General features: G+C 46.2%; 2 protein-coding genes across 8 annotated transcripts in view; one reads left to right on the top strand and one right to left on the bottom strand.

Annotated features, from left to right (window-relative positions):
* PPP2R5A (protein phosphatase 2 regulatory subunit B'alpha) overlaps nucleotides 1-28,849 on the top strand; it is an 81,773-nt gene extending 52,924 nt beyond the window's left edge. For both annotated transcript variants that reach the window (XM_073553389.1, XM_073553390.1), the window contains exons 6-13: nucleotides 12,698-12,757; nucleotides 13,978-14,086; nucleotides 15,783-15,836; nucleotides 19,138-19,188; nucleotides 19,479-19,598; nucleotides 20,453-20,580; nucleotides 21,474-21,575; nucleotides 24,888-28,849. In XM_073553389.1, coding sequence (XP_073409490.1) covers nucleotides 12,698-12,757; nucleotides 13,978-14,086; nucleotides 15,783-15,836; nucleotides 19,138-19,188; nucleotides 19,479-19,598; nucleotides 20,453-20,580; nucleotides 21,474-21,575; nucleotides 24,888-25,014 — 751 coding nt within the window. In that variant the 3' untranslated portion in view covers nucleotides 25,015-28,849. The remainder of the gene's footprint in view (nucleotides 1-12,697; nucleotides 12,758-13,977; nucleotides 14,087-15,782; nucleotides 15,837-19,137; nucleotides 19,189-19,478; nucleotides 19,599-20,452; nucleotides 20,581-21,473; nucleotides 21,576-24,887) is intronic.
* Nucleotides 28,850-33,090: 4,241 nt separating this feature from the next.
* On the bottom strand, nucleotides 33,091-71,834 carry PACC1 (proton activated chloride channel 1). 6 transcript variants are annotated; one of them, XM_073553382.1, is made up of 8 exons: nucleotides 71,618-71,804; nucleotides 56,043-56,145; nucleotides 51,274-51,486; nucleotides 48,365-48,519; nucleotides 46,703-46,845; nucleotides 37,241-37,385; nucleotides 36,877-36,984; nucleotides 33,091-35,262 (listed from the first exon to the last, which is right to left on the bottom strand). In XM_073553382.1, the coding sequence occupies exons 1-8, from the start codon at nucleotides 71,714-71,716 to the stop codon at nucleotides 35,101-35,103; spliced, it is 1,128 nt and encodes a 375-aa protein (XP_073409483.1). In that variant the 5' UTR covers nucleotides 71,717-71,804; the 3' UTR covers nucleotides 33,091-35,100. The 6 variants fall into 6 exon arrangements, with proteins under 6 accessions (XP_073409483.1, XP_073409484.1, XP_073409485.1 ...); XM_073553383.1 differs by having other exon boundaries at nucleotides 51,274-51,483; nucleotides 71,618-71,802; XM_073553384.1 differs by lacking the exon at nucleotides 71,618-71,804 and adding an exon at nucleotides 69,349-69,691.
* Between the last annotated feature and the right edge of the window lie 255 nt (nucleotides 71,835-72,089).

Genomic DNA, 72,089 nt, shown 5'->3' with positions numbered 1-72,089 from the left:
CGGGGCCCAACAACAGTCCCAAGGGGCCCAAACAGAGTCAAATCCATCTACTCTCGCCCTCATAAGAGCCGGCACATACTCCATCCAACAAACGTCAGCTATTCTATTCAATAGGTGCTGATAGGAAGGAGGAGAGGTCTGCTTCCAGTGAAGGGCTGTCAAACACCTCGCTGCTGTAAGGATATGGAACAACTGCTTGACTGAATTTTTCCCCATCCCCTTAGGGGAGACATTTAACAAATATGTAACTGAATCAATCCCCACCTCAACATAAAGAACCCTGCTAATTAGAACTCTCACTTCATCTCAAAACCCGATAATCTCGGGACAAGACCAAAAAATATGGTATTGAGCGCCCACATCTGAACTGCAGTGCCAACACAGGTTTAAGAGTTGAAGGTTCAATCTGTGGAGGAGGTCGTGTGTGGTACCAGAACATTTTTTTCTTTATTTCCTTTTCCTCCTCCTTTTCCTCCTCCTTTTCCTCCTCCTTTTCCTCCTCCTTTTCCTCCTCCTTTTCCTCCTCCTTTTCCTCCTCCTTTTCCTCCTCCTTTTCCTCCTCCTTTTCCTCCTCCTTTTCCTCCTCCTTTTCCTCCTCCTTTTCCTCCTCCTTTTCCTCCTCCTTTTCCTCCTCCTTTTCCTCCTCCTTTCTCCTCTTTTCCATTTTGTTTTTGTTGCTGATTTAAGTGCAGAATTTATTTTTTCAAAGTAAGTTCACCAGTCCCATCTGGTGATGATGTTTACATTACAACATCTAAAGAGAGATAATACAAGGCCTCTTCTCACACTTTAGTAATGTATGTACTGTACTTGTATTTATTTCTCGTTCGCCTTATTGGGGGACACAGAGACCATGGGTGTATGCTGCTGCCACTAGGAGGCTGACACTATGCACAAAAAAAGGTTAGCTCCTCCTCCGCAGTGTACACCCCACCGACCGGCAGGAAGTTCCTCAGTTTAGCTTAGTGTCAGTAGGAGGTGGACACGGGTCTTTTATTAGACCCCTATCTACCTCGTCGTGCGTCGTTCCTTTACAGGTTTCGGAGGGATACGGAGTAAACAGTCACATCCGTACTCCCACAAAGAGACTGAGTACGGCGTGTACTGCCACCCCGTATCCTCATAGGTCTCCGCGGCAGGACCAGTAGCCTCGCACAGGTGCGTGCCAGCTATACGGACGGTCCTTGCCCCCCGCCTCCCACCATCTCGCATACCAGAGCCTGACGGTTGGACGAGGCGTGGATTCCATAAAGACGACAGACAGCGTGGGATTCTCAGGTACCTTTATTGTGGCCCCCGGCCTGGGTGAGTATGCGGTCTAGCGGTCCCCCGGCGTTTTCATCCTAAGGCGGTCGCCAGGGGACCACAGTAGGGCCTGCGCGCCCGCTTCTCCCCACGGTCGCCGCATCCATGAAGGCCCCTTTTCTTTCGAGCCTTGTTCTGCGCCCCCCCGTTTCTTCTTCATCCCGGCAGGGGTATACAGGGGTCGGGCTGTGGGAAGCATGGACGCGGCCCGGGGTTGCGGCCCGGTGTTGCGGCGCATCTTCCGCACCGACCCCCTGCTGACAGGCGGCCGGCGCTATTAATTTAGGCCCCGGCTTCATCTCGGGCCTACCGCTGCGTCGCGGCCACGCCCCCTGCCCCTTTCTTCTAAGCGGGCTTCTCTCCCGCCCGTCCTAGGCCTTCCCAGCCCCCTTGCCTCACACCAGCCTGCTATTGGACAGCGGGCGGTGCTAAGGGGATCTCTGCGGCGAGCTCCGCCCTTCTTCTCCCTCTGGCAGCGCGCCCTTTCCCTGGTGGTCGCCATCTTCTCAGCCTGCCAGCCGGACCTCATTCCCTGCCGGATTTCGGTCGCTGGGCCTTTTTTCAGCCGGATTGGCCTGGCCTCATCCTGCAGCCAGATCAGAGAGCGTCGCCCTTGAGGACACCGGACCGTGAGTAGCTCTGCACCTGCAGACTGACACCCTTCTCTGCCTTCTGTCCCCCAACCGGCCGGCACTGCCTCTCTTTTCACTATGTCCAACGCTAAGTCTGATCGTACCCGCTCTGCGTCCAGCCCGACGCCGCTCAGGAGCCATCCATAGCCCCAGGGGCGAGTGAGCCCCCCCATGCCGGGTTGGGCCTCCTCTTAATCACAGTCAGTGGCAGACCTCATCAAGGTGTCTCAGTCCCTAGTAGCCGTTCTGGACAAGTTGCCCTTGGGAGCTTCGGCGGGACCCAGCACGTCTCAGGACGTCCCATCTGACCCAGCCAGCGGTAGTCGCAAGAGGCCCAGGCAGGACCTCCAGGCGGAGTCCTCCCCTCGTCCTACCTCACCCCATAGTCCCCAGCAGTCTCCCTCTCGGGCCTCCTCCCCCGAGTCAGGCGAAGCGCTTTCGGAATCGGAAGGGGTCTTAGAGCTGGATTCGGACCAGGATACGAACATGAAGGTTACGGTGCAAAACCTCATTGCCGCGATTCACCATACCTTTGACATCGCTGACGCCCCTGCGAAATCCTCAGATCAGGAGGTTTCGTCCAGACGGGCGGAAACACCATCCAGGGTGTTTCCCTTCCATTCTGAGTTTGGAAAGATTTTTACAAAGGAGAGAGAAGATCCGACCAGACGCTTTCAAAGAGGAAAGCGTCTCGGCGTGCTGTACCCGTTTGCTAAAGAGCTCATGGACAACTGGGCCGCTTCTCCCTCGGTGGACCCTCCCGTGTCCAGACTTTCTAATAATCCGGTCCTTCCGCTGTCAGGTGTGGCGTCGCTAAAAGATTCTAATGATAGGATCATAGAATCTCTAGCAAAATCTGCCTTCGAAGCGGCATCAGCAGCGGTATGTCCAGTCTTTGTTTCTTCTTGGGCAGCAAAGGCCATATCCACTTGGGCAGATGACCTTCAGCAGGGCATTCTGGATAAGGCACGACCAGAGCATTTGGCCGATCTCGCCAATCAGATTTCCCATGCGGGGGATTATCTGCTTTCTGCCTCCTTGGATGCCGCATCTTGCGCAGTTCAGGCGTCAAGTAACATCGTGGCAATCCGACGTACAATTTGGCTCAAGGCCTGGCAGGCGGACTTGTCCTCTAAAAAGTCTCTGACCAATCTGCCTTTTCAGGGAGTGCGTCTCTTCGGATCACAATTGGATCAGATTATTAAGGACGCTACTGGAGGTACGAGTTCTCTTCTCCCCTCCAAGCCTCGCAGACCTCCTCCAAGGCGTCAGTTTCGTCCCTGTCGGACTTTCCGCCGTTTCAATACGGCGGAAAACCCTTCCAACCAGCAAAGGCCACAGGCACGTCAGGAAAGAAAGAAGGTTTCCTTCAGGCCCACTCCGTCCTGGCGGTCCCACTCTTCCCAGGGAAGACCGTCCAGATCTAGATCTGGACGGTCTACGTCCGCATGACTACCATCGGTCTCCCGTGGGTCCCTTCCAATTGGGAGGTCGACTTCTCTTCTTCAGCGACGTCTGGCTCGCCTCAGTAGAGGACGCATGGGTCAGAGAGGTTGTATCAACAGGATACAAAATAGAGTTCATTTCTCTTCCACGGGATCGTTTCTTACAATCCCGTCCGCCGAGGGATCCGGCCTTGGTCCCGGGGTTCGGTTCGGCCATCGCCTCTCTTCTCAGTTCCGGGGTGATTGTGCCCGTTCCCGAATCGGAACGCTTCACAGGGTTTTATTCAAACCTGTTTGTGGTGCCGAAAAAGGACGGGACAGTTCGACCCATCTTGGATCTCAAGTTACTCAACAAGAGAGTTCGCCTTCGCCACTTCCGGATGGAGTCAGTTCGCTCGGTAATTGCTTCCATGGAGGAGCAGGAATTCATGGGTTCCATAGACATCCAAGATCCCTATCTACGGGGGCGTGGCCTGGACCTCATGTAGGGAGGACGTGGAGTGAGAGAGCTCCTGCCCGGATCCGACAATAAATCCTGATTACCGGCACTGCTGACGAGTCCCACTGACCTGGAGGGCTGCAATATCTCCCTGGGCGTTTAGACAGCGGAGGATCCTTGGGCCATGTCGAACCGCAGCAGTAAAAAAGATAAGGAGACGCCGGGGCGCGCCTCTGCTACATCCAGGATGGCACCAGCAAACAACAAGTCGGCTGGTAGTGGAGCGATGGGAGCTGCTGGCAGGCTGGAACGATATGCAAGGGTGCCTCCTGCTGCTGCTCGATCGCCCAGTGCACAGACTGAGGCAGACGCTGGATGCAGCGTGGAGCTGGAGGATCATCTCTCCAGGGAGGGAACAGTGAGTAAACTGGGCCCCCCTTCAGCCCAACATGTGCAGACACAGGGGCCTGTGCTGGAGGAGGAAGGAGTGGGGGATGGGGAGCAGCCGGAGTCTGTGACTGCTGAGCCCACACTGGGAGAAATCCTCGCAGCAATTAACTCCTGCAATACCACACTGGCCACTCTAAGTAATCAAATGGAGATTGTCACCAAGGACATGGCCTGTATTAAACAAGAGCTGCGAGGGGTGACTGCCAGGGTGGGGGAACTGGAGGAGCGTGTTGGTGCGACGGAGGATAAATTGCCACCAATAACACGGGAGCTGGGAAAAGCCACGCAAAATATTACAATACTTCTACGGGAGCGGTTCTCTAAATCATCCACCTTGTTCAGCAGTAATCTGCGACTGGTGGGGGTTCCGGAGAGGACGGAGGGGACTGACTCACTTGGCTTTTTTGAAAAATGGCTAATGGACACCTTTGGTAAAGATGTTTTGTCCCCATTCTTTACTATTGAGAGAGCACACAGGGTCCCTACGCGTGCCCCCCCGCCGGGAGCACCCCCGCGTCCCATCTTGCTTAAGCTCCTACACTTTAAAGATAGAGATGCTATCCTGCGCAGATCCAGAGACATTAAGGAACTTGCTATTAATGGGAGGAAAGTCTCCATTTTCCCTGATTTTTCCCTGGAGGTGCAGCGTAAAAGGGCGCAATTTATTGAGATTAAAAAACGCCTACGTGACTTACAGGTGACATATTCCATGATGTACCCTGCTAGACTGCGGATTGATGTGAATGGAGAAACGCACTTTTTTGATACGGCGGGAATGGCGCTGTCCTGGCTGGATATTAATGAGAGGTCCATGAGGAGGAAGAATACTTGAAGTTCTCCCTTTTTTCGCCACCAGGTGTTGTTACTCCTTTTTGTCTAGGACGCTATGCTGGTATAATTACTACTGTTCATTCCATTTCGGATTCAGGGCGGGAGCTGACCGGATTGCTGTGGACACTCGTTACAGTGACAAGCTGTGGACCCTTCTCCCTGCATGGACTCTGGGCGAGTTTTCTAGCCCTGATTCTCTCTATTTGAGAGAAATGTGCAAGTTACACTTGTGTTTGGGGGTAGGGGCGCTGTGCACTGGTGTGCAGTGCTCCCTCTCCCTCCTTTGTTTTTTTCGTTTGTTGTTGTATTCCCTAATTGTTCTGTGGGATGTGATGTGCGTCAGCCGTGTCGCCCAATTCATTGTACTGAGGGATGGTGGAGATTGCCTCTCTCCCTCGGGAGTGGAGTATGTTCCGATTTCTCATTTTTTAGTCTGCTCTTATGGCGATATCACTTAATATTGTAGCGTGGAATGTTAGGGGGCTCGGGGATGCAAATAAGAGATGTGCTATATTTACTAATATGCAGAAATTTCTCCCGGCTATCCTGTGTATGTCTGAGACCCACATGGTGAAAGATAATATTCATTGGCTAAGAAAGGGATGGGTTTCACATGAATATCATTCCACGTACTCGACCCATGCGCGGGGTGTCAGTGTGCTGGTGCACAGGTCCATCCCCTTCTCATGTACTAAATCAGTGGTTGACCCTGGGGGCAGATTTGTATGTTTGCTTTGCACGTTATACGGTATACAATTTATTTTGGTTGCCATATACATCCCCCCGCCCTATTCAGTCGAACCAGTAAAAAGAATCTTGTCTATTTTGGGTTCCTTTCCCCCTGCGCCGACTCTTCTAATAGGAGATTTTAATACATATTTGCATCCCTATTTGGATAAGTTGCATTCGGGAAACATATCAGAGGATGCAGCCTCAACCTCATTTGCTAGAACGTTAGTGGAGCTGGGTATGGTAGATCTTTGGCGTGTCCAAAACCCCACAGCCAGACAGTTTTCCTGCTACTCTAGCTCCCACCACGCTATGTCACGGATAGACCTGGCCATTGGGAATACACTCATGACCCCATATGTACGAGGGGTGGCCTACCTGCCTAGAAGTGTATCTGATCACTCGCCGCTACATGTCACACTTTCATGGGGACACCCCCTCACCCTATCTAGACCTATCTGGAAGCTTAATCCCTTCTGGATCCAGCTTATAGGGGGATCTTTGCATGATGCCATTCTAGAATATTTTCAACTTAATGAGTACTCTGCATCATCACACATAGTCTGGGATTCCATGAAAGCCTATGTCAGGGGCTTATATATTAGAGAAATATGCACACGGAAAAGCCAAAATAGACGCTACACCCAGAGTCTGATCCAGGAGGTGTCTGTTGCGGAGGCTGCGGTGATACTCAACCCGACAGAGGAAACTAAAAAAGCTTTGGAGAAGGCACAGGGGTCGCTCAGGGAAAACCTCATGTCGGCGGCAGCAAATAAACGTTATTTCCTCAAACAAAAATATTTTATAGAGGGGGAGGGAGTAGGACATTTATTGGCCACGGTCATTAGAGCACAGGACGGATCTTCATATATCAATAGGCTAAAAACGGACTCGGGTGGTCCTGTGACAGACAGTGCGGACATAGTGAGTGAGATAAGGAGGTATTATATGCGACTATACACATCAGATTGCAGTCTCACGGAGACTGAGATTGAGCAGTACCTGGATGCGCTCTCTCTCCCTGCATTGGCTGATAGCGATAGGGATTCATTGGATCGGGACATCCTGTTGGAGGAGTTGGAGGAGGCGCTTGGTCAGATGCAAAATGAAAAGGCTCCAGGAATGGATGGCCTGCCTGGCGAGTTTTACAAAACCTATGCACCCTTACTGCTACCTAAGCTACTTAAGGTATTTGAAGAGGCTGAAAGGCAGAGGGTCCTCCCGCCATCTATGAGGGAAGCTTTGATAGTTTTAATATTAAAGCCCGGAAAGGATCCAGAGGTTCCGGATTCATATCGCCCGATTTCCCTATTATCAACAGATGTTAAATTATTGGCCAAGGTACTCGCCAATAGGATGTCCCGAGTTATCTCATCTGTTATACAGAAGGATCAGACGGGATTTATCCCAGGCAGAGCCACATCTATGAACCTTAGGAAACTATACTTGGGGATTCAACATAGTTCTGGGGAGTTGGGGGGAAGAGCAATTTTGTCCTTAGACGCCGCTAAGGCGTTCGATAGTTTGGAGTGGGGTTTTTTGTGGGCGGTACTTCGGAAAATGGGCTTTGGACACAGATTTATAAATTGGGTGAGGCTGTTGTATGGCTCGCCGGTGGCGAAGGTTGGGGCTAATGGCAGGGTCTCTGAGTCTTTTCCTCTTGGGAGAGGTACTAGACAGGGGTGCCCGCTCTCGCCCTTGCTATTTACTACTGCGGTGGAGCCATTGGCAGTTGCAATTCGGAAGTCCAGAGAAATAATGGGATTCAGATGTGGAACTGTGGAGTTGAGGATATCATTGTACGCGGATGATTTACTTCTATATTTAGATAAGGTACATTCCTCGATTTTGCCGGCAATGGAGGTCATTCGAGAATTTGGGCTGAGGTCTGGTCTTCGGATTAATTGGTCCAAATCAGCTTTAATGCCGATAGACCCTCTCCCGGCGGATTTCTCAGATCTGCAGATACCGGTCCCTGTAGTTCGGAGGTTTACGTATCTGGGTATAATTGTTAGTCCTGCCCCGAAGGATTTTCGGGCTCTGAATCTGGAGCCCCTGTTGCAGCGATTTAGAGCAAAAGTACATACTTGGTGTCGCCTGCCGTTGTCGAATATTGGTAGATCTAACTTAATCAAAATGGTAATGATGCCACAATTATTATATTTGATACATAATTCTCCGGTGTGGATCTGTAGGGACTTTTTTGCAAAAATAAATACATTATTCCGGGAATTAATTTGGAAGAAAAAACAGGCTAGGATTCGCTTGGAGATACTGCAGCGAGGGAAGGAGGAGGGAGGATTGGCGGTGCCAAACCCATTCATATACTTTATAGCCTCCCAGATGCAACATCTTAAGGGTTGGGGTAGAGACGGGGCGTGTGACAATGGTGGTGATATTGTGAGGGAAGGATCGGTATGGAAATATCCAGGGTGCCGGTTGGAGGTGGGAAGACGGCAGATAAATGGGGCACGATACCCCACGTTGGCTATGATTTTCAAGGTGTGGGATAGGGGTAAGTCTCTTTTGAAGATAAATGGGCCTACGGAATTGTGGCCATTGTGGCGAAATCCGGATTTGCAAGAGATCAAAAAGCTGGTGGGGTTCAGAAGATGGGAAGATAAAGGGATTTATCTGGTGTCACAAATTTTGCAAAATAATACTCTTAAGAGTTTTGAACAATTGAGAACAGAATTTCACCTCCCGCACGTCTTCTTTTATCAGTACTTACAGCTAAGACATGCATTGGAAAAACAGAGAAGGACAAATCCGGTGATAGTGACACATAATCAAACACTACATATGCTACTTACATCTGAGTCTTCTAGGGGACTTATCTCTGAATTATATAAAAGATTATTACCTGCCCATCTGGAGACATATCCACTGACTGCTGCTAAGAATAAGTGGGAACGGGACGTTGGCCCCCTGACGGAGGACCAGTGGTCCGATATTCTAGAACAGGTCCCTAAAATGGCGGTTTCTGAGTGCCAGCGGCTTTCGCAAATATATCTCATTCACAGGGTATATAAAACACCCAGCTTATTATTTAAAATGGGACTTAGGCCCAATACACAATGTGTAAGGTGTGGGCAGGATGATGCCCACTTGATGCATGTTATGTGGGAGTGCGGGCACATTGGGGATTTCTGGAGGCAGACCCTGGGACTCATAGCCCAAGTATACCATATCACAATACGACCGTCACCTCGTCTATGTTTGTTGAATTTGTGGGAGGAGGGGGTTGACCCGGACTCTGCAGTGGCCCTGGGAATAGCACGCATCCTGTATCAGGCAAGAAAGATACTTGCATATCATTGGTTGGATCCTATGCCACCAACATTGTCAGAGCTTAAAAATAAACTAAATAATGTCATCAGATTGGAAAGGGGGGCTTATTTAAAAAGAAATGCATTAAGAAAGTTTTACAAAATTTGGCAGCCATGGATGGAGTCACCGGGTCTCCCCTCGGGCGCACTGGTACGGGATGCGATGTTGGACCAGTTGCTGTTGTGCTTGCGATGAGGGGATGCTTGGGGGGTGAAAATAAAGTCTAGTGCCCTTTGTGGCGAAGTAGATTTTGAGTGGCGCGGTGGGAGGGAGCTGGGGTGGATTGGACCTGATATCCGTGGGGGGCGGGGGGGGGGGCGAAATATGATGCGGAGTGGCGCGGCTGGCGGGGATGGTTTTCCCGCTGAAATGAGGCACTGATGTATAATTTTGATTTTTGTTTATTTGTGGAGCCATGTTGTTTATAGGCTCAATTTTATGCAAATATCTGTGTTTTGAGATTTCTTCTTTTTATTTATTCTTACACAGGAAGAGTTTTACCCTTTAAATAATATTTGCTCTCAATGTAAATTTTACTAGCTATATAAGATGTCATATTCTTTCTGTATTGATTCCTGAATGTTTAATAAAAAAGATCTGATTCAAAAAAAAAAGATCCCTATCTACATGTGCCCATATTTCCCGGACATCAGAAGTTCCTGCGGTTTGCGATTCTTCACGAACATTACCAGTTCGTCGCGCTTCCTTTCGGGCTCGCCACCGCTCCCAGAGTCTTCACGAAGATTATGGCGGCGTTGATGGCGTTGAGGATCAGAGGTCTCGTTCTTTTTCCGTACCTCGACGATATCCTGATCAAGGCCCCCTCCTTTCAACAGGCCCGCCTAAGTGTGGCGATCGTTCTAGACACCCTGTCCAGTTTTGGGTGGATCGTCAACCGGGAAAAGTCCTGTCTGGTCCCTACTCAACGCCTTGTGTTTCTGGGCCTTCTGTTCGACACTCGTCGGTCAAGGGTATTTCTCCCACAAGACAAGATTCTTTCCCTGCAGCAGGGCGTGCGATCATTACAGATCACACGATTTCCATCCCTCAGGTCAGCCATGAGGGTCCTGGGGAAGATGGTGGCGGCGATAGAGGCAGTTCCCTTTGCCCAATTTCACGCCAGGCCACTCCAGCAGGCCATTTTGTCCAGGTGGAACAGGTCGGCTCTGTCTCTGGATCGTCCGGTTCGCCTTTCCTGCCGGATCAGGCGGTCTCTCAACTGGTGGTTGACGTCTCCCCTCATTCTCTTGGGGCGGTCTTTTCCCGTTCACTGGCAGATTGTCACTACGGACGCCAGCCTCATCGGCTGGGGTGCAGTGTTCCGCAATCACACTGTTCAGGGTCGATGGTCGACTCAGGAATCAGCTCTGCAGATCAATGTCCTAGAGATACGGGCGATCCATCTAGCTCTCGTCCACTGGGAAAGGCGCCTCAAGGGCCTGCCTGTCAGGATTCAGACAGACAATGCCACAGCGGTGGCGTATATCAACTGCCAAGGGGGGACACGGAGTGTCTCAGCCCTGGCGGAAGTGTCCAGAATTCTTCAATGGGCAGAGACCTTTGTTCCAACGATTTCCGCGGTTCACATTCCCGGCGTGGACAACTGGGCCGCCGATTTCCTCAGCCACGAGGGTCTCGCGGCAGGGTAATGGTCCCTACATCCGGAGGTGTTTCATCTGCTCTGCCGTCGGTGGGGAACCCCGGATGTAGACCTCATGGCATCTCGCCTCAACAGGAAAGTACCACAATTCGTGTCCAGGTCTCGGGATCCTCTGGCAGTGGGCGCTGACGCTCTGGCCGTCCCTTGGTCACAGTTTGTGCTCCCCTACCTGTTCCCTCCTCTGCCTCTTCTTCCCAAGTTGTTGAAGAAAATCAAAGCAGAGGGGATTCCAGTCATCCTCATCGCCCCGAATTGGCCCAGAAGGTCTTGATTCGCAGACATTGTCAACCTTCTCGCGGACGCCCCCTGGAAGCTTCCCGACGGGCAGATCTGCTGTCTCAAGGCCCGATTTGCCACCCCAATTCTCGGTCGCTCAATTTAACGGCGTGGCTGTTGAGACCGAGGTTTTGAGACGGGCAGGATTCTCTGATCGGGTAATTCATACCATGATCCGCGCCAGAAAGCCGCCTTCTTCGAAGATCTATTACCGTACTTGGAAAGCCTATTTCTCCTGGTGTGAGGCCAATGACATCGCGCCCTTGGTTTTTTCGCTCCCTTCTATTCTGGCGTTTCTTCAGGCAGGGCTGGATGCGGGGCTTGCTCTCAGTTCCTTGAAGGGTCAAGTTTCGGCACTGTCCATTTTATTTCAGAAAACGCTGGCCTCCCGGCCCCAGGTCAAAACCTTCCTCCAGGGTGTGGCTCACACGGTTCCTCCGTACCGAGCTCCCGTGGATCCTTGGGATCTTAATTTGGTTCTTCAGGTTCTGCAGGGTCCTCCTTTTGAACCTCTCAGGGACGTTTCCCTTTCCCTCCTTTCTTGGAAAGTGGCCTTTCTGGTGACCATTACCTCCATCCGCCGCGTGTCGGAATTAGCGGTACTTTCTTGCCGCTCTCCTTTTTTGGTTCTTCATCAGGACAAGGTAGTTCTGCGGCCTCCGCCCTCTTTTCTTCCGAAGGTGGTATCTTCGTTTCACCTCAATGAGGACATTGTTCTGCCATCCTTCTGCCCGAGCCCAGCTCACCCTCGGGAGCGGTCTTTGGACAAGCTGGACCTAGTCAGGGCATTGAGAGTCTATCTAGCCCGGACGACTTCCTTGCGGAAGTCAGACTCTCTGTTCATCACCCAGCCTCAAAGGCCACTATTGCGCGCTGGATCAGATCGGCAATTTTGGAGGCATACCGGGTCAAGCATCGAGTGGCCCCTCCAGGGATCAGAGCGCACTCTACCCGGGCGGTGGGTGCCTCCTGGGCGGTGCGCCACAGAGCTTCCGCGCTGCAGCTTTGCAATGCTGCAACGTGGTCATCGGTTCACACCTTTGTGAAATTCTACAGGGTCCACACCTACGCTTCGGCGGACGCCAGCCTATGTAGAAGGATTCTGCAGGCTGCGGTGGCGAGTCCACTGGCCTGATGGAAGTTTGTTTCCCACCCCAGGGACTGCTTTGGGACGTCCCATGGTCTCTGTGTCCCCCAATAAGGCGAACGAGAAAACAGGATTTTTTGGGTTGCTTACCGTAAAATCTGTTTCTCGGAGCCTTCATTGGGGGACACAGCACCCTCCCATGTTCTACAACTCCTGTTCTTATGTTTGTCGGTTTGTTACAGTTGAGTTGTTTGTTCTGCTTTCAATCTATTCTGTTACTTCTCCTACTGCTTTCTCACTAACTGAGGAACTTCCTGCCGGTCGATGGGGTGTACACTGCGGAGGAGGAGCTAACCTTTTTTTGTGCATAGTGTCAGCCTCCTAGTGGCAGCAGCATACACCCATGGTCTCTGTGTCCCCCAATGAAGGCTCCGAGAAACAGATTTTACGGTAAGCAACCCAAAAAATCCTGTTTTTTCCAGTAATTTCTTTTTTCTTTTTTTCTTTTTGTAGGTTTATCTATGAAACTGAACATTTTAATGGTGTCGCAGAATTGCTTGAAATATTGGGCAGGTAATGAAATATCACTCTTTTGGTCACACCGACACTTTTAAAATATCTCGGCAGTAAATAAAAATAAATGAAATATTCACTGAGAAGATGTAGACTGAAGCTCAGGGTGCATCCTTGGTGTGGGGACGTAGAAGCGTTGTGGCTAGGGATGAGCTTTCCGATATTGAAATATCGGAAATCAGCCCGATATTTGCAATATCGGAATTCCGATTTCGGATTCCGATATATTTTTTCACATCGGAAATCCCTATTAACTATAAGCATAACCCTTACCCTAACCCTACTAATCCTAACCATAACCCTAACTATCCCTAACCCTTACCCCTAACCCTACTAACTATGAGCATAACCCTAACCGTAAACCCTGACCCTTACCCTAATACTAACCATAACCCCTAACCCTTACCCCTAACCCTACTAACTATAAGCATAACCCTTACCCTAACCCTACTAATCCTAACCATAACCCTAACTAACCCTAACCCTTACCCCTAACCCTACTAACTATAAGCATAACCCTAACCGTAAACCCTAACCCTTACCCTAACCCTTAACCCTAACCCTACTAACCCTTACCCCTAACCCTACTAACTATAAGCATAGCCCTAACCGTAAACCCTGACTCTACTAACCCTATCTACCCCTAACCTTTACCCTAACTCTACTAACCCTTACCCTACTAACCATAAACCCTACCCCAACTAATCCTAACCCAAAGAAAAAACACCGCTGTTAAGAAGATGGCGACCAGTTTTCCTGCTACAGCTTTCGCGCTCTGCATTTTTCTAGCATATTTTTTTTTTTTTTTTGCTCCTCTGCCTCTGCAAACTCCTTCTCCATTATCCTGAGGTGTTTCCCCTCCATTTTATCCATTATATAGCACTGTAGTGGTCATTTTGTAATTCCGTTTTTTTTTCTCCCTTTGACTTGCATTGATATCGGAAATCGGAATTCCAATACGATATCGGGCAATATCGCTCATCCCTAGTTGTGGCCATGTTTAAGCATGAGGAATTTGGAAATTAATCCGATTAGTCACACAGTGAACGAAAACTCTGGGACCAGGCGATTTATTAATCCTTCCCTCCATGTGTTTCCATTTTTACGTCAGATTAGAGGGTGACTTTATTTGCTAAAGATGCTGATTTGTATCCTTATTAGTCAGATATTTTGGCAACTTTTTTAACCCTCGGCTTTTCCTTTCTTTTCCTTTTTTACAGCATCATCAATGGTTTCGCATTACCGTTAAAAGCTGAGCATAAACAGTTCCTGATGAAGGTCCTGATTCCCATGCACACGGCGAGAGGCCTGGCGTTATTCCACGCACAGGTGACACACGGGCGCTGCGATCGTGTCACTCAGTGTCGCAGTATCACCGAGAACTGTGTGTTTTGCCCTTTACGCATTTAAAGGGTTGTTTCAAAAATCGATGGGGTAGGAGGCAACCTATTGATCGCTGGGACTTGTAGTGTACTGAGCTCTGCAGAGGAAGGTGTGCAAGCTCTGCCTCCGCTCCAGTCATTGTCTGATGGAAATGGCCATCAGTTTATTCTGCTTCCTTTGGCAGTCCCATAGAGAATGAATGTGAAAAAAATGTTTCAGCTCACCCCTTAGTATCCTCCGGATAGCAGGAATCACACCGTCGCACGGAGCCGGCCTGGCGGATACAAGTCCAAACACACAGTAATCTCCAGCGACAGTTATAAAAAATATTCCTTTATTTCTTTTCGTTAAAAGAACATGTTACAGGTAGTGGATACCCCAGTGGATTGTAAAAAGTCCAACGCGTCATCATGATTAAGACTCTTTTGAGTTGAAACGCGTTGGATTTTTTACCATCCACTGGGGCATCCACTACCTGTAACATGTTCTTTTAACGAAAAGAAATAAAGGAATATTTTTTATAACTACCTTCCTGCCTGAGATCGCTGGAGATTACTGTGTGTATAGAGAATGAATGGACACGCAGCCCTCCACTCCATTCAAGAGGGAGCGTTCCCAGCGAACAGACCCCCCATCGAACAGTAACTTTTTAATGTTTAATTTACCCTATAGCAGGGGTGAGCAACTTGTCTCTCCACTGTTAGGGTATGTGCACACATTGCAGATTAGTGTGCAGCATTTTCTGCACAAAATTCGCATCTCTTGGCAGAAACCGCAGTGGAAAAGACATGCGGATTTCATGCGGATTCTAATGCGTCTTTGGTGGATGGAGTTGTAAGGCAGTAATGGATCTGGTAATTTCTGCCTCTGGAGGAGAGAGAGAATTTGATGCAAATTCGCACGGAAAAAACTACTGCGTATCCGCATCAAAATCCGCAACGTGTGCACATAGCCTTAAGCTACAAAGTCCATCATTCCTGCCATCAATGCTGGAAGATGTAGTTTTACAACAGCCGGAGTGTTGGAAGTTGCTGATTCCGGGCCTATAGCATCATTGCAGCTCATCATCCCTTCCTGCACTGCCATCAGCTAATCATAAGACCGCCCCTGAGGAGCCGTCTTCTTAGAGTCAGGTTATTCAAGTGGGATCTTTTTTGCCAAGCGAAGCTTTTGGGTTCGTCCACTTTCTTACTGGGAGGCGAGCGCTGGCTTGTGAAGTCACGTGTTCCCCTGTCCTGGCAGGTATAAATAGAAGTCACATCACTTCTGAAACAGATGTGAATGGGGCTAGAACAATCCTTTTAAAGTGTCCAACCGTTTTGGAAAAATTTCTTTGTGTTAGAAAATCGCACAACATTTAGCAGATGAATTGGGGACCCCCAGGGAAAAATATTGCAGAAAATGTTCAAACTGTTTCCCTCCAGTGCCCCCATAGGGCTTTCCATCTGATATACAGACATGGCGAGTGACTCGTGGCCTCCAAATATATAAGGGAAAGTCAATGAAACGGTCTGAATTCAGCAGAACCAATTATTATTATTATTCCACAGTGGATAGATCTGTTGATAGATTTGTTTATGCGAGGAGCGCCCCTTTAAATTAATGATTGCTTATGATATCACCTTTTTTAATGTCTCTACAGCTGGCTTATTGTGTTGTCCAGTTTTTGGAAAAGGATACCACCTTGACCGAACCTGTAAGTATTTTGCTTTATACCCCTTCTTTGTGTGTGCCAGGGTCTTCCTTTTCGGCCATTGTCAGCCCTCTCTGCTTGTGGATGACCAGCATGGCTGCTGTAAAGGCTTATTGTTTTCCATCTTCAGGAACACACAGCTTCCCTGCCTCCGGGCTTCCTGCTTGCCAGGGGAGCTGTACGCTCCTGATCATTGACGTTTCATACGAGCAGCATGGTAGCGCTGCTTGCCCAGAATGTGCGCTCTCTTGTGTTGTGAGCAAAGTCTACATTGCACCTGCAGTGTCTGAGGAGTGAAGGGGCACTGACTGACCTAGAGCAGCACTTACAAGCTCTATATCAAAGTGCTTGTAAATGAAAAAAGTATCTCCATTCTCGAAAACACAAATGACTTTTAATTTAAAAAGTTGCTTGTTTTAGCCATTTATGACGACACCTTTTCAACACCTACAACCTCGTCCTTATTTGCCGTCTCTTCTGTTGTGAATCATTTGTCTCAATGCAAAAAATGTGTTTATTTATTTTGAATTTTAATTAAATCTTTGGAACAATAAGTTGCAGCCGTATCAAATGCAAAAAAAAAAAGCATTCGAACATTTGCATTGAAACCTTACGACGGACGTCGGCATTTTGCATCCCCTGCTGGAGCAATTGGATGTGAATGCCAGAGGTGTCAATGAAGCTGAAAGCCTAGAAATCACGCAGTGCTCTGGAAATTGTAGTAAGCGTGCATCGCCCATATGAGGGGGCGACCACGGAGCGGCACAACGAGCCTAGATTGGAAAGCAGCAGGAGTAATAATAGCCGGGACGTGCATGTGGGTGTGCGGCGTGTTGTGCGATCTGTGCCGTGAAAGGTCTGCGCTATTAAATGGCATAAACGTGAAAAACAAGAATGGAGCAGACATCGGCCACACAGACCCAGTGGCTGAAAGTAGCGAGCAGCGGAATCTAGAAATAATCAAGATCTGTCTTTTGTATGAGATCCACTAATAATGATGGCAGACACTGTCTTGGCAAACAATTGTAAAGAGCACGATTCATCATTTGCACATTGTTTGTTTTTTTTCTCTTTTTTTTTTTCTTATGGAATTCTTTGACTCTGGCATGGGTCTATGGTGATGGCTGTTGTCCAACATTTAACAGTGACTGTGCACTCCTAATTCCCAGGCATGCACGGTGCTGCAGTGAGGTGTACCCCCTCCCTCCCCCAGGCACACACAATGCTGTAGTGAGGTGTACCCCCTCCCTCCCCCAGGCGTGCACGGTGTCGCAGTGAGATGCACCCCCTCCCTCCCCCAGGCACACACGATGCTGTAGTGAGGTGTACCCTCTCCCTCCCCCAGGTGTGCGCGGTGCCGCAGTGAGGTGTACCCCCTCCCTCCCCCAGGCACACACGATGCTGTAGTGAGGTGTACCCTCTCCCTCCCCCAGGCGTGCGCGGTGCCGCAGTGAGGTGCACCCCCTCCTTCCGGCACACACGATGCTGTAGTGAGTTGTACCCCCTCCCTCCCCCAGGCGTGCACGGTGTCGCAGTGAGATGCACCCCCTCCCTCCCCCAGGCACACACAATGCTATAGTGAGGTGTACCCCCTCCCTCCCCCAGGCGTGCACGGTGCCGCAGTGAGGTGTACCCCCTCCCTCCCCCAGGCACACACGATGCTGTAGTGAGGTGTACCCTCTCCCTCCCCCAGGCGTGCACGGTGCCGCAGTGAGGTGTACCCCCTCCCTCCCCCAGGCACACACAATGCTGTAGTGAGGTGTACCCCCTCCCTCCCCCAGGCGTGCACGGTGTCGCAGTGAGATGCACCCCCCTCCTTCCCCCAGGCACACACAATGCTGTAGTGAGGTGTACCCCCTCTCTTCCCCCAGGCGTGCACGGTGCTGCAGTGAGGTGTACCCCCTCCCTCCCCCAGGCGTGCACGGTGCCGCAGTGAGGTGTACCCCCTCCCTCCCCCAGGCACACACGATGCCGCAATGAGGTGTACCCCCTCTCTTCCCCCAGGCGTGCACGGTGCTGCAGTGAGGTGCACCCCCTCCCTCCCCAAGGCGCGCACAATGCCGTAGTAAGGTGTACCCCCTCCCTCCCCCAGGTGTGCACGGTGCCGCAGGGAGGTGTACCCCCCTTACTCCCCCAGGCTCGCACGGTGCCGCAGTGAGGTGCACCCCCTCCCTCCCCCCAGGTGCGCACGGTGCCGTAGTGAGGTGTACCCCCCCCCCCCCCCCAGGCGCACACTGTGCCGCAGTGTGGTGTACCCTCTCCCTCCCCAGGAGCGCACGGTGCCGCAGTGTGGTGTACCCTCTCCCTCCCCCAGGCGCGCACGGTGCCGCAGTGTGGTGTACCCTCTCCCTCCACCAGGTGTGCACAGTGCAGTGAAGGTAAAGTAAATTTTCTTGCAGTGTATATAAATGGAGAAAGTACAAAGCAGCAGCACATGTAATAGCAGGAGAAGGGGAATGTCAGATGAGCTGAAAATGAGGGATGGAAGATCACACTAGAGGACTCTTCAGGATAGTGGCACCGCCCACGTGACGCTTTAAAAAGCTGATTATTTAAAACCACCTATTCCGATTACAGTTAGTGTGGTGATGGTGGTCTACCGGCCTCAAATCAAGGGACCACTTCCCCTTTCAAACAGTTATTTGCCTGTAGCTACCACTAGAGGGAGTTGGTCATACTGGTCTACATGGAAGTGTGTAGTGAGCTCCCCCTAGTGGTGGCTGTGGAGGGAACGTTGTTTACACCAATGTCTGTAGGTGTAAGCCATCCCCAGTAATGGTGTATTCAGAGATTAATCAGACAATTCTGGACCCTAAACAGTAAGGTGTTAAATAATGAATCTATAAAACTGGGTATTCCCAAACTAGACATTCAATGTCTGATAGATGTGGCTCACTTACCTGACCCCGAAAGAAATGCAGCACCAATAGCACATTTAATGGTTGCATCAATGAAAAAAAGTCAATGCTGATAAAATCGTGGAGATATTAGTGGACACATAAGCTTACCTCCAGCAACTAGTGCCAGGCAGCTGCTGTAAAGTCTGATAATATAATGGGATGCATCGATATGAGACTCCATGAACATGAGAGCAAAATCAGTCACTGGTGGCATTCACTTATCTTGTCTTGGAAATACCTATTTTGGCCAATATAGTGAAGGGATCCTGGAAGGGATTCTGGGGGGCGGTCGCCATCTTGGATCAGCTAACGCACGGCTATAATGCACAAGGCAGGACGGCTCGAGAGCGCAGGTCATGATGGGCACGTGACGACCATTTCTATTTCTGCTTGTTTTATTGCAGGTTATTAGGGGATTGTTGAAGTTTTGGCCCAAAACCTGTAGCCAGAAAGAGGTAAGTAGCAGTTTTCTATTCTTAATGGATAAAAAAAAATAATGTCTTGCACATCTGGCAAGCGTCTAAGCGTGCCATGAGAAGAGAAGGCTGCTGGTTTCGTTGGGTCTTCTTAAAGGGAATGTCATTTCATCTGCAGGACCGACCCTAAGTGTAAGCCAATAATACTGTAAAATCATTTTGACATTTGCATGTTGTATGATTTTTTTTCTTTCTTCCTTTTGCTATCATTTAGGTGAGAGGACGATGTCTCCTTTTATTTAGCAGCTGTGCTTTGTGCTTTATTACAGGTGATGTTCTTGGGTGAAATAGAGGAAATCTTGGACGTCATCGAGCCGACGCAGTTTAAAAAAATTCAAGAACCGTTATTTAAGCAAATATCGAGATGCGTGTCCAGCTCTCACTTTCAGGTGGGCGATTCGGCGTCTCCATATTTTGTGTTATATTGTGTAGTCACATCCCATGGATCAGGTGATGGATAAAAGCCAGATGTTGCACCGGCGCCTCCACCATGTTCCATTCATTGCACTGGTGGCCTGTTCTCTTCAGAATGCACCTAATCACTCTTAGGCCTATTTACATGGCAAGACTGTTGCCCAAGCGACCATCCATCGACTACAAGGTGCACGTTTATGGTGCGTCTGCATGGGCCGAGAAAACTGCATCGCGACAGAACGATCATTAAAGGGTTTTCTCTGGTGCTTTATGGGGGCACATGTTGCTCTGCAGAGACGTGTGCCAGAAAGCCCAGTGCTGTCATCAGCATTCTCGGGATTGGTGGGGGTCCGACAACTGGGACCCCCACCAGTTATGGATGGGAAATAACTTTTCAATATGGGGGTGGGGCATTTAATTTCATTGTGCATGTTGTCGGCAGCACATTCCCTTATTATATGGGAAGATGTGCTGCTGAAAATGGATGGTTCATGCTGCAAAATCAAAATCAATCAGCACATCTTTTTACCTGCTTACAGGTGGCATGTTTACACGGGCTGATGCACGGGAACGAGTGCTCATATGCCCACTTTTACCAACGGTTGCGTGGCGGCATGTGTATATACTGTATGCGTCCATCATGTGTCAGGAGCTTACCCGCACTTTTACTAAACGTAAAGTGGCGCAATGCGAGCAGACACTACAAGTCCCAGCATGTTGTGGCAGCCCATGACATACTGGGAGTTGTAGTCTCGGTGGTAGAGCTCAGGATGCGGACTGTCTTGGTGGAGTGATACGTGCTGACCGTTACACCCTGGTTCTCATGCAGGTGGCCGAGCGAGCCCTCTACTTCTGGAACAACGAGTATATCCTCAGCCTGATCGAGGAGAACATTGAGAAGGTTCTGCCCATCATGTTTGGTAGCTTGTACAAAATCTCCAAAGAACACTGGAACCCGTGAGTATAGAGAAATGTCTTGTAGCGTCTAGTGATGAGCGAGTATACTTGGGTTTTCCCGAGCATGCTCGGGTGATCTCCGAGTATTTTGGCGTGCTCGTAGATTGCTTTCATCGTCTCATCTGCATGATTTGCGACTTGTAGACAGGCTGAATACATGTGGGAATTCCCTAACAAGCAGGCATTCCACACATGTATTCAGCCTGTCCAGCAGCCGCAAATCATGCAGATGAGACGACGAAAACTAAATCTCCGAGCACGCCAAAATACTCGGAGGACACCAGAGCAACGAGTATACTCGCTCATCACTAGTAGCGTCCCATCTTGTAAGGGTAGTCGGATGAGTCGGTGGAAAAGCAAAGACTGAGAGAACCATAGGGCAGATCTACACCTGATCTAGAGAAGAAAAACGTGATCTAATTCCCATCACTGCGGATAAGGGGAGGTGTGGGGACAAATTAATGACCGTTTCCTAGAGCTACCGGCAGAGTTGTGAGTTCAGCTCTGAGGTTTAGTAGAGCTTGTAAGTCAGGATAAGTGACGCAAGGCATCTGCTATTAGGGGTATTTGATCATATCCACAAATGTCTGATAGTTGAGGGTCCCACCAGTCCCATATAACCACCTCCAAGTAGAGAATGGCTGCAGAGGTGGGCGTGCACGACTCCATATACTACTATGGGAGTCATGGAGTCCGGTTGTCCTCGGTTTCCAGTTGGGTGCTGGGTTTGGACCCACATCTATCACACATTCATGTCTAATCTCTATAGGGGGCTTTCTACATCATACCATCTAAATATCCAACATCCAAAATAATTATCACCAAATGTGATCGTCCGTATCACCGTCTGATGGGGGTGACGCTGACTGCCTCTTATTTTATATCCCCTTCAGGACAATTGTCGCCCTGGTATACAACGTGCTGAAAACATTAATGGAAATGAACGGGAAACTCTTTGATGAGCTTACAGGCTCCTATAAAGCAGAACGTCAAAGGTACAATTTATACATTAATGTTCTGCAGCTTCTCTTTGTGAAAGGCGCAATTTATTGTTTTTAGTGACCGGCTAATAATCCGTTTTACATTGCTTACCTTAACACAGTAATACAACTATGAGATGTATTTATTCTCACGTGGACAGAATTGTTGGTACCCTTTGGTAAAGTAAATAAAACCCACGAAAGTAATTTTCAATTTACATTTATTGAATATCAACCAATGAAGATCAGACTTTGCTTGGAATTGTCATTCTACAGAAAAATTAAACCAAACTAATAACAATGGCCTGAGCAAAAATGCTTTCCCTAGAGAAGACTGAAAATAACTTGTACTCTAAGGACATGTTAAACTAAGGTGTGTCCTTCCTGTAAATCGCGTATTTCAAAGGTGAAAAGTAGTCACTGTGCTGTTTGGGATCATGGTGTGTATTACACTGATCATGGACCAAAGAAAACTAAGGAGAGAGTTGTCTCAGGAGATTATAAAGAAAATTATAGACAAACATGTTAAAGGTAAGGGCCATAAGACAATCTCCGAGCAGCCTAATGTTCCTACTACTATAGTTGCACGTACAGTGGGGAAAAAAAGTATTTAGTCAGTCAGCAATAGTGCAAGTTCCACCACTTAAAAAGATGAGAGGCGTCTGTAATTTACATCATAGGTATACCTCAACTATGGGAGACAAACTGAGAAAAAAAAATCCAGAAAATCACATTGTCTGTTTTTTTTTCATTTTATTTGCATATGGAAAATAAGTATTTGGTCAGAAACAAAATTTCATCTCAATACTTTGTGATATATCCTTTGTTGGCAATGACAGAGGTCAAACGTTTTCTGTAAGTCTTCACAAGGTTGCCACACACTGTTGTTGGTATGTTGGCCCATTCCTCCATGCAGATCTCCTCTAGAGCAGTGATGTTTTTGGCTTTTCGCTTGGCAACACGGACTTTCAACTCCCTCCAAAGGTTTTCTATAGGGTTGAGATCTGGAGACTGGCTAGGCCACTCCAGGACCTTGAAATGCTTCTTACGAAGCCACTCCTTCGTTGCCCTGGCGGTGTGCTTTGGATCATTGTCATGTTGAAAGACCCAGCCACGTTTCATCTTCAATGCCCTTGCTGATGGAAGGAGGTTTGCACTCAAAATCTCACGATACATGGCCCCATTCATTCTTTCATGTACCCGGATCAGTCGTCCTGGCCCCTTTGCAGAGAAACAGCCCCAAAGCATGATGTTTCCACCACCATGCTTTACAGTAGGTATGGTGTTTGATGGATGCAACTCAGTATTCTTTTTCCTCCAAACACGACAAGTTGTGTTTCTGCCAAACAGTTCCAGTTTGGTTTCATCAGACCATAGGACATTCTCCCAAAACTCCTCTGGATCATCCAAATGCTCTCTAGCAAACTTCAGACGGGCCCGGACATGTACAGGCTTAAGCAGTGGGACACGTCTGGCACTGCAGGATCTGAGTCCATGGTGGCGTAGTGTGTTACTTATGGTAGGCCTTGTTACATTGGTCCCAGCTCTCTGCAGTTCATTCACTAGGTCCCCCCGCGTGGTTCTGGGATTTTTGCTCACCGTTCTTGTGATCATTCTGACCCCACGGGGTGGGATTTTGCGTGGAGCACCAGATCGAGGGAGATTATCAGTGGTCTTGTATGTCTTCCATTTTCTAATTATTGCTCCCACAGTTGATTTCTTCACTCCAAGCTGGTTGGCTATTGCAGATTCAGTCTTCCCAGCCTGGTGCAGGGCTACAATTTTGTTTCTGGTGTCCTTTGACAGCTCTTTGGTCTTCACCATAGTGGAGTTTGGAGTCAGACTGTTTGAGGGTGTGCACAAGTGTCTTTTTATACTGATAACAAGCTTAAACAGGTCCATTACTACAGGTAATGAGTGGAGGAAAGAGGAGACTCTTAAAGAAGAAGTTACAGGTCTGTGAGAGCCAGAAATCTTGATTGCTTGTTTCTGACCAAATACTTATTTTCCACCATAATATGCAAATTAAATGAAAAAAAAAACAGACAATGTGATTTTCTGGATTTTTTTTTCTCAGTTTGTCTCCCATAGTTGAGGTCTACCTATGATGTAAATTACAGACGCCTCTCATCTTTTTAAGTGGTGGAACTTGCACTATTGCTGACTGACTAAATACTTTTTTTCCCCACTGTATATGGGGCTGTAGCCGACCTCCCAAGACACGGCCGCAAGAGGAAAACTGATGACAAAATGAAGAGACGGAAAATAGAATTGATAACCAAAGAGCCCAGAACAACTTCCAGGGAGACTGGAGGTGACCAAGAGCAAGGTCCATCTGTATGTGATCGCACCATCCATCAACGTCTTGGCCACAGTGGGCTTGATGGAAGATGACCGAAGAGGAAACCACTGTTGAAAGAAAATCGTAAAAAAGCGAGACTGGAAATTGCCCAAATTCATATTGACAAGCCATAAAGCTTCTGGGAGAACGTCCTTTGGACAGAGGAGATGACACTGGAGCTTTTTGGCATCACATCAGTTCTATGTTTCCAGAATCAAAAATGAATCCTACAAAGGAAAGAACCTTGTACCTTCTGTGAACATGGAGGAGGCTCAGGATGTTTCCTGCATTTTGCACAGGGGTTTTTAATCTGTGCAGGGTGCAATAAAATCTCAGTACTATCAAGGCATTCTGGAGCCAAATGTGCTGCCGAGTGTCGGAAAGCTCGGACTGAGTCGCATGTCAAGGATCCTCCAGTAGGATGATGACCCAAAACCACAGCTAAAACATCCAAGAATGGCTGAGAGCAAAGCGTTGGATCAAAATCCTACTGAGCATCTGTGGAAGGAGCTGAGAACTGCCGTCCGGTGAAGATGTCTTCACACCTGAGACACAAGGAGCAGTTTGATCACGAGGAGTCGGCCAAGAAACCTGTGGACTGAGGCAGAGGTCTCATTGAGAGTCACAGGAATCATTTGTTTGCATCGATTGTCTAAGAAAGGTCGTGCAACAAAATATGAAGCTGAAGGTACCAACAGTCTTGTCCATGAATGTTTGTATATGTCCTAGGGGTGGATATGGGGGCTCCGTGTCCTAGGGGTGGATATGGGGGCTCCGTGTCCTAGGGGTGGATATGGGGGCTCCGTGTCCTAGGGGTGGATATGGGGGCTCCGTGTCCTAGGGGTGGATATGGGGGCTCCGTGTCCTAGGGGTGGATATGGGGGCTCCGTGTCCTGGCGATGGATACGGAGGGGGGCTCTGTAGTCCTAGGAATGGGTGATAAGTTGCAATTAAAATAATTACAAAATGTATTGTTCGTTGTGCAGGGAGAAGAAGAAGGAGCTGGAGCGGGAGGAGTTGTGGAGAAGGCTGGATGACCTGCAGCTGAAGAAGGCCCTGGCAGAGCAGCAGAACAATGCTTTCAATGTACAGAATAATACAAGTGCCAAATAGACCACATGACGTCGACCTCTGCCCCATAGGCATACTTTTGTATATTTTTTTTCAGTTTTTTTTTGTTGTTTTCCCCTTAAATTGTAAAATAAAAGCCAATTTTTTTTTTTTTTTTTCTTTTCTCCCAATCCTGAGAATTGCTCGGCTGCAAGAGGGGGGCCAGCGATACATTGCGGGGCAACTTGTTGCTGAGCTCTCGGACAGCGGGCGCCATACCAGCTCTATGTTACAGCAATGATTATGGGGGGGAGGAGAATATTACATTTTTTTTTTTATTTTATAACCTTTCATCTGAGTGCGGTAATTCTGGGGGTGGTGAGAATTATGACTTGAATTCTTTAATATTATATATATATATATATATATATATATATTTTTTGATTGTGTTGCACATAGGTGTATTAGTCTGCTATGTACATTTTTTTTTTTCTTGGCATTTTTACATGTGTCTATCTCTGTTTGGACGTTCTTTAATGCGCACCTGTCGCTAATGTATGGACAGAAAAAAGGTATCCATGAAAAATGCAGCTGGGAATTGGTGCCGTGACTTGAATTATGGTCATAGATGAAATTTATCCCCATGCCTGGAGCTCGTCATTGTCACTATAGCTCCTGGCACTACTGACGGTACTCTTTCTTAACTAAACGGCCCGTAAAAAGCAATTTATTTTTTTTTTTTTTTCGATGGTCGCTTCTTTGCCGTCTCCTCCCGGGGTTAAGAGAGGGACATGGAGGAGCCTTGCCATTCACCTACGTTGTAGTGGTCACCTATGCAAATCATTCCAATGAGTATTAGACAATGTAGAGTGAGTGGCAAGGAAGTGTTAGTGACGTGGATGTCTGTGCCGCTGTCGGCCATGTCTTCCCATAACGAGACAATAGCTTTATAAGAACGTCTGTGTGAGCCGGAGATCAGCGGTGCAAAGCTTCAGATCTCCTTTGAATCACAAGAAAAGCTCCTAAGCCTGGGGCATAACATGCCCTATTATCTGAGGACCTCTCATAGTAAGGACTACCTTTTTTTTTTTTTTTAAACCTAAAGTAGTTGTCCTGGACTTGAACAATATGGCCGCTTTCTTCGTAAAAGGTCGCCTCCACTCGTGTCTGGTTTTGCATCTTAACTCCTTTTAGAAGCAAATGAAATTTTATTGCAATGCCACCTGCGACCTTTGGACAGGTGTGGTGCCTGTTTATGGAAGACAGCAGCCAGATTTTTTTTTTTTTTTTTCTTAAATCCTGTCCGCCCTGCTGAGATCTACCACTATTCTACAATGTAGAGAAAGAGAGGGAGAGATACATTCCGTCATCTGGATTACAATGTGAACGACGCCCTGCTGAGCACGGTCCGTGTTACGATGACTTTTATTTCTGTGGTCTGTTCTGTTCTTTCCAAAGCTCGGGGTCCATTAAACACTACTACCTGTGTGCCAGACGTGAGCAATGCTGCGTCCGGCTTATGTAGGGATCAGTGAGTAATCATTTACAAGGACTAGTGAGGCCAAACCATGCACGGTCTATGCGAGGGGGAAAAAAAGCGGAAAAAAAAACCTTCCCTAGTGATATGAATACTGGCTAAGGGCCCATTTACTCAATGCAGTAATGGGCACAATGGAAGTTTGTAACCAATCATTGCCTTGTGTGAAAGAAAGAAAAGTCAGCTGATCACACGAGCAAATACTGGTCAATAGATCACATCTTTTACTTGGCGATAAAAATTGTGGTTGTCAATAACACATTCTCCATGTGCTGCCAATAATGATGAAACCGATCGCTCGCTTGATCATTTGTATAATGTGTGATCGATCACTCGATCATTCGTATAGTATTTGATCGCTCGCTCGAACATCCGCATAATGGGCGATCGCTCACTCGATCATCCCCATAATAATGGGCGATCGCTCACTCGATCATCCCCATAATAATGGGCGATCGCTCACTCGATCATCCCCATAATAATGGGCGATCGCTCACTCGATCATCCCCATAATAATGGGCGATCGCTCACTCGATCATCCCCATAATAATGGGCGGTCGCTCACTCGATCATCCCCATAATAATGGGCGGTCGCTCACTCGATCATCCCCATAATAATGGGCGGTCGCTCACTCGATCATCCCCATAATAATGGGCGATCGCTCACTCGATCATCCCCCATAATAATGGGCGGTCGCTCACTCGATCATCCCCATAATAATGGGCGGTCGCTCACTCGATCATCCCCATAATAATGGGCGGTCGCTCACTCGATCATCCCCATAATAATGGGCGGTCGCTCACTCGATCATCCCCATAATAATGGGCGGTCGCTCACTCGATCATCCCCATAATAATGGGCGGTCGCTCACCACTCACTCGATCATCCCCATAATAATGGGCGGTCGCTCACCACTCACTCGATCATCCCCATAATAATGTGCGATCGCTCGCTCGATCATCCCCATAATAATGGGCGGTCGCTCGCTCGATCATCCCCATGATAATGGGCGGTCACTCGCTCGATCATCCCCATAATAATGTGCGATCCCTCGCTCGATCATCCCCATAATAATGTGCGGTCCCTCGCTCGATCATCCCCATAATAATGGGCGGTAGCTCCCTCGATCATCCCCATAATAATGGGCGGTCGCTCACTCGATCATCCCCATAATTATGGGCGGTCGCTCACTCGATCATCCCCATAATAACCTCAATAACCAGAATGTGATAATTAATCATGCGGATGATCGAGTGTTCATTTGCTACTGATGGTGAAGCAAAAGAGCACTTATCTGCCCCTTGTGAATGGGCCTTTACTCAGTTGTGGCTAAACGGGTGAGCGTCAGACATATCCCCAGACCAAAGTTTTTGGAAAAAGTCCTACCCTGTCCACTCTCTTCCAACCCAGATACTTGAGAGTATCCGATACCCGCCCCTATAGATCCGCTAAGACTAGGCTTACCCCCTATGGCCGTATACTTCAGTATTCATCATTCTAAACCCCAGCCATGACTGCTGTATACACCTCTACAAAAATACTGATTCCTCCCCACCAGGGACCTGCAATAACTAAAACCTTAATTCAGGGAGATTTATTTTCAGGTAACGGCTACTTTTAATGTAAAAAAAATAAAGAATATAAAAAATTATGTCTAAGAGGAAGTTTCATCGGACTGAATACAGGGGTGTTTGGGGTATTTGTAGTTTTTGGATTAGAATTTTTTTTTATTCCATTTTTTTTTTTAAATAAATAAAATTCTATTTATCTTATTTTTAAAGAGCTCTTAAGAACCAGAAATGAAGGATTCCATCCATTTCCCCAGGTTTTTGTCTCTGGATGACTATTTTCATACTAGAATGATATATTCAATGACGAATACAGTATATTATATATTTCTATTTTTTAAATCTTCATGTAACATTTTCCTGATAAATAAAAAAACAGAATTTATATTAGATAAAGCTTTAGCGTCTACGATCGTACCCAGTCGGATAACCTGCGATGGCAGCAGAACCTGTTTGCCGTTTCTTAACTTTTGGACCGAAACGCGTTGAGGCAAAGCGCGCGGCGTCTCGTGATGAGGTATTGGAATGTGAATCTTGGAATTCTCCTGCTGTACAATGATTACTGTCTGTCCTCCATCTTGTAGGCTTTAGATAATGATGATGCCTTGTATTATGTAACAGAAACGCAGTATTTCTCAAGTATAAAACTGAATGCATTGAACGACCTTCTCTTGTATTTCTCTAGAAGTTCCATTCCAATCACTCGCGGTTATGTGGAATTCTGTTTTGTAAATTTTAAAGGCAGTCACCCGGGGGAACATCATTTAATAAAACTCTCTATGTTTGTAAATAGTGCGGTGTGTTATCCATCATATTCTCTATGCGCAAAAGAATGTGCCCCCCTCCACATTACACCCACAGAAGCTTTTCTCGCCTCCCATTCTACATCCATAGCCGTTACTATGGAGTCTTTGCAGGCGCAACAGCTCCCACTCTTTTACAAGATTTTGAAAGTTTGTTGCATTTTTTTTTTTTTTTTTTGCCCCTTCAACCACACAAGCATTTGTGAGGTCATAGCCCGATATTGGGCTCACAATCTCTGGTCTGCTTCATCCCAAAGGTGTTGGATGTGGTTGAGGTCCGGGTTTTGTGCGGCCGGTCATGTACTTCCACCATATTTCTCCAACCAGGTCTATGTGGACCTTTTGCCCTGGACACAGTCATGAGGAACAGAAAAGGGCTTTACTCAAACTGTTCCCACCCACAATTTTCCAGCAGTGACTGCTTTACACCACCCCATCCGACACTCGGCATTGAGCTTGGTGATGTAAAGCTGCATACAGCTGCTTGGCCACAAAGCTCCTAGAGGGGGTGCAGTGTTTATGCTGACATTACAAGAGGGGATCTGGACTCTGCAGTTATGGAGTCAGCAGAGTGTTGGTGACATTTCTGCCCTCTGCTCTGTAGCGTTATGGGGCCTCCACTTCGTGGCTGAGTTGCTGTGATTCCTTCCACTTATCAGTTATCACTCACAGGTGATGAAGGAAGACTTAGGAGGAAGAAATGTTACCCCGGTGGCTCCTATTTGTCACATGTGGGGGGGGGGGGGGTCTGGAGGGTATACCCGAGGGGCAATGAGTCCTGAGGTTCATCAACTCGTTCACCACCTCTACTGAAAACGCGAGTGTCCATGCCTTGGTGATCTTCATCTGATTATTTACTCGTGGATGGAATGTGGCTGGTTCAGTGCAACAATGTCCCATAACCCCCCCCCCCCCCCCCCAAAAAAACAAAAAACAAAACTACCTATAATTTCCTGCTTTCATCTGCTGATTTTGTATTACATATTACCACTCAAACAGAAAAATGTATTAATCTTCTCTGTATGTCCCAGGAGATCGGCCAGATTCACTTCTTCCCACCTCTCTTCCTCACTGTCCTGATTCTGTAAGAGGAGCTGCAGCAGAAGCCTCTCCCCTCTGTCCTGCCTGTACTAGGAGGGGACTAGTCATGTGATAGGCTTACATCAGTAGCTAAGCCAGCCCAGATCTTTGTCACTGCTGATACACACAGTAGGGGGTAGGCTTAACTATTGATTCAGCCAGCCCCCTTTACGTACAAGCAGCGATGATCAGACCAACACACTACAGAGGAGCTGCCGGACATGAGAGCATTGAAATTGGTGCACATTTCGGGCTCGCACACACCAGCGTATATAGTCCATTTGTGTCATTTGAGATGTTATCTGAGCTTGCTCATCTGTCTTCGGCGTGCTTGCAGAAAAATGCTTGCGTCCCTGCGTCTGCATGTCTCACGGTTGTTTGACAACAACACGACGTGCAGGGATTGTCTTAACAAACAGGAAATCCCTGCATGTATTGCAGCTAACAGCCATGGGGACTCGAGCCTTCTTTTTTTTTGGGGCACAGTGAAAAGGCTCGCTTAGGACACAAGCTTTCTTGTATAACACCTTATCCGAGCACGCTCGCCCATCACTACTCTCCATGTAATATCCGGTCGTCTGAACAAGGCCTTACTTGAATAAAACGCTTTAACTGCCAATAGCACTCATGAATCTGATGACCTATAACTCTAAAAACCTGTGTAACAATCAAACAAACCTCCGTAATCATAAAACCAAACATTGTCCTCGATTCATCAAACAATAATTACCAGAATTCTGCAGTAAAACGGTTTGAAATTTTGGGCCTTTTGCATTGGACGTTGCCCCTGAACACGAGGCTGTAAGTTGTTCGGAGTGGGAGACCTGCGCTCAGTCTGGGTTTTACCGTCTGTATATGGACTTTGAAATACTCCCCATCTTTAAAGGGCGACATTTATGACAGTTTGCACCATAAGTTGACATGTTTTGGGTTCCAAATCTACAGCGCTGGTCAATTTGCACAGATTTAGCTTCATCGGGATTTGACAATGATGTCGTCGATGTACTGGATGGGAGACAAGTCTGGAAACCCTGCAGCCATGGTAGCAGGTTTAGGCCTCTCAGGTTCCTCACAGTTGCTCGAGCAACAAGTGGTGTCATGGTGGAAAACAGTCCTGGGACCTTTTGGAGAACTGGCTGCACCGCTTGTTTCACCATCAAATACATGTAATGCTGAGCTGTTATTGCATCTGGAATGAAGACTAGAGGGGTCCGACCACCATACTTTGTCACATCATAATCGTAGGAGTGGAGGGACGTTCCATCATGACACAATCTTCATGGTGTTGCCCACGTGGTCGCTAGACCCATCGCTGGCTATCACTGCATCTCCTCGCCGAAGAGGGTAGACCACCCCAGCCTTGACTGAGGTCTTCTGCTGCACCATGATAGTTTTTTGAGACTGGTGGAGTAAGGTCAATGCCACATCTTCAGCTGGATGTCTGGCTCGTAGCACAATGTCTAAAGGTTTGTGTAGACACTGACGCTTCTGGGTTAGTATGTGATGTCTAATATCACTTGCAGTACAAAATGGTTCAATCTGGGAGCCAGTGGTGCAACCTTTACTCCACTGCATGGTTCTTGTGCTACTGTGAGCAGCCTGTGTGGCCTTAATGTGCTCCCACAGCTGCAGCGTCTCCAGAGTTGTCTCCCATAGAGCACATCTTGGACCTCATTGGTCAGTGATTACACAGGAGCTGCCAGCAGTGGATCTTGATGATTTGCCCAAGTGCATCCAGCAGCAGAACCTTCCTCAGACGACCATTAATAATTCCAGATGTTTTGAAAATGTTATTTACAGATCAGTAATCTGTGTATCCCTCCTGTAATTTCCATAATTCCACAACTTATATATATTATAAAGTTGCTTTACCCCATGGCTGTTCTGCAGTCTGAACATTATGAGGATCATTGTATCATTAAACAGCAGGTACGGTAACAATGCCTCTATTGTATCCTGAGGGCAGAGGTTGACATGGTCAATATCACGTGGGTCTCATCTGATGTGACCTCTCACGACACTTTCAGCAAACAGAAAATAATTCCTTTCTCCTGCCAATCCGGAGTATTTTTGATACAGGTCCATTCCTGAGAGGCGACTGAGGACAAGTCCACATGACATTTCTATGTGAATGAATCCACTGTACGTGTATTATTCATTCGGGTCAAACTAGATCTCTGATATCATCTGGCAATAAAGCCGTTTTCTGGATCGATTGCTTACTGCATTTCTTAGTACAGCAATTCTGACACTTCAGTTTTTTTTGCCCCTTTATAGCATTTTTCTCCTTTGAACTCATGAGATAAATGCTATAAAGAAAGGGGCAAAAATTTTTTATTAGATTGGACTTTTTCGGACACAGCAATACATGATATGCCTAGATTTTCTTTTTGGATGGAGAAAAAGAGAATTTGTAGATTTGGCGTCTAACGTATTTTTCGGACTATAAGACGCACCCCAAATTTTTAAAAGAAAAATAGGGGGAAAAAAAAAGTGTTAAATGGGGGTCCGTCTTACAGTCCAAATTCAGCTTTCTGGGGGGAGAATCGGCACAGGTGCAGGCTGGTGCGGTGCCCTCTAGAAAATCCTATTCCAGGCTGGTGCGGCGACGGCTCTCTTTGCTGCGTAGGGGGCTTCACTGGCATTTTGTCAAAGCCCGGAGGCCCCTGCAGTTCCTTTGCTGCGATGCGGTGGTCTCCAGGAAAATGGCCGCTGGGGGCGGCGCATGCTCAGATTCAGATCTCGTCAACTAGATCTTGGGCCGAGATCTGAATCTGAGCATGCGCCGCCCCCAGCGGCCATTTTCACTGAGGCCACCGCATCGCAGCAATGGAACTGCAGGGGCCTCTGGGCTTTGACAAAATGCCAGCGGAGCCCCCACGCAGCAAAGAGAGCCGGCGGGGGCCCCCCCCCACGCAGCACAGAGAGCCACCGCCCCAGCAAAGAGCACTGCCACCGCAGAATATGTAAGTATATTCCGACTATAAGACGCACCCTCATTTTCCCCAAAAAATTTTGGGGAAAAAAGTGTGTTTTGTAGTCCGTCAAACACAGTATATGTCTTTGTGTAACACCACTTTCAGCCAACAGAGGGCAGCATTGGAAATTTTGACTGTTTAGTGCAATATATTGATTGACAACGAGCAGATGTAACAGACACATTTTATATAAAATTACAACAAAATACTGACACAAGATTAATAGATTCTCCAGCACTCAAAAATATAGTCCAAAACTATTCAGAAACTTAAGGGGGAGGGTGGGGACAACAATCTTGAGTAATTGGATAAACTTCCCTTTAGACCCCCAAATGCCAAAACAGTTATATTTTTTTTTATTGGTGGGAATGTTTTTCCCCCCTTATCTGTGCACCAATTTCTCACTTATAGGGTTATTCTAATTTTCTATGCAGATTGTCTCTTCAAAAGAGGACTTGCCTCGCACCTAGCCAGATCCGATCTCATACTTTGAGCTGATGAGGGGGCAATACCCTGAAACACAGTGTCTGCAAATAGGATAAAAGAGAAATCAGAATCCCAAAGTCATATGGCAAGGCTCGTTAAAGGGTCGATATTGACTTTTAGGATTGCCGCTTCCAATAGGTGGCGCTAGAATTCAAGTCCTCTTCCTCTCTGAAGAGACAATTTGCATATTTAATTTCCCAGCAGAGCATGCTAAGCATTTAAGTCTCCACGTACTGACATGCCAGACCTGGCATGTCACTCTCCACAAGGAGAAACCTTACTCCTTAGATCTCATTTTCTATAGCCCTCGGCTCCTCTGCCTCCAGGCTTCCTCTGCAGCATTGGCGGATGTACTGATCAGAAAAGACCTTTCACCCTCCATAGGAAAAGAACTTGTAAGCAATGAGCTGCTTGCCTGACCACCGCCGATACACTGTAACAGTGGCCGGTAACCTAGGCAACAACCAATAAACAATAGAGGGTCTCCTGAGACTATTGAGTTCGGATCACGAGAACTGCAGCCGGCCTGTAAATTGGGGTTGTACTCGGACCATAAATCATTATTGCGTGTAAAGGTTGTAACAGGCAGTCGTCCCTTAGATTAGCGCATAACAACATACCAGTGATACTGGGAGCGAATTGTTAATTCTATCACAGCTTAAGACTTTCTATCCATAATCCTTTGATGGTTTTGCATTTAATTGAAAAAAAAAAAAAGCTTAAAAAGTTTCCCCTTTTACTTTTGATCCCTTTTAAAATTCCCCTTTATTGGTCTTTCCCTGTAAAATTCCAGTGTTACCAGTCCTGAAAAACAGATTTAACAGTAAATCCACAAAAATCTATAAAATATCTATACGATGCTTAAATACAATACTGTGGCGGTAGCGACCACTCACAAGGTAAGTAACGGTGCTGGGAAAAACAGGTTAAAGTTCTGGTAAGAAGTAATAATTCCAATAATGCTCCTAAAGCCAGCCACTAGGGGGAGCTCTCTGTAGTAGATATGTATAAAGTCCAAAAACTTTCAGTGAGCTCCCCCTAGTGGTGGCTGCAGCTTGCCAAAATTTTAACATTTTAGGTCCGTGAAGGTAAAATAAAATCTCTTTTCCTACACTACTAAAATCTAGATGTCTGCAAGTAACTAAATTCCTGTTAGTGGTATCTATGAGGGGGGGGGGTTCTGATTAAGGAATTCCCAAAAATTGAATTTTTTTTAGTAGTGAGCCAAAGTGGTAGTGATCGGATATTACAGGATTACATGCTACTCATGCAGACAAGTACTACGTGGTAGCCCCGTGGCACCATCCTCCAGAGCAGCTGCCCAAACTTCTCATATGTTGGGTCCCGAGTCTTGAACCCCCTCTGCGATGCTCATATAGGCATATGAACAGTGGTGGTCCTGATAAGGTCAGCCCCTTTAGACATTGTCCGGCAGTCAATTAGTCTCAGACCTTCCTATGTCCACATCTTCATAGTCTCCCTTTGTGGCGGTCCGACACTGGAAGTAAATGTATAAAACAGTCCTATTGTTCACAGTCATGGATTATTGGGGGCACAGGCCACCCGGGTTCTGCTACTCCTATATTAATCAAGACTAAAAAAAAAGTTTTGGTTTCCACCCTGGCGCTGTTCCAGCAGCTCCACTAACGCCCAAATGTTAGGTCAAGGTTGTCACCAGGTGGTGAGATATCCTGCTTCAGCTTATGTGGTTCAGCTCCCGAGCCCGCTTCTTCAGATGCCGCTTGCGGATTTTGATCATCCACTTGACGCTGAGTTTGGCGAAGTCTGCGGCTTTAAATAAAACCAGAAACACTCCGCAGAGCAGCGCGATCATGCTCCAGGGGTTGGCAGTGATGATCTGGGGGCCAACAAAACATAGATACAATTAAAGACATTTATGATGGAAATATCAATAACGCAGAGTTTTAATTACTATCGGACCACCCATAAACTTTAAATATCTAGGCGGTCCGACTGCTACTCTGCAGTGACAGTCTAAAACGTCACTGCAGAGCATCGCGGTTACATGTGATCGTGTAGCTCTGCAAGCGGGGTCCCAGCTGTCAGACACAGTCGAAGTCCCCATAGGGAAGGCAGAGACTGTTTATTACCATCTATGCCATCTCTACCACTGTATATAAGCGCTATATACACTGTAATAGGAAGCGCTGATGGCATCTCCTCCTTACGCAGCATTATGCCATCGCTGTGAATAAGGAGGGGGCAGGACATTGACAGCTCTGCAGCCAGTAGGCTGCGTTTCCCCTGTAACTTGGGGATAATATAGCAGCCCCAGTTACAAGGGAAATAAGATGAACATTTAAATATTTCAATATTTAAATGCTCCCAAAAGACTTTTATGACCTTATAGAAGGGTACAATGTGTAATATAAATGAAAAATAAAATCAAGTGAAAAACTAAAGAAAAAAGCAACTATCAATCCATTCCGCTGTCACCAGCCCTGCCACCCCCCCAGGGGGGAAAAAAAAAAAAAAAAAAAAAAAAAGGACAGTGACACAGAAATGAAACCTCATGGATCCCTAAAAAGAAAAAAAATTACTTGAATGGCTGAACAAAAAAATGTTTTATTTTTTTTAACAGCTCTTTAAACTACATATGCAAATGCTTCCCCGAAAATTTGCTGGGTCAGAAATGGGGGGAAACGCCCCGGTCTTGAACTGGTTAAAGTAAATTTCTGATCACTAACATTTGTGATATTAGGATGTAGTTGCCCGATCATAGAATATTAATGGTTACGTCTCACACTCCACATTTGTGGCCAAGTGTCACTGATGTACTGACGCCAGAGGGCTGGCACGTGCCGGGGACAACATGTGCCAGCAGCGCAGGATTATTATGTACATTCTGAGACGGCGCCATTATTCGGTCTGGTGTTTCTTCCTTGTTGATATTGGATTAAAAAAAACAACCTTTATTATGAAAGACCTGCGGTCCTAGTACCAGGAGCATGCCATTAGTAAGGACCACCCATTGCCCATGTCTAGGGTCCACCGGCACAGACAGTAGTGCCAAATAGACTTCAACTATTAGCGATAGTCAGAGGGGTAATTAATAAGAAATCCATAAAAATAGATCAGCAATATCAGATCAGTGTGTGTCGGACACTCGGTGCAGCCACTGATCAGCAGGATGTAAACTGAGAACATGGGCTGAACAGGACAGCGCCATTCACTGTGTAGTGGCCACTCTCAGGTACTACAACTCAGCTTCTATTGATGTGAATGGGAGCTGAGCTGCAGTAACAGGAAACGGCCACTATACACTGAATGGCGCTGCGCTGTTCTGCCCATGTTCACGGTTTACAGCCTGCTGAAAACAGCTGGTCGGTGGCTGTGCCGAGCGTCCGACCCACTCTGATCTGATATGAATGATACATTTGCCCTTTTTTAAGGCTTCTGTTCCCATTGAGTTTAGGAAGATTTGTCCTAATGTGAATCTCTGGATACTTACGTCCTGAATCTCTTGGATGTATGGATCCTTCCATTCAAAAACCACAAAGAATAACTGGTCTCCCTTCTCGGTGGCCTGCCTCCGATCGATGTAGTTGACGACGCTGGTCTGTGATGAGAACGGACGTCAGTACCATGAATTGGGAATTTGTAGTCATTGGGTCATGGATCCATTTGGATTTCCATGGACAATGGGAATAACCGCCACGGCGCCTTTAGAGATTCCCTATTGGAAAAAAAAAAGTTTTCTGACTTTGTGACCGTTGCGCAGACGCGGCCATGTCAGTTACAACTTTTTTTTTCTCATAGGGCAACACTGAAGTTGCTCTAAATCGCTTTTTTGGTGCATCCTCTCCCCAACCAACCTCTTGTCTGAACTCCACGTATTGTCTCCCATCTTCCTCAGTCGTCTTTACTAATGACATTTTCACCCAAGTCCGAAACCCCCCAGAGAATTTCCAGCTGGAGAAGGAGCTTTCACGGTCCTGCATGAATTTAGTCTTGTTGTCACTGGCAAAAACAAAAAGAAAAAAAAAACCTCTCAACTGATCGTATACCTATGAGGTGAGTAGACTATAAGAAAAGGTACGTACATTTCTTGTAACCACTTTATAGTACTCTAATGCATCTAAAATAAATCTTTAAAAGCATTATAAAAATATGGCTGCTTTCTTTAAACAATAAAAAACAAGAACAATCAGTGCCACCCTTTCCACAGGTTGTTTACGGTATTGCAACTCGGCTCAATTGAATTGTAGTCTGTTTCTGCAGACATTACCCCATTACTTTTGGGAGACGTACAGCTGATAAAAACTTTTCTGTTGCCACCACTAAATCGTATATAGCCACACATGGGGGGGGGGGGGGGGGGGGTGTGGCGTGGAGGTACTAAACTAAAAGGGTTATTCTAGTCTCCATAAATTATCAACTATCTATTGTATGAGTGATAACTGATAAAAAAAAAATAACAGCAGAACGGAGTGTGGATCGAGCATAGAATTACAATGGAGCAGCAGGATGCAGGTGCAAACTGAAGCACAGAATTACAATGCAGCAGCAGGATGCAAGTGAGACCTGAAGAATAGAATTACAATGCAGCAGCAGGATGCAAGTGCGACCTGAAGAATAGAATTACAATGCTGCAGCAGGATGCAAGTGCGACCTGAAGAATAGAATTACAATGCTGCAGCAGGATGCAAGTGCAAACTGAAGCACAGAATTACAATGCTGCAGCAGGATGCAAGTGCGACCTGAAGAATAGAATTACAATGCAGCAGCAGGATGCAAGTGCGACCTGAAGCACAGAATTACAATGGAGCAGCAGGATGCAAGTGCGACCTGAAGCACAGAATTACAATGCAGCAGCAGGATGCAAGTGAGACCTGAAGCATAGAATTACAATGGAGCAGCAGGATGCAAGTGCGACCTGAAGAATAGAATTACAATGCTGCAGCAGGATGCAAGTGCGACCTGAAGCACAGAATTACAATGCTGCAGCAGGATGCAAGTGCGACCTGAAGCACAGAATTACAATGGAGCAGCAGGATGCAAGTGCGACCTGAAGCACAGAATTACAATGGAGCAGCAGGATGCAAGTGCGACCTGAAGCACAGAATTACAATGCTGCAGCAGGATGCAAGTGCGACCTGAAGCACAGAATTAAAATGCTGCAGCAGGATGCAAGTGCGACCTGAAGCACAGAATTACAATGCTGCAGCAGGATGCAAGTGCGACCTGAAGCACAGAATTACAATGCTGCAGCATGATGCAAGTGCGACCTGAAGCACAGAATTACAATGCTGCATGATGCAAGTGCGACCTGAAGCATAGCATTACAATGCAGCAGCAGGATGCAAGTGCGACCTGAAGCTTCATTCAGACTCCTCCCATCTTGCGGTTTGGAGAGAACTAGTGCAACAACGAGAACACATTAATTGAGGAGACACAAATCAATCCAGCAAGTATCCTTTATAAAGTGGATAGATGACAATTTATGGAGACTAACCATTTCCAGCATCTGCACTGGTTACTCCCCCAGTATCCTGACGGATGGCCGAGCAGACGCAGATAATGGGACGTCACACACCAGTGACTTTATACGACTCTCTCTGGTTTCGATCTATTTGAAGAAAGCGATGAAGTTCTGGACGGCGTCTCGTATGCGGGCTGTAATTAGAGCAGGTGCAGCAGATGGGAGCAGCTCGGCACTCGCCTAATTGGTTTTTTAAAGAGGTGACTCACTCGCTATTTCGGGCTTCACGGTCTGTGGTTTGGGGGATAATGGAAACTAACTGTTCTGAGCTCTGGAACGCGATAATTATTGAACTTCTGATATATATCGTCAGGGTTCTATAAATATTAGTTGGCTGTAAATTCTGTCTCGGCTCATTAACATTTATTAAAGCGCTCCAGTAGACGGCCACAATGGATTCCACGTATAGAGTCGACAGGGGCTGTGCAAATCCAGAGCCACCTGGTTCATGAAAAAAAACAAATCCAGATTAAGGGCTCAATGCACAAGGCCATATTATGTACGAGTTTTAATACGGCCTGTATAATAGACCATGAGGTGAGTACAAAAACCTCCACCTTTCTCCACTTGGCACGCTTCTGGTGTGGAGTCGAGAACATCCGTTTCCCCAGATGTGATATCCGGCAGACGCTGATTCCCCTCTACCTATAATTATGTATATACAACGTATGAGCAGCTTTAGGGGGATCGGATTTATAGTAGACAACTCCCTTTAAAAGATACCGGACCAACTTTTCTTTAAAGGGGAAAACGGCCCAATGTTTACCTACTTGCCCGACCCATTAATACACCCGAAGATCACCGCAGGGGAATCTCCTGTGCTTCTTATAACTTTAGGCCACCCAAAGTCCTTCAGCAGAGATTTCCCTTCACACTGTACAATAAAGACAGATGTACCCTCTAAAGGAAATTCAGCCCGACCCGCTGGTTTCAGTAGTACCCGCTTCCCAAGTCTCAAAGAATCGGGAGCGATGAAATTTTAACGGCCGATTACTTTCTTCTCCTGGATGATGAGTCACCGCAAGAGGTGTGGGGAAAAAAAGTCTATCCCTCTCCCCAATGTGAACAACTGCTTGCTCTCCTAAATTGAGCGTGCATGTGTTTGGGGTAGAGAGGGATTGTTCTTGTTCAACTAAGCGTGACAGTTATCAAGGGTGTATGGGCATCTTAAAGGGGTTGCCCAGGACTCAACATGCTGAGGAACTATTTATACAGGGTATGTCATCGATACACAAATGCCCAACTATATTAATGTGACAACTCATACAATTGTATAACACAGAAGCTCAGAGTATAAATCCAGATAAAAATGTAGTCTTTATTTAATTACAACAATAAAATCACAGAGACTATACCAGCAATATAATTCTACAGGGGAGCAAGGTGACTGCTCTTATTCCACAAAAAATATAAATATCTCCACAATTCAATACTGAATAAATGCTTAATATGACAAATGATACTCCGCTTACATAGATACAATTTGTGTTTGTATGATAAATAGCTCACATTATGACACCTGTCAGTTCATAGATATAAAGCTTCACAGCATTGAGAGACTATAATACGATGTAATACTCACTAGTTTATAAAGTCACCATCGCTCCCCCTCGCCCCAACGCACGTTTCGTGTATTACTTCCTCAGGAGGCATGTGCTGGCTGGGGGAGGGATGGAGCTGCTTAAATAATGACAATCGGTCTCATTGATTCGCTATTAGCAGTGTTTATTTTTAAAGCGATTGGCTAATTAGCCAATACAATATGTGTGTAAGTGCAGCTTCCTATATGCGGCGCGTGCGCAGTTGGCTGCCTCCCCAGAGCGCTCATCAGTCAGCGGTCACTAGCACGCGCCAGGATCGCTGTCATGGAGACGGCGCCTGCGCAGTGCGCTCCCGTGTCCACGTCATGAAGAGTCAGGGAAGCCCCAGCCGCGCATGCGCTCTGGAAATGCGGGTTACTGTGAAGGCAAAGGACATCCACTAACAGAATGTTAGATTAACTTAATAATTACACATTCTATAAAGTGCGATTGAGTACACGGACACTAAGAGGACATCTAAATCTTAATGACATATACCTAACTATTGCAAATATTAACTACCAATAATTATAAGGTCAATAGTGCATACAGTGCTACATGTGCTAAGGTGCAAAACATATCATTACAAATAAGAGCGAATCTAACAAGACCGATTGACCCAATAAAACGAAATAATCACAAAAAAATGATTTTTATATTTTACAGAGTCCAATATCATCATCATCATCATCATCTTATAATAGTTCATGGATGGAAAAAGAGGGATTTTGGGTTCTTACCGTAAAATCTCTTTCTTGGAGCCTTCATTGGGGGACACAGATTACCATGGGTGTATGCTGCTGCTAGGAGGCTGACACTATGCAAAACAAGAAAATTAGCTCCTCCCCGGCAGTATACACCCACCGACAGGCACCAAGTACCTCAGTTGGTGAAAAAGCAGTAGGAGAAGCAACCAAAAACTATGAACATATGTACCAACCCAACAAGGGACTCGAGGACCCAACACGGTACAACAAACAGGGAGGGTGCTGTGTCCCTCAATGAAGACTCCAAGAAAGATTTTACGGTAAGAACCCAAAATCCCTCTTTCTTTATTGCCTTATTGGGGGACACAGATTACCATGGGACGTTCCAAAGCAGTCCCGAGGGTGGGAACAGCCATAAAGGAAGGAAAGAAGGAAGGAGCTGCATCAGACGAGGCCTGGGTATGAACCCTGTAGAACCTCGCAAAGGTGTGCAAAGGCGACCAGGTCGCAGCGCTGCAAAGTTGTAATGCCGAAGCCTGGTGTCGCACAGCCCAAGAAGCCCCTACAGCCCAGGTGGAGTGGGCTCTCACTCCCGGAGGGGGCCGTTTTTCCTGAAGTCGGTAGGCTTCATTGATGGTAGAACGAATCCAGCGAGCAATTGTGGATTTGGATGCCGGAAGCCCTTTCCGGCGACTTTCAGAGATGACAAGCAGGGAGTCAGATTGGTGAAAAGAAGTGGTCATGGTAAGATAAACTCGCAAGGCTCTCACTACATCCAGTTTGTGGAGCGACTTTTCCAGAGGATGAGCAGGCGCAGGACAAAACGATGGAAGGACGATATCTTCGTTAGTGTGAAAGGGGGATACCACCTTGGAAGGAAGGAACTGGCCTGAGAATGACCTTTTCTTGGTGGAGGATTAGGTACGGGGAACGACAGGATAAAGCCGCCAGCTCAGAAACTCTCCTGATGGATGTAATGGCGATTAGAAAAGCCACCTTCCATGAGAGAAGGGACAGAGGAATGTCCTGGATTGGTTCGAACGGCGCCTTTTGGAGAGCGCCAAGAACGAGATTGAGATCCCACGGATCTATCGGAGAATGATGAGGAGGAGCCACATGGGCGACTCCTTGGAGAAAAGTCTTCACCTGCGGTAAGGAAGCCAGATCCTTCTGGAAGAGGATCGCTAGGGCAGACGCCTGGCCTTTGAGGGTACTGAGAGACAGGCCCGCATCCAAACCGGACTGGAGGAAGCCAAGTATGGATGGAATCGAGAACGACAATGGAAAAACATCGTTATCATCGCACCAACGGAAAAATGCCTTCCAGTACCAATGGTAAATGTGGGAGGAGGCTGGCTTCCTAGCTCTGATCATGGTTTGAATGACCCGGCTGGAAAACCCTGATTCTCTCAGAATTGCGGCCTCAACGGCCATGCCATTAAACTCAGAGACTGAGAATTCTGGTGGTAAAGGGGGCCTTGTGAGAGAAGATCTGAACGGTCTGGAAGCCTCCAGGGGACGTCCGCGAGCATGTTCACCAACTCCGCGTACCAAGGACGTCTTGGCCAGTCTGGAGCCACCACAATGACTGGGATGCCCTCTGACTATCTTTTTGACCACCCTTGGGATTAGGGCAAGGGGAGGAAACAGGTAAGGCAGTTGGAACTGGGACCACGGAATTACCAGGGCGTCGCAACTGATGGCTAGAGGATCTCTGGACTTGGCTACAAAGTGAGGAACTTTGTTGTTCATCCGAGATGCCATGAGACCGACGTCCGGGGTGCTCCAACGCTGGCATATCTGATTGAAGACTGTGGGATGAAGAGACCATTTGCCTGACGCTAGACCCTGGCGACTTAAGAAGTCGGCTGCCCAATTCTCCACCCCTGGAATGTGAACGGCGGAGATCGCCGGAACGTGACGCTCTGCCCAACGCAGCATCTTCGCCACTTCTGACATTACCTGCCTGCTGAGAGTACCGCCCTGGTGGTTTATGTACGCCACGGCCGTGGCATTGTCTGACTGAATGCGGACTGGTTTGCCTACGAGGAGAGGCTGCCAACGAATGATAGCAAGGAAGATTGCTCTGATCTCCAGAAGGTTGATGGGAAGAAGAGCCTCCCGGGTGCTCCAGCTCCCTTGGGCCATTTTCCGATGGTAAACCGCCCCCCCATCCCAGGAGACTGGCATCGGTTGTGATGACTTGCCACTGAGGCGGAAGAAAGGACCTTCCCTGGAGAACTGACGCCGGCAAAGTCCACCAAGTCAGCGATTGTCTGACTCTGAGCGAAAGGAGGATGGGGCAGTCCAGAGGAAACGAAGTCTTGTCCCAGACTGAAAGGAGGAACAGCTGGAGAGGGCGAGAGTGAAATTGTGCTAAAGGCACTGCTTCCATGGAAGCTATCATCTTACCCAGGACCCTCATTCAGGACCGAGGGGACATGATCCTCGAGCGTTTTAGGGATCGGATTCCCTTGCAAAGGGTTGAAAACTTGTCCCTCGGTAGAAACACCCGGGCTAGATTAGTGTCGAATTCCATGCTCAAAAAAGGTCAGACGCTGGGTAGGGTGCAGGATGGACTTCTCCTTGTTGACTATCCATCCGAGGCGTCCGAGAGCATCCAGGGTTATCTGAAGACTTTGAAGACCGTCTTGGCGGGACAAGCCCTTGATCAGGAGACCGTCCAGGTAAGGGATGATGAGAATCCCCCTGGATCGAAGGATGGCCATGACTGTTGCCATCACCTTCGTAAAGACACGGGGAGCGGAGGCTAGGCCGAACGGAAGGGCCGTGAACTGGTAATGATTGTCCTGAATCGCAAAGTGGAGATATCTCTGATGTTGCAAACAAATAGGGATGTGGAGGTAGGCATCCTGTATGTCCACAGAGCAGATGAAATCCCCGGGTTCTATCGAGGCTATTACCGAGCGCAGAGACTCCATCTTGAAGTGGAGGATCCTCACGTGGCGGTTGAGCAACTTGAGGTCCAAAATTAGACGAAGGGAGCCAATTTTCTTGTTTTTGCATAGTGTCAGCCTCCTAGCAGCAGCAGCATACACCCATGGTAATCTGTGTCCCCCAATAAGGCGATAAAGAAATACGGATATATATTCAAATGATTCTTTAGTAGAAATTTTGCTTCTGTAGTTAGACTTTAATCCATGGTACGTAGATAGATTATTCATCACAATCATACAACCCAACAAGAAAGTGCTTTGATTATAGGACCTGACAAATATAAATATAGTAATTAAAAATACATGAATTAAAAAATAATACACAAATTAAAACCATCCCACCCCATAAAATAAACTTATTTTATGGGGTGGGATGGTTTTAATTCAAGTATTTTTAATTACTATATTTATATTTGTCAGGTCTTATAATCAAAGCACTTTCTTGTTGGGGTGTATGATTGTGATGAATAATCTATCTACGTACCATGGATTAAAGTCTAACTACGGAAGCAAAATTTCTACTAAAGAATCATTTGAATATATATCCGTATTTTTTCATCCATGAACTATTATAAGAAGATGATGATGATAAGGATATTGGACTCTGTAAAATATAAAAATAATCATTTTTTTGTGATTATTTCGTTTTATTGATTTTATTGGGTCAGTCGGTCTTGTTAGATTCGCTCTTATTTGTAATGATATGTTTTGCACCTTAGCACATGTAGCACTGTATGCACTATTGACCTTATAATTATTGGTTGTTAATATTTGCAATAGTTAGGTATATTTAATTAAGATTTAGAAGTCCTCTTAGTGTCCGTGTACTCAATCGCACTTTGCACTTTATAGAATGTGTAATTATTAAGTTAATCTAACATTCTGTTAGTGGATGTCATTTGCCTTCACAGTAACCCGCATTTCCAGAACGCATGCGCGGCTGGGGCTTCCCTGACTCTTCATGACGTGGACACGGGAGCGCACTGCGCAGGCGCCGTCTCCATGACAGCGATCCTGGCGCGTGCTAGTGACCGCTGACTGATGAGCGCTCTGGGGAGGCTGCCAACTGCGCACGCGCCGCATATAGGAAGCGGCGCTTACACACATATTGTTTTCGCTAATTAGCCAATCGCTTTAAAAATAAACACTGCTAATAGCGAATCAATGAGACCGATTGTCATTATTTAACCAGCTCCAAACCTCCCCCAGCCAGCACATGCCTCCTGAGGAAGTAATACACGAAACGTGCGTTGGGGCGAGGTGGAGCGATGGTGACTTTATAAACTAGTGAGTATTACATCGTATTATAGTCTCTCCTAATGAAGCTTTATATCTATGAACTGACAGGTGTCATAATGTGAGCTATCTACATAGATACAATTTGTGTTTGTATGATAAGCGGAGTATCATTTGGCATATTAAGCATTTATTCAGTATTGAATTGTGGAGATATTTATATTTTTTGTGGAATAAGAGCAGTCACCTTGCTCCCCTCTACAATTATATTGCTGGTATAGTCTCTGTGATTTTATTGTTGTAATTAAAGACTACATTTTTATCTGGATTTATACTCTGAGCTTCTGTGTTGTTATAGGGTACGTCATCGGTATTCGATTAATAAGGGTCCGACGCCCGGCATCTCCACGATCAGCTGATATCTGCTCCGCTGTTGGCCGAATGTAAGCAAAAGTACGGAGCCAGAAGAGCACGTCTCCATATAATGTTTGGTGGTTGCTCCGCGCACTTCAATAGGAGCCGATCTTCAGCTCCATACATTTACATCTGGCTGCTGTAAGACAAAGGCAAGTGTTACATTGCCCTGCAGCGCCACCACAGGCGAAATTAAGCACTACACCGTTGTCATCTTCCACGGTGCTGTTAGCAGCCGCTCTCCGGCTTCGGTACCAGACGAGGGTCCTGTATGAGAGACTGTGGTCCCGTCCAGATGAGGTTCTCCTAACCGGACGATTCCCCTTTATTTGCCGCAATGTACTCAGACTTTTCCGCGGTCGGAGGACATGAAGCGTTCACGCACGTGGATATGTTTACAAAGACATTGGCAAACGTCCGGGGACAATAGTCCCGCTCTGTTATCCTGCTCATCACGTCAATGACCTAATGCCTCCGACAGAGAACCTGCGAGACCTCCGAACAAAGGCCCCATTGAGACATTGCTCCACACAAGGCAACATTGTCTCCGCCGGATCGTTATCGGGGACGGCGGGTTGTGAAATATCTGCACTGAAAACCTGCAGCTCCGAATATATACCCAGCCGTAATATAAAGGGGTCGATATGTCCTAGTCTGGAGCTAGTGTCCATATGTCCTACCTGACTGCACTCAGATCTCCCATGGAGCTGCACTCGCCGTGTGATCTCACGGATCAGAGATGGCTCCGATCCCGGCCATTTAAACCTTTACATGCAAACTGTGATCATGAAAGCAGAAGGGGGCTCCCTCTGTCCCCCCATAGGTCTGCAGAGGGTTAGGCTGGCATACTGATGGATTACGATGGCTGCGACCGTAGTGTTTATCAGAGGGACGCACGCACCTGGCGAGGAAGTTCTTGTAAGAAGCGAAGAGCAGATAGTCGATGGCGCTGAAGTCTTGTTCTGTCTCGTTGAGATGGAACTGCAGGAAGACCAGCTCTCTCTTCCTCACTTCACAAGGCCCCTTCACTATGAGGGCGTACTTCTGCAGAAACGAGACATCAAAGGTTACGGAAAAACCTAAAAAAATAGTAATTACACCCCACACTTATCGTGGATTCTTTTTTTTTCCCTGTTCAACGAGTCGCCCTTCATAGTTAAAACTAAGGAAAATCCAATCGTTGGGAAATAAACACAATGAACAGTAAAAAAAAAAAAACAAACGAGGCACTGCACCGATACCGGAGGTAAAGATTTCATCCTGCATGACATGAAATATTCTGTGTCAGTGCTGCCCTCTAGTGGTTGTTAATTGTAATTGACAGTTGAATACTCCATGCTCGGTCGCTTTGTATTGTTAATGATTACAACAGGCATCATACACAATTACACCGGGCGGTAAAAATAAATCAACTGACATTTATGCCAAGGCCTTTGTCTTGGGAAATAAAGGCTCAAACAAATATACAGCTGAATGACCAGCTGAAAGGGCATCTGTCAGTAGGATCAGCCTGGTAACCCGTCTATATGGTCATGTAGGTCATAGGAAGCAGAATATAATGATACCTTCATATCTGTGATCCGATCTTTTATTCCAGAGAAATCAACGTTTTTCTTAATATGTAAATGAGCTGTTAAGATCTATGGGCTGGAGGTAGATCTCCCCAAGCATCTGCCTCCAGAGCTTATTGTAAAATGAAAGGAGGCGTCGTCATTGTAAGTCATGTAATAACTGACAGACTGCTCTCCTGATCTACAGGGTCTCACACTGGTAATACCCCACTTCATTTACAATACTCTCTGGAGGCAGATTCTTGGGGAGATCTCTGTCTGGCCCATAGATCTTAACAGCTCATTTTCATATTAATAGAAAAAAAGTTGATTTCTCTGGATTAAGACATCAGATCACAAATATCAAGGTATCATTTTATTCAGCGTCCTACGACCTACATGCCCATATAGACGGCTCAGGAGGGTTGATCCTACTGATAGAACTCCTTTAAAGTGAACCTTGCAAATGTTGTCTTATATTTAAATGAAAACATGCAGTCACCACTAGGGGGAGCTCACTGAATACTGTGTTACTGTCACCTGACTGCTGCAACCAATCACAAGCTGTGACATCATCCCCGGATCCCCGGAGGGGGATGACAATGGGTAATGGCTCATTATGTCACTTTGAGAGAATTCAAGCTCCCCGTAAAGATTGTATTTAACCCAGACAAGTCTATTTAGTTATATGTGTTGCAAAAAATAAATAAATAAATAAATAGAATAAAATTATAGATTGCGTATGAATGGAGAAGAAAACTTAAAGGGATTGTCCCCTACTGGACAACCTCCCCAAGGTGCATCATGAAATAAAGTATGCTGTACTTCCCTCCAGGACTGATCCTCTGATGTCGGTGCGGTTTTACATTGTTATGTCACATGACCACTGCAGTCGATCGTCGACGGATGATCGGCTGCAGCCTCCAGTAATCCATCAGAGAGGACGTCCGCTTGGGTGCAGAGCAGTTTCGAAATGTAACCTTCTATGTTAGGAGATGAAGTAGCGCCCATACCAGTGTCTGGTTGGTGAAGGGGTCGGTGTAGTTCATGGTCTGGGTGACGCACTGGTTCTTCCCCGGCTGACCCGGACTCTTCAGTGGTGGGATGTGGTCGTACAGGTGATGGTCGCAGCTCAGGAGCCGTGCCTTCCCCGGATAGATGGCTATGCCTGCAAACACAACAACGTTTAGTAAATACGTGAAATTTATCTGAAATGCAAGTTTTACACCAGCGTTCCTCCGTTATTCCTCCTAGAAATGTATAAATAAATTGACAAGGGGGTGTTACCAGTTTGGTTTCTGTCCCTGCTGTCTGATCGGTGCTGCCGGCACCGGACTGTGCGGGATAACAGCCCTCTGACAAAGAGGAATGCTTGGCAATTTATTCATACATTTCCAGGAGGAATAACAGAGGAACAACACAATAAAGAGTTGTGGAAAATGGTTCGGAATTGTTCTTTTGTGAAAAAGCGTTTAATAAAACAGATGTGTTGGGAGACAGAGGGGCAATAAAGGGACGTCCAGAGGAAACCTGCAGCCTTCCCATCCGCAGAGCTGTCATCTCTGACAGAAGCGGCAGTTATTCCCACTATACGTCTGCAAACCCACAGAGAAAGCTGCGGAGCCGAGCACCATGTCACCCCCCAAATCTGCAAAAGCGCCCAAGAAAGGAAAAGGGGAAGAATGAAAGCAAGAAAACAACTCACTGTAGGCATCAATACACACCGGAGCTGCTGCTGTAGAGCCTGAAGACATACGTCTCGGCTGCTGAACCTCACAATAAGCCCGAGCTGCTGCAGAACTTCATAATACACACCTCAGCTGCTGCAGAACATCATAATGCATCTCTCACCTGCTGCAGCACCCCATAGTACACCTCAGCTGCTGCAGAACATCATAATGCATCTCTCACCTGCTGCAGCACCCCATAGTACACCTCAGCTGCTGCAGAATATCATAATGCATCTCTCACCTGCTGCAGCACCCCATAGTACACCTCAGCTGCTGCAGAGCATAATACACACCTCAGCTGCTGCAGAACATCATCATATACACCTCCACTGCGGAGCATGAGCTTTAAAAATAATCCTTCCATAAGACTCCAGAGGTGCCACTATTTTGGGGTATTCTCATGGTAGACATTTATAGTATATCCACAAGATTTGCCATAAATGTGTAGATGTGGTTTCCGCTAACAGGACCCCCATGTGCCCTGAGGATGGGACCCCGACATGTGCCGCCGTCAGTGAAGTGCCGGGAATTTCTTTTCATTTGTAAGCCATTCTGTCACCCTCTCCTCTGAGGTCAGCGTGTGATACAGTGATGGCTTATACCGTGGACGTGTCCTAAATGTACAAGGCTGGAAAGTCCCACTAACCCCTTTTCTCTGCTACGGGGATCCCAGATTGTGCAGATCCATACACCGTGGGGGGGGCACACTCGCCAGATCCATACACCGTAGGGGGGGCCCACTCGCCAGATCCATACAGCGGGGGAAGGGGCCCACTCGCCAGATCCATACAGCGGGGGAAGGGGCCCACTCGCCAGATCCATACAGCGGGGGGAAGGGGCCCACTCGCCAGATCCATACAGCGGGGGAAGGGGCCCACTCGCCAGATCCATACAGCGGGGGAAGGGGCCCACTCGCCAGATCCATACAGCGGGGGAAGGGGCCCACTCGCCAGATCCATACAGCGGGGGGAAGGGGCCCACTCGCCAGATCCATACAGCGGGGGAAGGGGCCCACTCGCCAGATCCATACAGCGGGGGGAAGGGGCCCACTCGCCAGATCCATACAGCGGGGGAAGGGGCCCACTCGCCAGATCCATACAGCGGGGGAAGGGGCCCACTCGCCAGATCCATACAGCGGGGGAAGGGGCCCACTCGCCAGATCCATACAGCGGGGGAAGGGGCCCACTCGCCAGATCCATACAGCGGGGGAAGGGGCCCACTCGCCAGATCCATACAGCGGGGGAAGGGGCCCACTCGCCAGATCCATACAGCGGGGGAAGGGGCCCACTCGCCAGATCCATACAGCGGGGGAAGGGGCCCACTCGCCAGATCCAAACAGCGGGGGAAGGGGCCCACTCGCCAGATCCATACAGCGGGGGAAGGGGCCCACTCGCCAGATCCATACAGCGGGGGAAGGGGTCCACTCGCCAGATCCATACAGCGGGGGAAGGGGCCCACTCGCCAGATCCATACAGCGGGGGAAGGGGCCCACTCGCCAGATCCATACAGCGGGGGAAGGGGCCCACTCGCCAGATCCATACAGCGGGGGAAGGGGCCCACTCGCCAGATCCATACACCGGGGGAGGGGCACACTCGCCAGATCCATACACCGGGGGAGGGGCACACTCGCCGGATCCATACACCAGGGGAGGGGCACACTCGCCAGATCCATACACCGGGGGAGGGGCACACTCGCCAGATCCATACACCGGGGGAGGGGCACACTCGCCAGATCCATACACCGGGGGAGGGGCACACTCGCCAGATCCATACACCGGGGGAGGGGCACACTCGCCAGATCCATACACCGGGGGAGGGGCACACTTGCCAGATCCATACACCGGGGGAGGGGCACACTCGCCAGATCCATACACCGGGGGAGGGGCACACTCGCCAGATCCATACACCGGGGGAGGGGCACACTCGCCAGATCCATACACCGGGGGAGGGGCACACTCGCCAGATCCATACACCGGGGGAAGGGGCCCACTCGCCAGATCCATACACCGGGGGAAGGGGCCCACTCGCCAGATCCATACACCGGGGGAAGGGGCACACTCGCCAGATCCATACACCGGGGGAAGGGGCACACTCGCCAGATCCATACACCAGGGGAGGGGCACACTCGCCGGATCCATACACCAGGGGAGGGGCACACTCACCAGATCCATACACCAGGGCGGCACACTCACCTGGAGCCTCGTACACATCGACCTCTTTGTACGACACCGACATCACCGGGTGTCTTAGCTTGTCTCTGAAGTCTGTTATGGTCTGATAGACGAGGAAGACGGCCACTGCCATCAGAAGCAGATAGACGAAGATCAGCAGCACAGAGAAGACGTTCTTCAGACACGTGCGGCTGAACCGCACGGAGGGGCTGCTCCTGTCCAAATCCCGCTCTGCTGAATGCAAAGAAAGGTGTCATACAATGCTTATTAATAATTTAATGCAAGAAAATAGGAGCAGAGCGGCAGCTTTTAGCAGTGGAGCTTATAGGAGGTGATGGGGGGTGCCAAGTGTCAGACCCCCATGGATGAGATAGTGATGATAGGTCAGTATATTACGAGACCAGGCAAACCCCTTTAAGAAGGCCAAGTTTTTATGCATTTTTGGTGCAGATTTTAAGCAGCATTTTGAATGCATTTTTATGCAGACGCACTGGAATTCTGCACTTTATGCAATTGTGTTTTTTACATGTATTTTCTCAGGTTCCAATAGGACCATATAGGTGTGTGTGTGGGGGGGAAAATCACACCGAAAAAACACAGTGGGCAGAAGCCATGTTAAATGCAAAACAAAACAAACAAAAAAAAGGCCCCGTCCTCGTGTAAGCTATGTGGGAACACGGCCTTATGGTTCCAAAGGGGGAAGTCTCTGACCCTTCTCAGACTGCCGAATATTCATTGTACCTGGCTACGACGGTCCGAGAGACACAACTGCAACATTATGGAAGCCGGTGACATCCCCTGCGGCAGATGTAATACTACAGATTTGGATCGTCCCTCCGTTTAGCAATTCTACAATTTTATCATAAAATTCCCTTTCAAAATTAAATTTTTTGACACCTGAGGGTAAAGTATGAGCGTCTGCATAATACCCAACACAGACCACGAGAATAAACTGGTGTCTGCTGTGCGGCCATGACATCCTGGCATATGACTTCAATAATCTGTCCATGAACTGACAACAGAGAGGATTCTGTGTGTATGTGAATGGCCGCTCCTGTACGTCACACAAAGACTCCAAGTATTAATGTTATTACTGTGGTTCCATGGTAAAATTCATCAAATTAAAATAGTCTAAATTTGTGCCTTCTGATTTGCACAAATAAATATTTGGACATGAAATTTTAAAGCTGTTACAGTATATATATACACACACACACACCGTATATACTCGAGTATAAGTCGACCCCCCTTAAATTTGCCACAGAAAACTTATTGATTCGCGTATAAGCCTAGGGTGGAAAATGCAGCAGCTACTGGTAAATTTCAAAAATAAAAATAGATACCAATAAAAGTAAAATTAATTGAGACATCAGTAGGTTAAATGTTTTTGAATATCCATATTGAATCAGGAGCCCCATATAATGCTCCATACAGTCCAAGATTGCCCCATAAGATGCTCCATACAAAATACACCCCATGTAATGCTGCACAAAGGTTAATAATGCCCCATATGCTTCCCCATAAAGGTTATGGCCCCAAGATATTCCATAGATTATGCCCCCATACAATGCTCCATAGATTATAGTCCATATGCTGCCCCATAAGATGCTCAATAGATTATGCCCCCATATGCTGCTCCATAGTTTACGCCCCCATATATTGCTGCTCCATGGTTTATGCCCCCATATATTGCTGCTCCATGGTTTATGCCCCCATATATTGCTGCTCCATAGTTTATGCCCCCATATATTGCTGCTCCATAGTTTATGCCCCCATATATTGCTGCTCCATAGTTTATGCCCCCATATATTGCTGCTCCATAGTTTATGCCCCCATATATTGCTGCTCCATAGTTTATGCCCCCATATATTGCTGCTCCATAGTTTATGCCCCCATATATTGCTGCTCCATAGTTTATGCCCCCATATATTGCTGCTCCATAGTTTATGCCCCCATATATTGCTGCTCCATAGTTTATGCCCCCATATATTGCTGCTCCATAGTTTATGCCCCCATATATTGCTGCTCCATAGTTTATGCCCCCATATATTGCTGCTCCATAGTTTATGCCCCCATATATTGCTGCTCCATAGTTTATGCCCCCATATATTGCTGCTCCATAGTTTATGCCCCCATATATTGCTGCTGCAAATAGAAAAAAAAAAAAGACATACTCACCTCTCGTCGCTGGGGGCCCAGTGCCGGTGTCCTGAGCAGGCGGGGACAGGTTCTGATGTCACGGCTCAGGACCCCGCCACTGGCGATATTTACCGATCCCCGCTCCATGGCTGCGCGTCGCTCTGTCCTCTCCTCTGCGTCCTGTCAGTGACGTTCAGGCAGAGGGCGCAGCACGCACCAACTACGTCAACGCGCCCTCTGACCTGAACATCACAGACAGAAGACACAGAGAGGAGAGAGCAGCGCGCAGCGATGGACCCGGGACAGGTGAATATAGCTGAAACTTACCCCCTCCTGGCGCGGTCTCTGCAGCCCAGTTTCTCCCGGTCTCAGGCTCCTTCCTTCAGCGGTCACGTGGTACTATTCATTAAAGTCATAAATATGCGCATATTCATGACTTTAATGAGCGGTACCATGTGACTGATGAAGGAAGGAGCCTTACACCGGGAGAAGCAGGGAGGCTGCAGAGACCGCGCCAGGAGGGGGTAAGTATGACCTGACACCCTCGCCGACCCCCCTGGTATATGACTCGTGTATAAGCCGAGAGAGAGAGGGACTTTCAGCCAAAAAAATGGGCTGAAAATCTCGGCTTATACGTGAGTATATACGGTATATATCTTTAAAAGGTGATTTCGGGAAAAAAAGAAAACAAACAGTGTGTTCTTTACTCACGCTCCCCTGGTAAATCTGGGCTTTACTCACGCTCCACAGGTCCAGCGCTGAGTCTCTGCAGCAGGGACGTCACATCAATGAGCTCAGCAACTGTGAGCAGCTTGGGCAGAGCCGCTGAGCTCAGCGATTGGTTGCAGCTTTGTTGATGTGAAGTCAACGATGCAGACAATTCTCTAACATAGTAAATATTCTTTAATTTGGTATTGTTTTATTAGTTGCTTGCCAATGAAACATTCTGGATTATGAGACAGAGTGATCTTTCACTCTCAATTTAGGAGTAAAATCTGTATTCAGTGAAGTCAGATTTTCACATTAATGAGGCATGAGATGACAGTTGGTGCTCATAAAGTTCTACGAAGAGAGGGAGGAGCTAGAGGTCGACACAGACATTCTTTAAGTTCTCCTAAAAAGACAGTTACAGTTCTCCGTAGAACTTTATGAGCACCATCTGTCATCTCTCTCAGTAATAGGAGACTGTATTCACTGAAGATAGATTTTACAAGTAAATTGAGAATTTTTAAAATAAAAGATCAGTCCAGGAGGAGAAAGAAGCAGATTTCTCTGGTAAGATATATCACAAAGTTCTTATTGATACGTGTATTATTGATTTATGAAAAAAGCTGTAAAACGGAGGTTACGGTTTAAAATTTTTCAGAGGAACAGTTTTCTCAGTCGTAGAATCATAGAATGTTAGAGTTGGACGGGACCTCCTGGGTCATCTGGTCCAACCCCCTGCTCAATGAAGGATTCACGAAACCATCTCAGACAAATGTCTGTCCAGCCTCTTTTTGAAGACTTCCATTGAAAGAGAACTCACCACCTTTTGTCGCACTCTGTTCCACTCATTGATCACCATCACTGTCAAATGTTTTTTTCTAATATCTAATCTGTATCTTCTCCCTTTCAGTTTCATTCCATTGCTTCTATTGTTTCCATGTGCAAATGAGAATAAAGATGATCCTTCTACACTTTGACAGCCCTTCAGATATTTGTAGACAGCTATTAAGGCTTCTCTTAGTCTTCTTTTTTGCAGCTGTACATTCCCAGATCCTTTAACCATTCCTCGTAGGACATACTTTGCAGTCTGCTTATTATCCTGGTCGCTCTTCTCTGAACTTGCTCCAGTTTGTTGATGTATTTTTTAAAATGTGGTGCCCAGAACTGGACACAGTATTCCAGATGAGGTCTGACCAAAGAGGAGTAGAGGGCAATAATGACGTCACATGATCTAAACTCTATGCTTCTCTTAATACATCCTAGAACTGTGTTTTCCTTTTTTTGCTGCTGCATCACACTGTTGACTCATGTGCAGTCTGTGATCTATTAGTATACTCAAGTCTTTTTCACACGTGCTGTTGCTTAGTTTTATTCCTCCAATTCTGTAGATGTAATTTTCCTTTCTCTTGCCCAGATGCAGAATCTTTCATTTCTCCCTGTTAAATATCATTCTATTAGTCACTGTCCATTGTTCAAGATTATCTAGATCCTTCTGAATCTTTTGTCTTCTGTAGTGTGAACTATCCCTCTTAGCTTTGCATCATCTGAAAATCTGATCAGTTTCCATTCAGTTCCCTTATCTAGATCATTTATAAAAATGGTGAACAACACTAGGGCCAGGACAGAGCCTTGTGGACCCTACTTGAAATTGGAAGAGTCTTTGGAAATGTCTTATTATATTGCAGCGTTGTGCCGGAAAGAAGCGTCGGAGCACGAGACTCTGGATTATTGGATTAAAAGATTTAAACTGTATATTCCAATTTGTTAAACGTTTCTTCTACATGTGCGAATTATTAGTCTACGGTGGTGCTCACACTTCCGTTTTTACGTCACCGACTCCACTCACCTCCTGATATGGAGTAACCCTTTAACTCCACCGTTATATTCCCATGTGTCTGACTAGGCTGTCTAATGGGTATTCTAGTGGGGAGCTAGACGATCACCTGGCAGAGTATCGGCATTAGGTTCCTCTTGGTCATCCTCGTCTTCATCCATGTCCTCCAGGATCTCCGCATCTTCAGGAGGTTGCTCTAATTCTTCACTTAACTGAGAAGAAAAAGTGAATGCAGATCACTAACCCATGGCGATACATGATACAGCACAGCATGACGGCACTTTGACATACAATAAAGACCCAAGATATTTTTTAAACCCATTTAGACAGATCCGTAATACAGATCAAAAATATGCACTTTTTTCTATGATTTTTTTAATCCTTCCCAGCATGTACTGTGGGACAAATAAGTATTTGATACGCTGCCGATTTTGCAAGTTTTCCCTCCTACAAAGAATGGAGAGGTCTGTCATTTTTACTGTAGGTACACTTCACCTGTGAGAGGCAGAATCTTAAAATAAAACAAAAAACCTGTAGATCACATTGTATGATTTTTACCTAATTATATTGCATTTTATTGAATGAAATAAGTTCTTCATCACCTACCAACCAGCAAGAATTCTGTCTCTCACAGACCTGTTAGTTTTTCTGTAAGAAGCGCTCCTACTCTGCACTCATTACCTGTATTAACTAGTTACCTGCATAAAAGACATCTGTCCACACAATCACAATCCGACTTCTCCACCATGGCCAAGACCAAAGAGCTAAGGACACTAGGGACCAAATTGTAGACCTGCACAAGGCTGGGAGGGGCTACAGGCCAATAAGAAAGCAGCTTGGTGAGAAGGCAACAACTGTGGGCAAAATTATTAGAAAACGGAAGAAACACAAGATGACTGTCAATCTTCCTTGATCTGGGAGCTGAAACTCAATGTTGCTCAGCGGTAGCCCCAAAACCTGAAAGATCTGGAGAAGATCTGTATGGAGGAGGGGGCCAAAACCCCTGCTGCAGTGTGTGCAAACCTGGTCAAGAATTACAGGAGACATCCGATATGTAATTGCAAAAAAAGGTTTGTGTACCAAATAATAAGTTCTGTTTTTATTGTATCAAATACTTATTTCTTGCAATAAAATGTAAATTAATTATGTAAAAATCAGGACTATGGAGTCAGAATAAAATGAACCAACTCCTAAGATACATAATAATTTGGGTGCAGTTGTACAATGCAGAATGTGCTGAATATTTTTTCATAAGAATTTGGGAAAGTTATGAAATGTCCTATAAATGTCTGTTCTGCTCCTGATCAAAGGACCTCGGATTTTAGTGGAGATGAATCTGTGCTGCATTTTATGCACATGCTCAGTAGTGACCACTGCTGTGGAGTGGAGTCGGAGAAATTGAGGCGTCGAGTCGGAGGTTTGGCTTACTGACTCCACAGCCCTGGAAAGAAAAAAAAGAAAAAAAAAAAAATCATACAATGTGATTTTCTGGATTTTTATTTTTAGATTCTGTCTCTCACAGGTGAAGTGTACCTATGATAAAACTTACAGACCTCTACGTTCTTTGTAGGTGGGAAAACGTGCAAAATCAGCAGTATATGAAATACTTATCGCCACTGTACAGTCACGGCCAAAAGTTTTGAGAATGACACAAATATTATATTTTCACATGATCTGCTGCCCTCTGGTTTTTATGTGTGTTTGTCAGATGTTTTTATCACATACAGAAATATAATTGCAATCATATTATGAGTAACAAAAGGTTATATTGACAGTTAGAATGAGTTAATGCAGCAAGTCAATATTTGCAGTGTTGACCCTTCTTCTTCAGGACCTCAGCAATTCTCCCTGGCATGCTCTTAATCAACTTCTGGATCAAATCCTGACTGATAGCAGTCCATTCTTGCAAAATCAATGCTTTTATTTTGACTGAATTTGAAGGTTTTTGTTTGTCCACCCGTCTCTTGATGATTGACCACAAGTTCTCAATGGGATTAAGATCTGGGGAGTTTCCAGGCCATGGTCCCAAAATCTCTATGTTTTGTTCCCTGAGCCATTTAGTTATCACCTTTGCTTTATGGCAAGGTGCTCCATCATGTTGAAAAAGGCATTGTTGATCGCCAAACTGCTCTTGGACGGTTGGGAGAAGTTGCTCTTGGAGGACATTCTGGTACCATTCTTTATTCATGGCTGTGTTTTTAGGCAAGACTGAGAGAGAGCCCATTCCCTTGGCTGAGAAGCAACCCCACACATGAATGGTTTCAGGATGCTTGACAGTTGGCATGAGACAAGACTGGTGGTAGCGCTCACCTGGTCTTCTCCTAATAAGCCGTTTTCCAGATGTCCCAAACAATCGAAAAGGGGATTCATCAGAGAAAATGACTTTACCCCAGTCCTCAGCAGTCCACTCCCTGTACCTCTTGCAGAATATCAGTCTGTCCATGATGTTTTTTCTGGAGAGAAGTGGCTTCTTTGCTGCCCTCGAGACCAGGCCTTGCTCCAAGAGTCTCCGCCTCACAGTGCGTGCAGATGCACTCACACCTGCCTGCTGCCATTCCTGAGCAAGCTCTGCACTGCTGGTAGCCCGATCTGCAGCTGAAACACTTTTAAGAGACAGTCCTGGCGCTTGCTGGTCTTTCTTGGGCGCCCTGGAGCCTTTTTGGCAACAAGGGAACCTCTCTCCTTGAAGTTCTTGATGATGCGATAGATTGTTGACTGAGGTGCAATCTTTCTAGCTGCGATACTCTTCCCTGTTAGGCCATTTTTGTGCAGTGCAATGATGACTGAACATGTTTCTTTAGAGATAACCATGGTTAACAGAAGAGAAACAATGATGCCAAGCACCAGCCTCCTTTTAAAGTGTCCAGTGGTGTCATTCTTACTTAATTATGACAGATTGATCTCCAGCCCTGTCCTCATCAACAACCACACCTGTGTTAATGGAGCAATCACTGAAACGATGTTAGCTGGTCCTTTTAAGGCAGGGCTGCAATGATGTTGAAATGTGTTTTGGGGGATAAAGTTAATTTTCTAGGCAAATATTGACTTTGCAAGTAATTGCTGTTAAGCTGATCACTCTTTATAACATTCTGGAGTATATGCAAATTGCCATTAGAAAAAATGAAGCAGTAGACTTTGTAAAAATTAATATTTGTGTCATTCTCAAAACTTTTGCCCATGACTGTACACGTCCCAGCTTTTAGCAGCACCAACGACATCCTGACATCTGAGCTACACAATACAGGACACTTCCTACTGAGATCTGCCACACATCAACCACCTAGACTAGGAAAGGGAGGGAGAGAAAACAGAAATTCCTGAAATGTTTCCTCCCCCCCCACAAGACTTCAGGATGACACAGAGCTAAGAACAGGATACCAGTACATTACACTCAACTATGGAGATGTAACACCAAGAAGGAAAGGTTGTGGAATAATGGAAATCACCGGATGATAGACAGATTAGTGATCTGCAAATAGTGAAAAAATGGAAACTACCTTAAATTTTCAAAACATCTGGATTTATTCAGTCTGGAGGATGAGCGCCACGTGAAGAAATCCCGGCACTTCCAGCCTCGGCTGCAATCAGTGAGGTTATTAATGGTCGTCTGAGGAAGGTTCTGCCGTTCTGAATGCACTTGGGCAAAATCATCAAGATCTGCTGCTGGCAGCTCCTTTACAATTACTGACTAATGGCGTCCCAGATGTGCTCGATGGGTACAAGTCCTGGGATACTGCAGCCATGGTAGCACGTTTAGGCCTCACAGGCAGCTCAGAGTAGCATGAGCAACATGTGGCTTAGCATTGTATTAATGAAAACCAGCTCCTGGGACACTTTGGAGAAATGGCCGCACCACAGGTTCCACCACCAATGTAACACAGAGCTATCAGAGAACCTGAAGTCTAGAGGGGTCTAGCTAGTATACATTAGGCCACCTCACACCATAATCCCAGGTGTAGGACCGGTGTAATGTTCTCTCGTGAAGGCCTCTTCATTATCTCAAGCCTGGGTCTCAAAGGCCATCATGGTGCAGAGAGCAAGACGGCAATGGAGGTCTGTCCTCTTCAGTGATGAGTTCCGCTTATTACTTGGATGCAGTGATAGCTCAAGATTGGTCTGGAGACCTCATGGGTAACACCACGAAGAGGCCTTTACGAGGAACGTCACACCAGTCCTACTTCCAGGATTATGGTGTAATTCAATAATGTATGGTAGCCGGACCCCTCAACTGTTTATTCCAGGTACAATAACAGCTTGGCGCTACATTGATTTGGTGGTGGAACCAGTGGTGTGGCCAGTTCTTCAAAGGGTCCCAGGAGCCGTTTTTGAACTCAACACCACCAGGCCACATGTTGCTCGTTCTACTGTGAGCAGCCAGCGAGGCCTAAATGTGCTACATGGCAGCAGCGTCTCCAGACTTGTCCCCCATCCAGCACATCTGGGAACACATTGGTCAGTGATTATACTGCCAGCAGGGCCGGTTTTAGACAAAGCCAGGCCGTAGGCAAAAGTTTAAAGTGGGTCCTGGTGCCAGTGCAGGCACCGTGGCCCCCATATTCAGGGGCCTTATATCAGCCAACGGGTCTGCCACTATTAGCATTACACAGGAGCGTTGCTAGGGTCAGAAAAGATTGGGGGGCCCAAGCCCCAAGACAAAGTTGTCCACCAACCCCCTCTTCATTTTTTTTTTTTTTAACACTGCAGATAACACAGCAGGGCTCCCAACTGTCCGGGATCCAGCGGGACAGTCCCCATTTTGACACTCCCACCTGCGGGATTGTACTTTTCTGGCACTGCAAATCAGCCGCCACATCCACCTGTCATTTCAGAAGGGTCTGTGTACCGATTGCCATACAATTCCCTCTATGCACAGCACACTCCGGAACAGAAGCCCTCCTGGCTCACGTGACCAGTCACATGACTGTGAACTCATCCTATGTAACACCAGAGATAGCAGTGATAACTCTCTGAGAACAGATAATATAGTAGATGTCACCTGCAGTCCTATGTAACACCACAGATAGCCGTAGCGTTTCAGAGTAAGACTATGTTCACATGCATTTTATTCAGTAGCCAAAACATGTTCTATTGGCAGTAAAAATGTTGCGTTCACATGTTTTTCAGCTTTTTTTAAAGTGAGGGTGTTTGCTTTGTCTACAGTATGTTTAAAGCCACGTTCACACGTTGAGTATTCGGTCAGTATTTCACATCAGTATGTGCAAGTCAAAACCAGGAGGGTGAGAAATCCAGAAGGGGGTGACGTGTTTCTTACTATACTTTTCCTCTGATTGTTCCACTGCTGTTTCTATAATACAAATACTGATGTGAAATACTGACCAAATACTGAACATGTGAACGAGACTTAATAGGTTAATTCACTAAAACCACTTAAAAAAAAATTGCAGCGAAAAATGCCGTTGCAATATCTGCAGCTTTCTTTTTTTATTCTTTTATTGCTTTCTACAGGTGAAAACGCATTGAAAGAAGTGACACGCTGCAGATGTAAAAAGCGCTACAGTTCTGAAATTCAGTCAGAAAACAACAAGCGCATGCAGGAGATTTCGGAAATCTCATATGTTTTGCTGGCACTTTATAAAGCCGCCCTTGGCCACGTTCATAGGCAGAATTTCTGCAGCTTGTTCTTCTGCAAATAAGAAGTTTACAGCACAAGCAAAGACTGAGATTTTCAGAGATCTCCTCGCACCCTTTTATTTTCTCCTGACTGAATTTCACAACTGCAGCATTTTTTAAATCCGCAGCGCGTCACTTCTTTCAGCAATTTGTTTCACCCGTAGAAAGCAATTAAATTTTTTTTGAAAAGCTGCAAATGTGGCAACGCTGTTTTTCGCTGTGTTTTTGGTGAATAAAACAAACTTTATTAAACATGTACTGTAGACAAAATGCATACTACACAAAAAAAAAAAAAAAAAAAAAAACACAGCAAAAGCTCTAAGGGTGTGTGCACACGCTGCGGATTCTGCTGCGGAATTTTCCCCACTGATTTGTGCAAATCTGCAGGTAAAACCGCAGGTCAAAATACCTGCGATTTATCTGCAGATTTTCTGCAGTTTAGCCTGTGGGTTTTCCCTGCAGTTTCCCACCTGCCATGGAGCAGGTGCCAAACCGCAGCGGAATCCGCACAAAGAATTGGCATGCTGCGGATTTGAAACCTCAGCAAATCTGCGTGGAAAATTCTGCACTGTGTGCACTGCGGATTTCATTTTCCATTGATTATAATGGTAATGGTACTGTACACTGCAGCAGAATCTGCAGTGTGTGCACACACCCTAAGGGTCTGTGTCCACAATCAGTAAACTGGATGCTGCGTACATCCGCAGCATCCAGCCCGCAGCGGCCAGATGCTACAGCATAGTGGAGGGGATTTCTAGAAATTCCATGTCCACTATGCATTCACATACGCCCGCACCTCACCCGCAGAGACGAACATGCAGCACGACTCTCCAGACTGCAGCATGTCAATTTATCTTGCATAGATGCGAGTCTCCGCAAGAGAAATCTCACCCCTACGATGTATAGGACGCTGTGATTCCGCACGGTTCAGTGACCACACGCGGAATCACCTGCGTAAGATGGCAGCACTTTAGACGGAGCACATGTCCGCTGCGTCCAAAATGCTGCCATTTCTGGATCGTCTGCACATACCCATTTTTTTTTAGGGTGTTTTGAAAGCAGCGTTTTTTCTGCCAAGAGAGCCGGCTTTGGCAGCAAAATAAAATGCACCAAAAACGCTGATTCCTATGCACACCTGTACTATATATGTGTATGGTTTATTCTTATTATTTCACATGGGAATTCATTTATTTCTATATCATAAATCCCCTGATTCGGCAGACAATATCCCTGCCTTGTGTCATCCAGACAGTAGTGACAGGAGGTCACATTACAAGCAGGGATTAGTGACTGTGGTCAGAGCCGATGCTGATCGCTGCTGTATGTGGCTGTGGATCTTGATCCTACAGCGATCAGCACAGAGCTCCGGACCACAGTGAGTAAATCACTGCTCTCTGACCTGTTATTGCTGCTCTTACCAGGTTCTGCGGCTTCACTTAGGCATATCCATTCTCAGGACAGTGCTAGGTGCAGCCATGATCAGGTCTCAGGAGGAGACACACAGAGCTGCAGGCATCTTCCTGGCTGTCACTGTGCTGTAATCGGCCCCTCCCCCTCAACTTTTAACCTGACTGCAGGGAGAAAGAGACAGGGGGGCTCAAGGGACTTTGCGAGACAGACGCTCCGGACTACAGAGCAATGCACAGCATTATTCACTGCTGTACACCCTCTGGGCACTTCATAAATGGACTGCAGATGCAGGGGGCCCCCTTTGTAGGTGGGGGCCCCAGGCATCTGCCTGGTCTGCCTGGTCCAAACGCCGGCCCTGACTGCCAGCATAGGATTTTGATGATTTGCCCAAGTGCATTCAATGGCAGAACCTTCCGCAGACGAACATTAATGACCTCACTGATACCAGCTGAGGATGTAAGTGCTGGGATTTCTGCACAAGGCACATACTTCACACTGAAGGAATCAGGGTGGATTTGATTTAAATCTAACTGATTTAAATCACGATTTAAATCACTAGTCAGTAAGGCTTGATTTAAATCAGTGATTTAAATCAAAGTTTCTACCTAAACTAGTTCTTGCAACTTTAACATGCAAGTAGATGAAGATTTTTAGAATCACTTTTTATATTACTTTTTTCTCCCCAGTTTAATGGGTTAATCATTCATATTTGGACACCACTGTTCTGTTGTACTTAGGAAGGAGAAAAATAATCCTGACCTTAATAACAATTTAAATAGATTTATTCAACTGAAACAATAACAACATTACAGCATAAGTTATTTGCTTAAACAAACATCCATGTTTGTTAACTAATTTGGCTAAACAAAATATATATATATTTTAAGAAACTTAGACTGTCAGCCCAGCCGACACATGAAAAACTTAAATACTACTGTCCCTGCTGTCCTCTGTAGCTCACTTGTCATCTTCATCATCATCTTCTTCTTTGTTCCTATTCATAATCTGGAAAAGAAAAACAAGCTTTCCTGCTTTATTGGGTCCCAACCGATTTCTCAATTTAGAATGAATGAGTCCAAAGGAAGAGAATATTCTTTCAACGCCTGCAGAAGAAGCTACTGCTGTTAAAAGTGAAATCATTACTTGAACAGTCTCTAAATCCAAGCGCTTAAGTGACTTCCACCAGTTTACTGGTGTGACCTTCCTTAAAATATCTTCAGCAAACATATATTTCTTGAATGGTTCCCCCTTAGCTCTGAAGTTTATTATAGTTGGCATTAAAGATGGATGATTGCTGGATACCCATGTCATAGCTAACGCCTCTTCCTCAGCACTTAGGTTTTGACCCTGATATTGGATATTGACAATATTTGCCAAAAAATGAGCTGGAGTCAGTGCTTGTCCCATTCGTTTGTTTACTGCTTGTAATTTAATTCTGTCCATGTGTAGTTCTGTTTTTAAGTGTTCACTCAGTTCCTTCCAAATTTCAACAGCATCCGCAATAAAACAGCTATTTTTCTGTATTTTGTTTAAAGCTTGAGAGATGGGTTTCAGGAAGCTCAGCATATGTTCAACATTTCTCTTAAGCCCAATGTTGAGGATTTTGGCCGTGACAGTGCCATCTATTTTATCTCGATTTTCTTCACAAAGTGTCATCAGAATAGGCCAGTTTTTGATATACTGCTCAAAACAGTCCACCACAGAGTTCCATCTAACATCTTGTGGGAGCGTTAGCTTGGTTCCACCCATCCTTTTCAGAGCTGCTGCTGCAGCAAAATGATTATTACGGAAGTATTTAGCAATTTCAACAACATTAGCCTTTATTTCTGGAACACTTAAGTCTTTGGCTAAGAGGTGCAGCAAATGAGCACTGCAACCATATGTTATTAGCAGCTTTGTATTCCCTCCCTGCTCTTCTAAATCTCTTCTCATCTTGGATACGTTTGCTGCATTGTCAGTGACCAAACTGCGTACTAGACATTTGAATTTTTGTTCACATGTCGTTATAGCTTTTACTGCCACTTCTTGTAAGTATTCTGCTGTGTGTGCATTTCCTGACGTATCAGTTGTTTGTGCAAGGAAGACTTTACCTTCTTCTGTTGTTATACAAGCACATACAATAGGATCATTGTGGACATTTACTCCACCCATCAATACTTAGGTTAACAATTTTACCCTCCAGAGCTGTTGCACATTGCTCCATTTCTCTGTCATACACTTGATCCAGCAGTTTCCCTGCAACATCAGCTCTGCTGGGTGGACTGTATCCTGGTCTCAGTGACTGAACCATATTAATGAAATGTGGGTTCTCAGTCAGACGGAAAGAAGAGTTCGTTGCATAAATAAACTGGGCAATTTTTTCATCAATCAACTCTTTTTCTAATCTGCTAGTTTTTATCACAAACCTATCTATGGTGGTTCCAGGAGGTAAAGGTTTTTTCTTCCTTTTGGGTGATGGTGATATGTGGCTGTGGGTGTCTGATGGTGATGCTGCTGCTAATGAAGCACTATCCTGGATGGATAACTCTGAAACTGTAGAACAGGATGATGGTGATCTTGGAGGTGGATAGTTTCCAGAATCCATGAATTCCCCTAAACAAAAAAAGTCAATGCTGTTATTTTATTGTTTATACAATTTCTGCTTATTGTACACAACACATCACTGCCCCTGACCCAAAAGGAATATTTGTTTTTCTTCATAACTGTACCAAATGACAGTAACATGCAGTAATAATAAGAAATATAATTTTTCTCACACATGACAGTTCAGTCTTTAGAAATAGGATTCAATAAAAATGTTTACCAACCTGAAGATCCTGCCTGTTCAGAAGTGTTTCTTTGGTCATCTTCATCACCGCACTTCTCATGATGTTGCCTCATTCGCGCCACCAGGCCTTGCATCTCTTTGTTGCATCGTTTGCATTTTGCACGCATGCCTGCCTTACCGATAGGCGAAGGAGCTTCATTAAAATATTCCCAAACTGGGTCTCTTTTACGGCCTGCTGCCATTATAAGGAAAGAATGTAATAAACCTCAGATCGTACACACAAACAGATCCAGACTTGTCTGTCTGTGGCTATGCTGCAGTATTGTGCTCAAAGTTTCACTTTCATTTTCTTGTCTGCTTGCCCTTCCTCCTCCTCACACTTAGATTCACATTCTTCTTGTGTTGTGCAGATCTATTCCACTCCAAACAATCAGAAACATATTGTCTAACTTCTTGGACTTGGCACTGAAGGGGTTGATTCTGTATTCATAGGTTTGTAGAACAATAGGATTAAGGTCTTTTTCTCAACTCTGTTCATGTTGTAACATTTTTGCCGTGAAGAAGAGGCTGGGACCTCTGCGGAGTCAAATTCAGTTTTGAGAACTGCGTAAGTAAAGCGAGCGTCTGTGATAATATAGGAGAAACTGCCCACTAATCCTACAGAAACCTCTGGAAGAGCATGGCATTGTGAATGTTACACATATACAGCCTTTATTCTACTGAGTTAAACAACTCAGCTTTATCTCATGATGGAAGAACCTTTGGATGGTAAAATATTTTCCTCAAAAAAGCAGTTTATTGAAAAAATCCGATTTAAATAAAAAAAAATCCGATTTTTTTAAAAAAAACATTGATTTTTATCCACCCTGGAAGGAATTGAGAGGCGTTGAAATTCTGTTTCCATTTTTCCTCCATTTCCACATCAGTAACCTGTCTGCATCCTGTGATTTCTATTATTCCAAGACTTCTTTGTGCTGTATTTTTAATGTTGAGTGTACAACTCACCATCTGAGGACATCACTTGGTAACTTGGGACTCTAGAAGAGTCGGCTGACGAGCCTAATGGAAACTAACGGTGTCCGAAGAGGAAATTAGCCAACGTCCAGGGAAATGGATGGGTCACAATTATTAATATATGGTTCTGCAATGTCCTCCAGACGGGGGAGACTCTGAACTCGGACATTAGTTTGCTCAGTTAGTAAATTTCCATATTTTCAAAAATGTAGATTTTCCATCCAATATTGGGTAAATGCAGCTCTGTAAGAATCATGGAAAGTTTCTCTGCAGGACAAGTAAGTGGCATAAAGGGGTGCTGCAGCGGCGGATGGAATATCGTAGTGTCAGAAGCTGCCATGTGCATTGTGCGGATAACGGCCATATCCCGAGATCATGTATCACTTCATGGTTCAGCGAGATCTGCACTGGCGCCACACAGATGATGGTGGAAAGTGATCCGCGGTGGAGATAATGGCGCCACTGATCTCCTGTCGTAACATGGGAAGTAACTCAACAACCTGTGAGCTGGCGCATGTTGAGGGCCCTTTCGGACGCTTATGCTATATACAAAGCATATGTGGGAAACAAGGCCATCCGGATTCCTGCAGACCTAGTTAAAGGCATTATTTAAAGGGATTGTACAGAAGTAGAATGACAAAGTTTCAGTCTTCCAGAGACACTACGCCTGTCTATGAGTGGTGTCTGCAATAGCAGCATAGCTCTGTTGAAGAGAGCTGCAATACCAATAACCACCAGTGGGCAGCTGAGGCGCTATTGTTTTAGCAGAAACATACACTCAATGCGTCTGAGACAACGTTCAAGAATCTCTCACAAGATGCCCATCGTCTGGGCTTGTGCAGACGAGCGTATTTTCGGTCCGAGCGCGATCCATCAAAACATCTGATTGCGCTCGGACCAATGTTTTTCTATGGGGCCGTGCGAACGTGCAATATTTTCCTTCGACAGTCAGTCCAAGGAAAAAAATCATGATCTGCATCCGATATTCGGATCGCACTCAGACTTGAATGGTCTATGCCAAGTTTGAACGTTAACCCCAGAAAGAGAGTCGGGGATAATTTCTCAATTGTTGGAACTCCCAATGATCCCAGGAATGGAGCAGAGGTCGAGCATACGCACCTCCAATCCATTTGATCTTTATGGGGATTGCCAATCACAGCTTGACAAAAACCCTTTAAAGAGTTATTGCAAAAAACAAAGCACTTTTGCAATTTACTGCTTGTTAAAATTTGCAGCTTTTCTTAAGATATTAACACTTTTTTTTACAGGGTGTTGCCTTGGAGACCGACCGCCGGTGCTAGATTAGAAAGCATGCGCTGAGCTTCTTGGCTCTTTTCTGTTTCTATGGTTTTGAAGTTGACCAGGATGGCTGGTATGTGCAGTTACCTCCTGAACCCGGCCAGTCTCAGCTCAGTGCTTACACGCTAGACAGCAGCGGTGGTCGGTCCCCTAGGTAACGAGCTTTAAACAAAAGAGATGTGCTAATATCTCAAAAATGGCTGCAAATTTTAACAAGCAGTAAATTGGAAAAGTTCTCTCTTTTTTTTTTTTTCACAAGCTCAATCTGACAATTACCATCTATGAAGACTGGAGTAACCCTTTAACAGCTGAATCAGCGTTATCACACAATGGACATATCCTGCTCCCATATCTAGCCAACATCCTTCCGTCCATCCCAGGGTCACTGATCTAAAGAAATCACAGAGTTTTCCTCTTCCGAAATGTCCGTATCTGGGTGTCAGCCCCTGTGGGAGATGTAATTCCGGCCATGTTGGCGATTACCCCTACTATCCTAGAAACAGAAACGACTGAAATAGACGTCAGCAAGGAATGGGTTAATATAAAAGCGACAAACGTCGTACGACCCCGGGGATTCAGCAATAAATAATGTATTAACCCCATGACTAGTGAAGGGTGACAGGCACATGACCAATTTTTTGGGCAATTTTTTCTTCTTTTGGTCACGTGTTGCTTGTGACTCTCCATTACCAATTGGTTCATGGATTTTGAGCAAAATAAAAAGAATTTTCTGACTTTCTTGCACAAAAAAAAATTCCGCTAAAACATTACGTAAAGACACTTTAGGACGAGACTGCAGTTGGTTTCCGCAAAAAATGTTTGCTGACTTTTTAAAAAAGTTGAAATTGGTGAATCAGCGGAAAGAGTCTGGAAACCCCAAACTCTGCACACAATGGTGAACAACAGCAAGAAACATAGAAAACAAGTGAAGACATTGAAGTAGAGTTAAAAAAGGCGCAAATGCAATAATGAATCTAGGCCACTGTGTGCACTGGAGAAAAAGCGAAAACTGTACACATATGACCTCATGATGTGGAACTACAACTCCCAGCATGCCCTTTGCACACATCCCAGCCTGTGTCCTGACTGCTGTAGTTGCAGTTGCAGAACAGCTGGGTGCTAGGGCATGCTGGGAGTTGTAGTTTCACAACCATTCTCTCAACACCTGCTGGGAGTTGTAGTTTCAGAGCAGCTTGACTAAGGCATGAGACCTAACAAGCAGGTCGGTAGGACATGCTGGGAGTTGTAGTTGCACAGGGATCACACAAGTTACATAAGTGGATCAGTAGATTACCTCCTGGTAGGATCTGGAGATCTCCTTCCTGAGCATGGCACTGGGCAGGGAATCCAGGGTGACGGTCCGGGCACAAAATCCCACCTCCTCTCTCACTACAGTCCCGTGTTCTGTTCTGTCCCTAGACAGACTTCAGGCATGCGCAGTATGCTTTGCCCAGGGTGCTGTTGGGAAATGTAGTCCATAGTTTTCCGTACAAGCTGCGCTGAATTCTGGGATCTGTAGTTTCGGCAGATATACGCCATTGCCGTGTGACACTGTAACTACCTGTTCAGCAGCCCGTGCATTGTAATATGTGATATTCCCCCTCAGTTGAATTCTAGTAGTAGCCACCAGAGAACTGTGCCAAAATGAGAAAACTTTATTGCAAGTTGTCAAACATGGCGGCATAGTTAATTAATAACCCACCGACAGTGGGGTAGCGACTGACCAATCAAATGGCATCTTTTATCAAAAGCAACCAATAAGAGCACAGCTTCCATTTTTTCACAGGTGCGAAAGAATAGAAAGCAGCACTATGATTGGTTGCTATGGGCAACGTTGAAGGAGCTTTTATCTCTCTTGTTTGTTGCAATAAAGGGGCCATGTTGTGTAGTTTTTTTTTTATGCCCGCCCACCCACTAGGAAAGCGGCGTGACCCTGAGGAGAGTCCTGTGGGGATTTTTTGTGCATAGTATACATGTAAATATACGCCAACTGGGTTGGTTTTGCACTGCGATATTGTGAAAACACCATTTTTTTTACTGGCGTTTTTTACTTGGTCAAAAATTCTGTGGGCCGATGTTCACACGGGGTTTTGTGAGGAGGGTTTTGAAGCGAATCTGTGAGAAAATCCCCCAAAACAAACAAACCCGTAATAAATAACTTCAAATATTCTTTAAATAGTTTTCTCTTTTATTTAATAGGAAAATTCACTTTGCTGTTTATGTGGCGAGGAATTTTAGAGGGTTTTTATAAAAAAAAAAAAAAAAAAAAAACATTTGTAAAACCTCACCGTGGGGAAAAAACCATTTGAAAGATACAAAGTAATCACTGAAAAACAGTGTTTAGAAATAATAGAATAGATTCTTTTGACATTTTTCAAAACCCAATGTAAGCCTTGCCTAAGGCCGGGGTCACACTTGCAAGTGTGATGCGAGAAACTCGCACGAGTCTCTCGCATCAACACCCGGCACTCGGGACCTGAGTGTGCGGCTGCATAGACAGGGCCGGCCCGAGAGATTACGGCGCCCTAGGCGAAACTATTTTGTTGCGCCCCTACTATTCTTGGCAGTAGATGAAAACTTGGGATATAAATTTAGGAGCAAAATAAACCACAACAACAATGATTAATTAACTCTCTCCTAACTCTTTAATCTTCTGAGAAGTTGTATAGGACAAATATATACAAAGTAATCAATAACACAAAACAAAAACGACCATAGGTAATTAAAATTTTTGTTTCCTTGCCTTTTTTTTTTTGAAAAGGATGACACTAAGTCACCGAGGTTAATTTGTTTAGCAACTTCAGATTCTATCGAAATTGTTGCCAACCCAACCAACCTCTCTTGCGTCATATTTGCCCTTAAATATGTACACTTTTCTTTCCATCCCTAAAACTTTTTGCCTTTTGAAAAGATTTTTTATAATTTTTTCTATTTTGTTCTCTGGCGCCCCCTTTGGGTCGGCGCCCTTGGCGGCTGCCTAGTTCGCCTATACGTTCGGGCCGGCCCTGTGCATAGAAATACATGCAGCCGCACACTTTGGTCCCGAGTGCCGGCGGCAGCGCCAGGTATTGATGCGAGACTCGTGCGAGTTTCTCACATTACCCACGCAAGTGTGACCCCAGCCTAAGGATAAGTTACTATGGGGCGTATTCTGCTGTGGATTTGCACATGGAATATCCATGGCATAACACCATAGCAGTGGTGTGCAGGGGATTATCAGGAATCTTGTGCAGTGCAAAAGTTGCAAAGGAATGTTCTTGGAAGGCTGAAATCGCATTTTCACAATTTTAACAAGTGCCCATTCTAGTCTATGGGGCTAGGCACGGTCCATATTTTTTGTGGACCTTGTGTCCATGCAATAAGCATAGATATAGAGACAGGTCTATTTTTTTTTATCAGCATCAAAGATGAAAAATACCAGTACAAGTCTATGGGTTGTTGAAAATCATGGCTTGCCACAACACATGGGCGACATCAGTGTACTATCCATGTGCTGTCTGAGATTAACATTGCAAAGTATAGAAGATTTGTAAATTATTTATCAATACATAAAAATCACTAACCTGACACTGCTGAAAGACGGATCCAAATCGCTGATGACACTCGGCCCCAGAGATGATGGTAGCAGGTGCATTTAAAATTCTATGACCAAGTTCACACATTCAGTATTTGGTCAGTATTTTACATCAGTATTTCCAAGGCAAAACCAGGAGTGGAACAATCAGAGGAAAAGTAGAATAGAAACCCGTCACCACTTCTGTATAATGGAAACCTGTCACCACTTCTGTATAATGGAAACCTGTCACCACTTCTGGATTATCACCCGCTCCTGGTTTTGGATTACAAATACTGATGTAAACTACTGCACATGTGAATGTGGCTTACGGAGGAGGGTAGATGGAGATTGCTAGAGGCAGACACAGACTCTGCAAGTTCCCCTGAAACAACAGGGTATGTTCACATGGGCATTTTTATCTGTGTTTTCCCCCATTTATTAGAAAGGGTTAAATAACGCTGTAAGAATATTTGAAAAAA

Source organism: Dendrobates tinctorius, unplaced genomic scaffold (assembly GCF_039654945.1).
Source record: "Dendrobates tinctorius isolate UK_male_01 unplaced genomic scaffold, ASM3965494v1 ptg000201l, whole genome shotgun sequence".
Lineage (NCBI taxonomy): Eukaryota > Metazoa > Chordata > Amphibia > Anura > Dendrobatidae > Dendrobates > Dendrobates tinctorius.
This window is presented reverse-complemented; position numbering and strand designations above follow the sequence as displayed.

Excerpts from the sequence above, each read along its gene's own strand:
- PACC1 (XM_073553382.1), bottom strand. The coding sequence starts at position 71,716 with ATGTGTGAACTTGGTCATAGAATTTTAAATGCACCTGCTACCATCATC. Across the intron at positions 51,487-56,042 it reads TAATGCCGATACTCTGCCAG|CAGAGCGGGATTTGGACAGG; the intron begins GTGATCGTCTAG and ends CTTTGCATTCAG. Across the intron at positions 48,520-51,273 it reads CGATGTGTACGAGGCTCCAG|GCATAGCCATCTATCCGGGG; the intron begins GTGAGTGTGCCG and ends TTGTGTTTGCAG.